The sequence below is a fragment of the Eschrichtius robustus genome, chromosome 12, assembly GCF_028021215.1.
Source record: "Eschrichtius robustus isolate mEscRob2 chromosome 12, mEscRob2.pri, whole genome shotgun sequence".
NCBI lineage: Eukaryota > Metazoa > Chordata > Mammalia > Artiodactyla > Eschrichtiidae > Eschrichtius > Eschrichtius robustus.
In genome coordinates, this window is record NC_090835.1 from 85,972,597 (window position 1) to 86,043,685 (window position 71,089).

A 71,089-nucleotide genomic window follows, 5' to 3' on the forward strand; every position below is an offset into this window, starting at 1 on the left:
GAGGATAGAGGTGATCATGACAAAAATGTATTACATAAGTGATTTGAAAAGTAGAACTAGGGTTAGCATCTCTTGTAGGGTTGAGATTAGGATTATTAAATATAAAATAGGGGATCTACATTTAGTATAGGATACAATCAAATTAGGAGGTCAAGGAGGCAAGAAGATTAGTACATGAATGGCTAAAATGAAGATTAGGATTAAAATAGAGTTAATGCTGCTGTTCTTTGCTGATGCCAGAGTAAATGTTGAATCAAAGCCATTTTGTGTTGGGACTAGAATAAAACTAGGATTTCCCTTTTTCTTATTTCATCAGCATGTATCCGAGAGAATTTGGTATTGTTGCCACTGCCATGGGGAAAGCTGGGAGACAGCATCTGTGAGATTAGGACCCCAGGAAACTTTACACAATTTTTGGAGATATTTATTCATTCATTTACTCACTCATTCATTCATTTATAGAACTAATTGGGGGCCACTTTTCTGCAACGTTCTGGTCCTTGCTTCTATGAGTCTGAAATCCAGTGGGGGAATTAAGCCAGGAACACACAACGTGAACTGTACCAAAACTTCCTCCAGGCAGCTATTGTTTCTTGTTCTCAGGGGATGCTTTGGAGCATCTGATAAACTCTTATTCCAGGGAAGCAAACCTCCTTCAGCTGGGGGATCTAATAAATTAGACATATTTCTAGACTGGGATGATTTCCTCAAAGTTTACTGAGAGATGTGAGACTTCTCACCCGTGCTGGGGAGACACTATTTGTATTCAAGCACAGGGTTAAGAGCCTGGAGACTTGAACCAGCCCTCCTGGGTCCAAATGTCTGAAATTGTTAAGCTGCTACTAAATTCTGTGTCCCAGTTTCTGCATCTGAAAAAGGATGGCAATATTACCTGTTTCATAGTGTTGTAATAGAGATTAAATGAGTCAATGTGTAAAAATTACTTTAAATGGTACCTGGGATATCATAATCACTATATAAATACCTAATAATAACAATATGATAATTATCATCTTTCTGAGCAAGAGTACAAACCTGATGGCCTTAGAGAGGTCTTAGGTGAGGAGTCTGGGGTGCCAGTTGTAATACCACATACTGCCAGTCGATGGCACCAAAGCCCACATTGTTAAAACTGTCCTGTAGGCGTAAACATTTTGAGGTCTCCCTCTCTGTCTGAGCTGTTTTCGATTTGTGGGTGCCGTAGAAGATGCAACACTAGAACTGAAGAAGTTAAGCTTTCTCCTAAGGCTCTGTTCTGAATTCCAGCCTAAGGATACTGAAATATTTGACGACGGTATGAAAGCAACAGTGTGTATTTGAGAAGCTGCCTGATGGAAGTCACCAGGCCTGGGTTTTAGTCCTAACACTGCATGTCCTTGGGCAAGTTTCTGAACCCCTGGACTTCAGCTTCCCCCCTTCCTTGCTGTCATTTGGGGGATAAAATAGAACAACAATGCAAAACAGACACTTAAGGAAGTGGAAAAAAAACCCGAGGGAGAAGTAAAGAAACTATGGTAGAAATTAGAAGTAGAGGTAAAGAAATAGTGATGATGTGACAAGGAGGTGAGTTGGAAATGGAAATGATAAAATTGGGGAGATCACCATGGAGGTGAAATGTATGAAATACAAAATAGAGAAGATATTAAATTTGATTCATATGTTTCATATAGAGATAAGTACTTCCCCTTAGCACATTTTCCATCTCTGTGTCTCCGTGTCTCTGTCTCTCTCTCTGTCAAACACACACACACTCACACTCACACTTGCATGCATGCACACACACGTGGCTGTCATCCATTTCTGTGACATGATGGATGTGAGGAGAGCAGAGGTGCGGGGAACACAGACTTCCTGACAAAACCATGAAGAAGTTGCTCTCACTTTTCGCGCACATCAAGCAGTTCTCGCTCAGCTCTCCCTGGAGTCCTCGTCCTTCCCCAGCAGCCTCCTGACTGCTCTCTTTACCTTCTTGTTCCTCAGGGTGTATATGAGAGGGTTAAGTGAAGGAGTGCCCGCTGAATAGAAGAGACCAAAGAACTTGCCCCTCTTCTGGGCATAGGGATTTTGGGGCTGGAGGTAAACGGAAATGACTAAACTGTAAAAGATGGCGACCACAGTGAGATGGGGGGAGCAGGTGCCCAAAGCCTTTCTCCATGCTCTGGCGGAGTTAATCCTCAGCACTGCCCAGGCAATGGCACCATAAGAGATAAGAATGAGGGCGAGTGGCATGACCAGGAAGATGACACTGGACACAGCGAACTGAATTTCATTGTAGGTGGTGTCTCCACAAGAGAGTTGAATTAGAGAAGGGATTTCACATACAAAGTCATCTGTTTGCCAATGGGGGCAGAAGGGCAGGTGGAGGGTGGGTGGTGTCTGGACTACTGATTGGCCCAGACCCATTACCCAGGCCACAGCTGCCAGCTGCCGGCCCAGGCAGGGGTGGATGACGTTGGTATAGTGGAGGGGCTGGCAGACAGCCACGTAACGGTCAAAGGCCACCACTGTCAGGAGGACACACTCAGTGGTCCCCAGAAACAGGAAGATGAAGAGCTGGACAGAGCAGCCAAGGAAGCTGATGGTCTTCTTTGGGCCCCAGAGGTTGACCAGCCTCTGGGGAACAAAACTTTTAGTGATGCAGAGGTCCAGGAAGGAGAGGTTGGAGAGGAAAAAGTACATTGGGGAGTGGAGCCTGGGGGCCAGCAGGGACAGCAGGGTGGTCAGTGTGTTGCCCACTAGAGTCAGGAGGTAAGAAATCAAGACAACCACGAAGAGGATTCTTTCAAGCCCTGGGCGTTCAGAGATGCCCAGAAGGAGGAAGTCCACCAGGGAGCTGTGGTTGACCACGGCCTATTCCTGTCCAGACCTAGAGGGATGAGCGGTGTCTGAGCAGTGCGCTCCCACCTGTCTTATAAAAACTCACCCTGGGTACTTGTCGGGTCTTACCAGGTGGACGTTTCTCTTCCCGTTCCTTTCACCCAGCATCCCCAGGTACATCAACATCCAGCAGCCCCTTCTCTTCCCCTGTGTCTCCAGGTCAAACATTGTCTAGTTGAATGGAGGAAACCATGAATGTGCTGAAAGACAGATGAAGTTTTACACGTACCTCAGACTTACTGGCTGAAGGCAAAGAAAGCCGATATAAAATATGGATTAATTAATTCAGCAAACAATTATTGAGTACTTATTATATTCTTTTTAAAATTTTTTTAAATTTTTGGCTGCGTTGGGTCTTCGTTTCTGCGCGCGGGCTTTCTCTAGTTGTGGCGAGCGGGGGCTACTCTTCGTTGCAGTGCAAGGGCTTCTCATTGCTGTGGCTTCTCTTGCTGCGGAGCACGGGCTCTAGGTGCGCGGGCTTCAGTAGTTGTGGCACATAGGCTCAGTAGTTGTGGTGCACGGGCTTAGTTGCTCCGCGGCATGTGGGAATCTTCCCGGACCAGGGCTCAAACCCATGTCCCCTGCATTGGCAGGCAGATTCTTAACCACTGTGCCACCAGGGAAGCCTCTTTTTTAAAAAAATATTTATTTATTTATTTGGTTGCACCGGGTCTCAGTTGTGGCAGGTGGGCTCCTTAGTTGTGGCATGCATGTGGGATCTAGTTCCCTGACAAGGGATCGAACCCGGGCCCCCTGCTTTGGGAGCACAGAGTCTTAACTGCTGGACCACCAGGGAAATCCCCCTAGTCTGTTCCATTTTATTGCTAACAATATTCCACGTATGAATACATGACAATTTGTTTATCCATTCACCTGTTGATGGACATTTGAGTTGCTTGCTGCTATGAACGTTTGCAAACAGTTCTTTGTGTGGACACTTAGGAATGAAATATTAGGGTTGTATGATAAGCATCTCTTTATAAGAAACTGCTAAACTGTCTTCCAACGTGGCTGTGCCATTTACACTCCCATCAGCAATGTAGAGAATTCCAGTTATTCCATATCCTTGGTGATCCTTGGTGTTGTCTGTATTTCTGTTTCAGGCATTCTACTGGGTGTGAAGTGCTGTCTCATAGAAGTTTTAATTTTCTGCATGATGATTAATGATGTTGACTGTCTTGTCATGTACTTATTGGCCCTGATGTGTTTTTTATTCAAGTCATTTTTACTATTACTTCTCTTATAAGTTACAGGCATTGATGGTTTGGCTCCTCTAAGACTTTTGAATGCCCATATACATTTTAGAATCAGCTTGCTCATTTCTACAAAAGACTGCTGTAATCTTTATTAATATGGCAATGAGCCTAGAGGTCAATTTGAGGAAGAATTGATATCTTAATATTAAGACTTGTAATCCTGAACAAGGCTATCTTTCCATTAAAAAAACCCTGCTTCTTTAATTTCTCTCACTAACATTTTATAGTTTTTAGTGTAGTAGGCTTGCATATCTTGATTAAATTCATCCTTAAGGGTTATTTTTTGTATTATTGTATATTATATTGAAATTGTTAATTTTCCAATTGTTCATTACTGTTATGTAAAATACAATTGATTTTTTTTTTTTGTATATTGACCTTATATCTTGTGATCTTGCTAAATGTACTTGTTAGGCTAATAGCTGTTTTGTAGATTCATTAGGAGGTTCTCTGCAAACAATTATGATTTTCTACATAAAAATGGTTTCATCTGTGAATAAAATATTTTTGCTTTTTCTTTCAAATCTTTATGGGTGTTATTTCTACTTTTTTTCCTTGTTTGCCTGGCTAGTACCTTGATTTCTTCCTGACCTTATGGGACAGTATTTCTTCATTAAGTATGATGTTGGCTTATGGGTTTTTCTGTAGATACACTTTAGAAGATTGAGGAAATTCCTTTCTATTACTAGTGCTGTCCTTCTCAGGGATAAAATCATGATGTATGTGATTTTGAAATGTCTTATTACTAGTGATGATCACTTTGGTCATTGAGTTAAGGTGATACTTGTCAGATTCCTCCACTATAAAATTACTATTTATAATAAATACATATCCTGTGGGAGATGTGTTTAGATTATGCAAATATCTTTTTTCTCATTGTACTGTTGCCCACCAATTTTATTTTTTATTTTTAAATTTTTTTTTGAATTTTAGAATTTTATTTATTTTTTTATAGAGCAGGGTCTTATTAGTTATCTATTTTATACATATTAGTGTATACATGTCAATCCCAATCTCCCAATTCATCACACCACCACCACCCTGTTGCCCACCAATTTTAGCATCCACAAATGATTCTTGACTACAACAGTTATTTCTGAGATGTTTGCCTAATGGAAAATTTCTATTTCCATCATTCTTTCTATTTGTTATTTTGAATTCTACTGCAAGGAAAAACTATTCCTTTTCTCCTATTTATTTATTGTTGATTTTCTTTATTTGTAAAAGTAGTGACAAAGTTGTGCAACCAACAACCTTATATAAATCTGGAATTTTTGTCTTCTTTAACCATGTTTTAAACTGAAGTATAGTTAATTTACAATGTTGTGTTAGTTTCAGGTGTACAGCAAAGTGATTCAGCTATATATAATGGATGAATATATATATATATATACACACATATATTTAGCTGAACATATATATATATATATATATATATTCTCATTAAGATTCTTTTCCATTATAGGTTATTACAAGATATTGGATATAGTTCCCTGAGCTATACAGTAAGTCTTTGTTGGTTATCTATTTTACATATGGTAGTGTGTATATGTTAATCCCAAACTCCTAATTTATCTCCCCGCTCTGCTTTCCCCTTTTCTATGTCTGTGAGTCTATTTCTGTTTTGTAAATAAATTCATTTGTATCATACTTTAGATTCCACATATAAGTGATATCATGATATTTGTCTTTCTCTGTCTGACTTACTTCACTTAATATGATAATCTCTAGGTTAGAGATTTGTTCCTGGACTCTAAAAGCTTGTTCTGTACATCTCTAGGTTACTGGTCAGCCAAAGATTTGAGAGGAGTTCTTATCTAGTTTTTGGGTTTGTACCTTTGCAGTTTCCTCCTTCCTGGGATTTCTTCTCCTTAATTTCCAGGTAGGATAGCTCTCTTTTTCAAAGGGTCAAATGCCCTCCAGTTTCTCTTTGCTTTTGATCACTCCCACTGACTTCAAACAGTTATTATCTATATTTTACTTTTACAGCATTTATCATTGGTATTGGCCGGAGAGTTAGTCTAGTGCAGCATACTGTCTTTGTTTGTTGTAAATTTTCTGATTAAAAAAGATTTTTTTTTTCTGTCCGTGTTGGACTACAGTGTAGAAACAGTGAATTCTAGAAGCCCAAGGGTGGAAGAGCCATTTGAGTTAATGTTTAATCTTCATTTTTTTTTTAAGTTTAATTTTTATGTATGTATGTATGTATGTATGTATGTATGGCTGTGTTGGGTCTTCGTTTCTGTGCGAGGGCCCTCTCTAGTTGTGGCAAGTGGGGGCCACTCTTCATCGCGGTGCGCGGACCTCTCACTATCGCGGCCTCTCTTGTTGCGGAGCACAGGATCCAGACGCGCAGGCTCAGCAATTGTGGTTCACGGGCCCAGTTGCTCAGCGGCATGTGGGATCCTACCAGACCAGGGCTCGAACCCGTGTTCCCTGCATTGGCAGGCAGATTCTCAACCACTGTGCCACCAGGGAAGCCCCTTAATCTTCCTTTGATACACCAAAATCCCCTTATAACTCACCACTTTTTGAATCGTCTCGGGCCATTTTTTTCCCATTCCACTTTTTTTATAATTAATTTTTATTAGAGTATAGTTGCTTTATCCATTCCATTTTTTTTTATACTTTATATTTTTATGGGGCTATTCTGTGTTAAAATTTGCCTCATTTCTATTTCCACTTTCTGGTCTTAATTCTGTAGATTAGCAAAAGCCTAACCACTTATGAAATCTCATTTAATCATCATAACTGTCATGTGATGTAGATACCGTTTTTCCTATTATACCATAGACTGCTCATTATTCCCTAGTAGTAGTTCTCCCTCCTCCCATACTATTTCAGTTAGGTTATGCCTACTCAGAGTAAAAACGATTTCACAACCTCCCTTTCAGCTTCATGTGGTTGTAAGATGCTAGGCTATGGGATGTAGGAGAAATCCCCTCTGGCTGTTTCCTGGAGCCTTTCTTAAAATACTATTGAAGCCCTCTCTTTGGCCATCTTCTTTCATCAGTTCTGTCATATCCTGGAATAATGATGTAATGGCTGGAGCACTAGATACCATTTTGGACCACAAAAATGTGGACCGTATCCTAAGAATAGCAGCGTTCAAAGGAGTGTGGTTCTGAGTTTTTTTGTGGAACAGAACTATCATACTGGCTCTGAGTCTTCTACCTCTGGATTTTGAAGCCACTTCTATCTTTTTGAAGCCAAATATTTTTAGATATGTGTTAAGGATTAGCAGAACCTAATCCTAAGTGAAATTCCCCAACTTACAGAAGAAAGTACTAAGCTTCAGGATGGTTAAATAACTTGCATAAAAAGTAGGAAGCAGAGCCTGAATTTTTTCCAGGAAGGCCTGACTGCTGCAAAGTGGATGTGGGCCACTGGCCCACACACCACCCCACACCTCCTAGTGCATTAGCTACTCCAGTTATTTTGTCGATTTAGTCAGTTTTCACACATTGCCATCAGACCCAAGATCTAGGCTCAGTGACTATCCCTGAGTTATATATATTTTTTGGTTTATTTTGGTTAGGTTTGGCCTCTGATTTTAGCTAATTTTAAATTCCTTTGATTTCAGATAATATTATAGAATATATTATTAATCTTTCCAAGTTTTGGGGTATGTAAAATATTAGTGGATGTTGTGTGTTTGGGAGTAGGGAAGGCACAGGGTCCTGACAGTTAACCTATTATAGCGCTAGCTTTTCATGGCTATTTGCTTGGCAACTAGTGATGAGCATAGAAATTGGTTCCCATTGGTGCATATGTTATAGCCAGTTCTGTCCTGAGCCAATGACAGCATAAAAAAGATACATACCCCTCCCTTTACTCCCTTCCTCTGCCCGCCACCCTTTTGCTATTGAATAGGTAAAACATACACAGATTGCTGAGAAATAAAATATTGCCTGCCATATCAGAAAACTAATGATGTCACAATCATCAGTGATTGCAGTAGAGGTGAGCCCAGAGGGAACTCAGGAAGGAAACAAAGAATATCTGCCATGTAGCAGCCATCAGACTGCAGCCACTCCCAAAGGTGAGATCTGAGGGAACTCAGGATGAGAAAACACAGGATATTGGCCCCAGGTAACTGAGGTGCATATCAAAGGAATGATATCAGTGAGCCCAGACTCCTGCATCCTCCCATACATAGAAAAGCACTAAATTCCTTAACTTGAGATCCCTAGTCTTCTTTTATTAACAGTACTCTTTTGTTCCTACTACCTGCCCTTTGTTGCAAAACTCCTATATATCCTAGCTCCCTCCTTGCCTCCTCAGAGCAGTTTTCTCAAGGTTACTTGAGAAAGTCTCCTGGGTTTGCGGTCCTCAGTATGTCCCCTGTATAAAACATAACCCTGAACTTTTAGGTTGTGAATATATTTTTTTAGTTGACAATGCAAAACTAAAAACATAACAACAGGACAAGGCACATAATAAGTAAATCTCCCTCCCATTCCAGTTCCTTAGGCAATACAGTTTCTTTCCTCCCAGAGATATTGTATGCATATTTCAGCATATGTGTATATATTTATCTTTTTAAATATCAGAATATTAGACATTTTGTAACTTGATTTTTTCAGTTAACTCCACTGTATACACCTTCATTTATTCTTTACTGATAAATGTTGTTTCCATTTTTTTGATTACAAATAATACCACATGAATAGGCTTGTACATATCTTATTTCATACATATATGAGTATATTAATAGAATAAATTCCTAAAGTGGAATTGCTGGGTTTAGGATATGTAGATGACATTTTAAAAATTATATTTTTGTCACCAGTTTTGGTACCACAAAAGAATACATGTAAGATATGTAAACTCTAAAGCATAATTTTGTCATAATCAACACTCATGGTTTTTACATTTTTATGACAGCTTGATGGCACACATATATGGTCCTAAACACTATATTGTTCAGTTTTGCTTGTATTGATTTCCCTTTAGAACATTCATGTTTTAGATCATAACATTATTTTACCTTTAATAGAGTGAATACACATTACATCTCTCAATTAAGTAATAAGAATGTCACATACATTAGTGACATTACTGAATGTCACATACATTAGTGACATTCAGTAAGTTGTTTCACCAAACATTAAGTTCCCAAAGTTAAACTTTAGACTCTAAATATGACAGGATGAGGTATCAGAGGGTTCTTAAATGCCTTATTCCCTGTTGAAAATCTTCAAGTTACTCCTATCAGCATTTAGATTGGGCTTCATTTATTTAAAAAACAAACATACTCTGAATTTCAACGTAGCTTATCTCTTTTTAGTTTTGCTTGTTTTGAAGAGTTATGAAAAGTATCATACTTTTCTGTAGTCTCCTTGGTCTTGTTTTTTTTCCAATCAATCTGTATGTGGCATATCCATCCATATCATTGCTTGCAGGTATAACCCATCCATTTTTATTTCTGATGGTATTCTACAGTTCAGTTATCTATTTCCCTATTATGGAAAGGTATTTGGGTTGTTTTAGTTTGGCATGTCCATGTTTGATTTTGACATGTATTTTCCAAATTATCCTGCTTTGAGAGTGGACAAACTTTTCCCCCAACCATCATTAAATAAGAATTCACAGTTGCATTTTGATTGAGTTTGGTTGGCATTTCTGAAGCAATATTCCTGATCCCAAAGCAGTTTTACGAACTCTCTCATGGGCATTATGAAAGAGATGGAAACAAGGCTTCTGCTCCAGGAGACCTCAGTGGGGGCCGTGACTAGCCCTAGACCACCCCATCAGCTAGTGCCAAGCTGGGAGGCTTTAGATATCTGAGACATTTGTTTTATAACCACCAAAATCTCCACAAAATGCTCTTTGACCTTGGCTGTTTTCTGAATTTGTTAGAGGGGCAAATGAAAAGAGATCTTTTTGCTTCTGAAAAAATGTATTGTGACCCAGGGAGAAAAAATAAATCAGATTGACACTGTGGAGAGAAGCAAAGAGTTGTCAGGTCCCAAGAGGAAGCTGTAGTCAGCAAAGGGGCGTTGGGGGTTTGGAACCGCCCTCCCGCTGGAGGGAAAAGAGAAATCAGAGTCCAGATTTGTTATTCTCGTTCCTTGAAAGGATATCGCTTCTCAGAATCCAGATCCTATCTGGGGAGGGAATCTCCTGAATTAGTTTTCCCCGGGAAAATCCCTGGCTTGCCCTGGAGTAACTCTAGGCTGGAAATCCCCAGATCCAGTGGGCAGTTTCTCTACTGCCCTGCGGAATTGCCTCGCAGTGTAGTCTTTCCTCACTCACAGTCCTGGGAGAGCAGTTCTCCTCTCTCTTGGCACCAGGCTGCGATCTTCCTGCGGGCTCTGACCCCTGCACTGGAGGCTCTTTGTTCACCTCTGCCCAGTGGGGAAGCACGGGCTGGTCCAGGCAGGGCCTGCCACCCAGGGATACTCCTGCCTACCTAGAGACCCCTAAACTCTGCTTGCTCTCATTCATCCCAAGGCTCGTTGCATCCTCTGCTTTCCTTTCTCTCTCAGGTCCCTCATGCCACGCGGTGAGAGAAAGGGTGTGAGAAGAGAGAGACTTAATTATAAGAAGCTTTAACCATCTACTCTCCCTCTTCTCTTTCCAGAAATGACACAGAGACCTAAGAAAGTAATAGGTGTAAATAAAATTTGAAAATTGAAGCAGTTTACTCAAGTCTGCTGTGTACAGCTTTTTCTTTCTCTTTCCAGACCTGCTTTCTCATCCTTGTCCTCCTGTTGGGGTTTCACTTCCCTGTCGCCCTCAACCTGATCTGACATCTTCTATGTGGCCACTGGTGATGTTGCAGAGCCCCCGGATCCTGCTGGACATTGGACGCAGGGCAGCCCTTTTCTACCGTGCAGCAACCAAAGGTCACAATCTGGTTTTCTAATCAGAGAACCTGGAGAGATATCTGAAGGGAGAACAGCAGGTCAAGGTTTCCAGTCTATTCCATCAGGTTGCATTCTTCCCCCTTCATATTCATTCTGTTTACAAAAGTATGTCTACCCCACAAAGTACATTTAAATAATAATTCGTTTTACCAATTTTATTAACTGCCTAATAAGAGCTTCAAATCGGAGAACATGACTTAATGTTAAGCTTGTTCAAATAGTGGAATGAGCTCTTGGACCCCGTTACTCTGTGTAGGCACTTCTGTAAAACCCGGTTCTCCAGGATGGAAACCCCTGTATTAAAATGGGCTCATTTGAAATTTGTCAGTGAGTGAAGGTACAGTAAATGGCCACTGAAAACACAGCAAAGATGACAACTTGGCATTTTACTTTGACAACAGGCCTTTTACTTTGAAAACATTTGAAGCACTTTTAATAAACGATGTTTTAAAAGTGGGTTTTGTGACGATGTCCTGAGACTTTCGGAGAGGGCAGGGATTAAACAAAGTTTTCTGAGCCTGGAATACACTTAGGAATTCTCTCTGATCATATCATTTTATAGATCAGAAAACCAACATCTAGGGAGGTGAACAGATTTGCTCAAGTTAACTTAGTGAGTGGCGTCCCTGGGACTGGTATGTTAGGAGATCAGAATGATCAAGAAAACGCCCTGAGCACACACAGCCTATGTACTTCCTTTTTGTCCCAATCCAAATCTCCAGAGCCAGGGAGTAAGTAGCTCTTTAGGTATCTCTGAGATCACACTAGTGAGTGTCCAGGAGTAAAGGTGAGGAGATAGAGGCACTGTGCTGTGAAAGGGATGTGTGTTTGTTTTGTGTGTGGAGGATGGGAGTCAGCATTTGATTGTGGGATTTGGATTGTTCTCAAGTAGTGGATTTGCTTTGCACGTTCTCAGACAGGGTAGGAAGAGTGCTAGGAAGCTCAAGACCCAGGAATCTAAAGTTCTTTGTAAAGGACATTTTATAAACAAAGTTTTCTGAGCCTGGAATATACTTAGGAATTCTCTCTGATCATATCATTTTATAGACCAGAACACCAACATCTAGGAAGGTGAACAGACTTGCTCAAGTTAATTTAGTGAGTGGTGTCCCCGGCACTGGAACTCACGTCTCTTCTCAGTCCAGGGTTATGTATCCTATGTCTCCTCCAGGCGCGCTTCACACATTCCGCCAGGCTAGTGTGAACAGTCTGCTGCTGGTCACATCGCTCCACACTGACTCTTACCGTCCTCTCCCAGGCGCCCTTGTCCTCAGGAAGGTCTCTCACTACTGGGGGGCTCTTAAAAGCAGCAGGGGAGACCACAAGCTTTAAAGGTCTTCAAGCCGGTGAGGGTCCAGGACTGCAGGCTGGGAAGTCATAAGTCGGGACTGGGAGTGGTGGGTTGTTAATCAGGGAAAACTTCTCAGCAGAGAAGGACCATGCCATATTTGGAACAGGGAGGGCAAATGGATTGGTTGTGGGGAGAAGTGCTTGATCAGAAGGTATTTTTGTTTACTGACTCTGCTGTAGCAAAAGTGAAAGTAAATTGAGGAGACCTTATGAGAACAAATGGTACAGGAAAGCTTGATAAGCACAGCCGTCAGGCAGGGGATTTCCTTCTTAGCTGCTTATATAAACTGGAGGCCAGGACCTTTTCTCTGTCTCCTGATTCTGCGTCCCTGATTGCAGAGATGGCTGCCAAGCTCTGTGTAACTTGGGATTGGATAATGGGGATGGGGGGATGGAGAAAGGGAGAGCACCTCCGAGATACGGGAGAGCTCTCAGGAATGGATGAGGGAGAGTGCTGGGTAGGTGGGGTGGCTGGGAAGGCATCTGGAAGGGGATGAGAGAGGCATTGATACCTACCGAATGTGAGGAAGGTTTCCATGTAGAGAACCAGGTCGTTTGGCTCCTGAGTTCTCTTTTGTTGAGACCTTGCACTGGCCACTGTTGGGTGGGTACATGGTAGGAAGTGGGAGTGGGCTTTGTGCTCTGCAGGGCTGGCAAGACTTGAAATTACGGAAATATTGTCTTGATCCCTTTCTCCCTTATCCTGTTTAGGGGTCCAGGGCTCTTAAGCTTCCTTCTCTTCCCAAAAGAGAGGTTCACAGAATTCATTTATCTTAAGTTGTTAATGCCCTGATACATTGCCTTATGTAAGAATATATGCTCTACAAAAAGAACTTGGAATGAGGGCAATGCTTAGCACAGAATAGTGAGAGTTCAGTGAAGAAATGTCTGTGGCATCTAGATTGGGAAGATTTTTTTTTAAAAATATTTATTTATTTATTTTTGGCTGTGTTGGGTCTTCGTTTCTGTGCGAGGGCTTTCTCCAGTTGCGGCAATCGGGGGCCACTCTTCATCGCGGTGCGCGGGCCTCTCACTATCGTGGCCTCTCTTGTTGCGGAGCACAGGCTCCAGACGCGCAGGCTCAGTAGTTGTGGCTCACGGGCCTAGTTGCTCCGCGGCATGTGGGATCTTCTCAGACCAGGGCTCGAACCCGTGTCCCCTGCATTGGCAGGCAGATTCTCAACCACTGCGCCACCAAGGAAACCCGGGAAGATATTTTTGAATGAAGCCTGAAAGAGGTCCTCCGAGGCTTTCCAGTGACAAGACAGGGGGAGATTCCCCGTGTTCAGATTATTGAAGTAAGACTTAGATATACTCCCTACTTTCTGTGAGTGGGGCCCTGATGGGATTAAAGGAGGAGATCATAGTCTATAATAGGTAGATATAGAAACACAGAAAATACATATGGACAAGTGATACTGAACATAGGGTCATTAAAATAAGCTAGTTGTTATTTTTTTTAAAAGTACTGACAGTACAGAGAAGATGTGTCCTAAACAGGGTTTCCATGTAAAGTAGTCATAGTCATGGAGGACAGCCACGTGGGTATTCCGTTAGGCCGTCAAGCCTTGGAAATTCTCTTTGAGAGGTGTTTTTAGATTCTGGTGTACATTTCTGGTTGCTTTCTAGTTGTATTCAGTTTTTGACATTTGACAAACTTTATCTGGATAGGAGACAGGTAAATAAGGTGGGAAGTCGTTGATAACATTTTGGGATGGATAAGAGGTATGGTTACAAAGGAATAAGACTGGTTTTCTTGCATTATGACCTGGAAATTTCAAAAGAGAAGTTTCAAAAAAGGGAGGGGTACAGGTTGTTGTAACGGACCAGGAGGACCAGACACGAAGTGAAGGGTCGGAGTAATGAAGGAGGGGGCACGAAGGGCGCAAAAGGTGGCAGGCCTTCTAGGCAACTGTCTCTTGGTCTTTGTTGTCCAGGTGAACGTCCATTCTCAGAAATGGGAATTAATGACCTTCACTGTCCACTCAGAAGGCAGAGTGAAGAACATCAATGAACATGTCCGGTCTAAGACCAAGGTTCCCGTGCATGACCAGGTCCTCCTGCTGGGCTCAAAGACCCTAAAGCCCCAGAGAACGCTGTCATCGTATGGCATCGACAAGGAGATGACCATTCACCTCACCCTGAAGGTGGTGAAGCCCAGTGATGAGGAGCTGCCCTTGGAATTGATGGAGTCCGGTAATGAGGGGCAGAGGCACCACCTCCAGGTGCGAAGGTCCAGCTCAGTGGCCCAGGTGAAAGAGATGATCGAGACAAAGACTGCCATACCCCCTAAGAAGCAGGTTGTGACTTGCAATGGAAAGAAACTGGAAGATGGGAAGATCATGGCAGATTATGGCATCAAAAAGGGCCATTTACTCTTCCTGACGTACCCTTGCGTTGGGGGGTGACCACCCTGGGGATGGAGTGATATCAGGAGCAAAAGACCTTATTTCCTTTTGCTCCTTACTAGCCACACCCTTTGACAATTTCCCAAAATTAATGAGAAAGATGAATAGCAAGAGAAGTCTTGGAGTGGACTGGCGAGGAAGAATGTAGGATATTTCTAACTCATTGCTTCTTTCATTCTAACATGATTGAATAATTGGCAAAATTTTGTATAACATATTATATATAGATATATTAGAATTTGAAGGCCTGTTAGAGACAGCTTTCAAAACCAGCTTGCAGTTTAATCCTTCCCTTGTTCCCTCTGACTCATAGAAAAACTCCTATTTCCTTTCCCAGCCAACAAGATAGTATGTTTTAGGTTGTGATCAATCTTCTTCTTTTTCTTCTCCTTTTTTTTTTTTTCTTTAATTGGAGTATAGTGCTTTACAATGTTGTATTAGTTTCTGCTGCACAGCAAAGTGAATCAGCTACTCCCACATTCTTCTAGTTACTGTGTTGGCATCTATGTTTAGCTCAGTGCTTCTTCTATCATATCACTGAATAATCGTTGAACCAAACTGACTTTCTACTTACAGAGAATAGTGAAATGGTTTATTACGAAGTGAATTATTTACTGTGACATGACTACAATCATATTAATAAATAATTTAGGAATTCAATTAAACTACCTCTCCTTAATGAAAGCTATTTGTTATGAAATGAAACTTGGCATTGTGCCCCTTCTTACTCTCTCTATTTCTCACATCCAGTTAAACCATTCTTATTTCTGGGGACAACGGTGGGCATGGCAAGATGTTCACCTTGGGGATCTAGAGACTTTATGTCTCTTGTGGGGCTCCTTGGGAATAGATATGCTTTAGGTGGGAACGGACTTTCTGAAAGTTGGGGGATTGTGGACCAGTCTCTGTCCTGCCTGCCTTAGGGTCTAGCAGGTCTTCTCTGGGTTGGGTGAGGGGGGTAAGGATTTGTTTCTGGGTTGACCCCAACGCTCTGTCCAAGTTCTGGCTAGTGGAGCTTTTTTCTCTCTGCTTCCTCCATCTTTCTCCCTTTGTTTACTCCTCCATCTCATCCTCATGTCTCCTTCCTGATCACATGTATGTTTTTCTTACAACCTGAAACATGTCCACCCTCTTCTCCACTAGTCCGGTCTCTTCTTTATAACTTGCTCAAGAACCACTTCCTGCAGAAGAGGTTCCTGAACTTAACCCTGCTCAGCACAAACCACACTTATAGGTGTTGCTTATTACAATTATGAGTGAACTGCTCTGAGGTGGGCACTATTTAACCGCATAGGTGGGCATTGGGTTGGACTGATTCCTCGAGACAAGAGACCATGGCTTCTTCTTTTGGATGGGGCCTCCTACAGGGTAGAGTCTATGATTTTATTGTCACGTAGGGATATGTCTGATGGCAGACACCATGGGGTCTTCCACGCTCGCTTCCATCAGACTGGAATCCGTCATACATCATCGTACCAGCATATGGACTCTTGACGGGTGGTTATAGAATCCCCTGAGGATGGGGAAGGTCCTCCCAAAATCAAACTTTCTTTTTTTCAGCAGCCTAGGAGAAAGCCTGAAGGCCATTTCCCCCCTCACTAGACCTGCACGTATAAATGTCGGGATTTTCCCTACAGCACACTAACCTTTCCTGATGGGAGGAAGGGATCTCCCCCATTAACCATGGACTCCGTAAGGACAAATCTTGCAGATTCTCATACAGAAATGAGCAGCCTGAAGGCTAAACTGACTGACTTTCCAGTGGGCATTTCCCGCCTTGGGCCCTGGGGTAATACTTCCTTCCCTCCCTGACTTACTCACTGTCTAGCTTGCCCTCTCCGAAGACTCCCCAGGACCCTCCTCGCTGCCCCCTTCACTTCCTTATTCCTGAGGGTGTAGATGAGTGGGTTGAGGGCGGGTGTGATTACAGTGTAGAAAAGCGAAATGAACTTGCCCCGCTGTTGGTTGTAGCTGTGAGTGGGTTGCACGTAGGTGTAGATGGCTGAGCCACAGAACAGGCAGACGGCTGTCAGGTGGGACCCACAGGTGCCCACCGCTTTCCTGCGGCTCCCTCCGGTCCTCATGCCCCATACAGCGCGGGCCACGGCGCCCCAGGAGGCCAGGATGACGGCGGACGGCGCCAGCAGGATGACCACGCGGGCAGCAAACATCTGGGGCTCGGCGGAGTCTCGGCCGCCGCCGCCGCAGGCCAGCTTGGGCAGCTTGGGCAGCGCGCAGATGAAGTGGTCCACCCGGCGGGGCGCGCACAGCGGCCGAGCCGCCAGCAGCGCCGTTTGCGCCGCAGAGTTGGTGAGGCCGCCGAGCCAGGAGGCGCGGGCCAGCGAGCGGCGGAGGCGCGGCGGGTGGCACACGGCGGCCGCGCGGTCCAGAGCCATCACCGCCGGCAGGACGCACTCGGCCGAGTCCCGCGCCAGCGACGCGCACAGCTGGGCCAGGCGGGGGCCGAGCTCCCGCCACAGCGCCCGGCCGCGCAGGTCGGCCAGCAGCGGTGGCCCCACGCTCGTGGTGAAGCCCGCGTCCACCAGGGCCGGGTGGCAGAGGAAGTAGTACATGGGCGTGTGCAGGCGCGGATCGAGTACCGCCAGCTGCACTAGCGCCGAGCTGCCCGTCAGAGTCAGGAGGTAGCCGAGGAGGACAAGGGCGAAGAGGACAGGCTGCAGGGAGGGCCAGTCGGAGAAACCCAGCAGGAGGAAGCGCTCCTCTGTGCTGTGGTTGGCCTAAAGCGGGAAAACTCGCAGAATGTTTGGAAGGACGATATATGCTACACGAAAGGGTGATGTTACCCTTCCAAGCAAAGGAAAACCCGGGCCAGTGGGCGTGGGATGGGAGAAGGGATGGAGCACACACAATGCTTATGTATCTACTGGAAGCTCATTTTCAGATCTGAGCCCGTAGTTTATATTAGTATACCCTAGTTGATATATTTACCAGAAAATTCTATGAGGAAGATAGAACTCCATCCTATAGATGAACAAACTTGGGCTCAAAAGGGTAAAGCATCCCAAGGTCATAGCTAGTGAGTGACCCCGTGGACTTGTACTAAAAGGCCTGTTTGATTTAGAAATCAGTACTCTTTCAGCTGCTTCTGGAAGGAGTCCTATGGTAAAAGTAGAAATCTAATCTTCGTCCCACATGATAACCCTTCAGGTATTTGAAGACAGATTTCACTCTGAGCCTCCCTCCTCTTTGTTTGCAATGTTTAGTGCCCAAAATTACACGCAATACTCCAGGTTTGATATAACCAACACTTGGTAGAGCAGAACTATCTCCTTCTTTGTTTCAGGTGCTCTACCTCTATTAATACAATCCATTATACTGCTGACTACTGAATTTTAATCTGTGGTGAATCTCTCTTCTAGGCTGCTTCTAATGTCCATGCCCCTCCTGCTTACTATCTAGTGTGATGATCATGAGCAACAAAGATTGGCACATGTGTACCAGCCTTTAAATCCAGAGTGATCTGGGTAAAATGAAAGTCAGGGGACCTGGGTTCCATCTAGCATAACTGCCTTTGACTAGTGATTTGATATGGGGAAGTCACTTCATTTCCCTTTGCCTCAATTTTTTCATGTGTAGTAGGAGGATTTTGTACTCTATAACCTCTAAGGTTCCTGCATGTCTTCCTGGCTCTAATTTTAATAAATATTTTTCAAACAAATGAAAAGTGGATGCAGAAGCTTTTTAACCCTTGATAGTGATGCTCAATCACATTTCCTGACGGTACAAAAACCATCATGGTTGATGTGATGGATAAAAGTCACATAGAAAGCTTTCTACTACATGGTTCCTGACGGGTATGATTATACAGATAGCTTGTTTTAAACATCATTTTCACTGTTCTTAATTTAAAACTCATCATCCCCTAATTTTTTATTTGTCAGGAAGGAACTCTCTTCCCCCTAAGAAAACATTATGTTTATATGGTTCTCTCGTTTTATCTTCATTAGGCAGAACAAGTATTAATGTCGTGATGAAAAATAAGGGTTCAGGAGTCAGACCGCCCAAGTTCCATTCTTGCTTCTGCCATTTCTTAGCTGAACAACCTTGGGCAATGTTGCTTAACCTCTCTGTGCCTCAGTTTCCTCATATGAAAATAGAATTGATTAAGTAGCTCCAACGGGTAAAGCTCTTAGAACAGTTCCTGACACATAGTAGACGTTGAATAAATGTTAACTATTATCACTATTTCACATCAGGAAACAGGCTTTTAGAGGGTTCCTACACTACTTAAGGACAGAACTGGTATGTACATATATACCCTTTTTCATATGTTAACTCTTATGTGAAAAAATAGATAATACTCCTATTTTATACAGTAGGATAGGAGGGTAATTGAGGTTAAATAACTTGCCCAAATTTACATGGTTTGTAAATGCCTCTCAGGATTTCAACCTGATTAATTCTGGGATCCTTGCTTTTTTTTCTTTCTTTTCTCTTTTTTTATAAACCAGGCTCTAATTATGCTAGGGACTGTGATGGATAAAACTACATACAAAGATTGACCTTTATTTCTGGATAATTTTATAGTCATACTGGAGATGAATAAAGTAGGAGAGTTGACATTCAGGCTTATGGTCCAATGGTGCTAGAGACGTTGAGTTACAAAGAGTCAAATTTTCTAATTCTCTGCTTACATAGACACACACCAGTTCAGCCAGGCAAGTCTTAAGTCATTCTTAGGCAAACCTACCAAATCCTGAAAACAAGCACACAGTGATCAAATTGCACAGACATCTTTACTGCATGTACACACAAATACCCAAACACATAGCTCAGACACATTTGTACACATACCCAAACACCCCATAATCCCCCTAAAGCATCCAGAAACCAAATCTGTTGTAAAAAATATTCTATAACGTGTCCCTACACATCATTTCGTATTCTAGAATGTGCCCCTCTTCCATAAGACCACTTTTTAAAAGTGCAATGTGGTAATAAGCCTAACTTCATGTCTTATTCTCTGGCACTGATATCTAGGCCTTCAGTTTCCAGATGAGAAGTTGGTCTCTTGCTCCTGCTCTGGATTCTCTGGGTTTGAAATGACAGTGGAAGGGATGAAAGAAAGGCCCAATCACATGGCTGTTGATTTCTGGAACCGGTGCCTGAGATCAGGGCAGGTACCTCGAGAAGACAACGTGGGATGGGCAAAACAGTTGTAGAGAATGAGAAAGGGTGTTGATGAGCCTCTACTAGAGAGAGAGCCAGGGAATCAACAGTTTCTGTTATTTAGAAGAGAGGATGGAGCTCTGGGGAATCTATGTCCCTCTCCCATAATTAGCCCTTTGTATGGAGGTGTCCAGAGAGAGCTCCCTCAGGGTAGGGAAGGGAAATTTCTGGAGGGAAAGGGCCCTTTCGGATAGAGTGTCCCTGGCAGTGTGTGGAAGTCAGAGGCAGCACAATTCCTTCTCACATCATTGCTACTCTTAATTTTTAACTGGTTTAGGATTGCATCCTCTGCTGAGTGACCTTAAGCCAGCTGTTTAACCTCAGTGATTCTCATCTGTAAAACATGGGTAGCAACCCTTACCTGTGCGAGATGCTGTAGATTCGATGATGTCATTCCCAGTTTTTTTTTTTTTAAGAAAGTTTTTTTTATTATTATTATTATTTATTTATTTATGGCTGTGTTGGGTCTTCGTTTCTGTGCCAGGGCTTTCTCTAGTTGCGGCAAGCGGGGACCACTCTTCATCGCGGTGCGCGGGCCTCTCACTATCGTGGCCTCTCTTGTTGCGGAGCACAGGCTCCAGACGCGCAGGCTCAGCAATTGTGGCTCACGGGCCTAGTTGCTCCGCGGCATGTGAGATCTTACCAGACCAGGGCTCGAACCCGTGTCCCCTGCATTGGCAGGCAGATTCTCAACCACTGCGCCACCAGGGAAGCCCTCATTCCCAGTTTTGAATGCAGCTTTGATTCTCATGTCATCAGCTTTGCCCCCTAACCCCCTTGTTGCTGTCATCCCCCACCTCACTCCCTTTGCTCCCCTTTATTCCTTGAAGAGTTTTGTCCCTGGCTCACGCTCACTCACTCCAGTGCGGCTACCATCACGATTCTCAGTGAATTCAGTATCCACGGAGATGATACTGTCTCCTCTCAGTTCCTTCCTCAGTAGCCATCTGAACATTTATCACTGTCCTTCACCTCCCTCACATCTTCACTCCTCTCTCTATCCGGCTTAGATTCCCTGGTCAGTCACTGTAATTAGTCCTTTGTGCACATACTATCAACATTCCTGCTGAAATCCACCTCAGATCCTATCCTATCCCTACATTCGTTCAGCTGATCGTGGACGGAGAAAAGGCCACAGTCATGCCGAGAAGTTTCACTTTACATTCATGACCACTAACTTCATTTTTAAATTTTCTGTCCAGTTTTATTGAGATATATTTGACGTATAACACTGTGTAAATGTAAGGTATACAAAGTCATGATTTCATACATCTATGTATCGCCAAGTGTTTATCACACTGAGGTTAGTTAGCACATTCTTCATCTCACATAATTATCATTTTGTTGTTGTTATGGTAAGAACATTAAAAATCTACTCTCATAGCAGCTTTTAAGTATTCAGTACAATGTTGTTAACTATAGTCACCACACTGTACATTAGGTCCCCAGTCATTTTATAACTGAGAGTTTATACCTTTAGAACGTCACCTCCCCATTTCCCCCACTCCTCAGCCCCTGGCAACCAACATTCTACTCTCTGTTTGGATGAGTTTAATGTTTTTAGATTCTACTTATCAATGGTATTGTACAGTATTTGTCTTTTTCTCTCTGACTCATTTCACTTACATAATGACTTCAAGGTACATCCATGTTGTAACAAATGGAAGGATTTCCTTATTTTTTATGGCTGAATAATATTCCATCATATTATATATATGTATAAATATAAATATTATATATAAATATTCATATTTTTAAATGCAACACACACACATATATATAAATACCAATTTACATTCTCACCAACAGTGCACCAGGATTCTCTTTTCTCCACATCCTCACCAACACTTGTTATCTCTCTTGTCTTTTTGATGATAGCTGTTGTGAAGAGTGTAAGGTGGTATCTCATTGTGGTTTTGACTTGCATTTCCCTGATGACTAGTGATGTCAAGCACCTTTTCATGTTCCTGGTAGCCCTTTGTAGGTCTTTGGAAAAACGTCTGCTCAGATCCTTTGTCCATTTTTTTTTTTTAATTTTTTATTTATTTATTTATTTATTTTATTTATTTATGGCTGTGTTGGGTCTTCGTTTCTGTGCGAGGGCTTTCTCTAGTTGTGGCAAGTGGGGACCACTCTTCATCGCAGTGCGCAGGCCTCTCATTATCGCGGCCTCTCTTATTGCAGAGCACAGGCTCCAGACGCGCAGGCTCAGTATTGTGGCTCACGGGCCTAGTTGCTCTGCGGCATGTGGGATCTTCCCAGACCAGGGCTCGAACCCGTGTCCCCTGCATTGGCAGGCAGACTCTCAACCACTGCGCCACCAGGGAAGCCCCCTTTGTCCATTTTTTAATCACATTTTTTTTCCTGAAAAATGTCTATTCAAGTTCTTTGACAATTTTTTATGGATTTTTTTTTGCTATCAAGTAATATGTGTGTATATCTATCTATCTATCTATCTATCTATCTATCTATCTATCTATCTATATATCAATATTAACCCATTATCAGATATATGGTTTACAAATACTTCCTCCCATCCTCTAAGCTGCCTGTGGTTTAGGGCTTGTGAAGACAACTTGAATAATGTAGTAACACACAGAAACCTTCCCCATGGTCCCCTCCATTTTCTTTCCACGTCTCTCAGGATCTTTCAGAGTCTTTGTATTTATCTTGAATTTAACCTAAATGCTTCCTGCCTCAGTAAGGGTATTGGAAGGTCGTAGAAGGATGTGACTTTCTCCTGTGCCCACACTCCCCAGATAGAGCCAGAAGTCTGAGGTCTGACATTCAAGGCTTCCAAGAATCCAGCCTCAAGGCTTCCAAGAATCCAGCCTCAAGTTTCCAAGCCCAGCATGTGTTCTGCTTTTCCTCGCATAAACTTGCTGCACTGATTGGATTGGATGACTCCCTGTGCTTCCCCACTTCTGTATCTTTGCACTGGCATTTCTCTTTGCTTGAACAAAATGCCCTCCTTGTTTCCTCTCACCTACCTCAGTCCTCCCGACCCCTCCAGGTTCCGAACAAGCTTCACCTCCTCCAGCAAGCCTTTCCAAGTCTCCTCTTGCTTCCCAGAGCCTTTAGAGTTTGTGAAAACAAACATAATCTTTTTCACATTCTGCTTTTCATTTCATTATTTTCTGACTATAAAAATAATATATACCACTTATGGAAAAGCAGGAAATATAAGAGATAAATGGGTGAAAACAGAGATATATAAACATATAGGGAAAGAAAAAAGCCTATCTATAATTCATACAACCGATACTGTTAACTATCCACCATCAATAATTTAGGATATTCTCTTTCCCACTCTCTTTTTCCTTCATATTTTTACATAATTGAATTCATTATGGTTTCCATAAGTTTATTTTTTGTACTTGGCGTTAGTCATCTAGTACTATGATGAAAGAATGTCTACATTATTACATATATCTTGTATATATAAAAATATAATTTATATTTATTGATCATCTGCTAATGATCAGGCACTATAATATCCACAAGATACATGTGTGCTCAATGTGTCAATTTATTATAATTTACTGTTGTCCCCTTCTTTGATATCCAGGTTACTTTAGTTTTCTTACAAAGCATTAAAGGTGACATTTCAAGAAACAGAATGAATTTTCTGTATTTTTATCTTTTTTTTAAAGGAAAGAGTGGTGTGTATAGAATGATTGCATCAAATGCTTCCTTAGAATCCCTGGAGTCTGTCTATGTATGTATGTTTGCATGTATGTATCTATCAATCATCTATATCTATTTCTACCCCTCTAGTGACAAAGTGGAAAGAGTGTATTAGATTCTGGCCATGAAGCCCGATCTTGAACAACTCATTTGACATCTGTGAGCAGTTTTGGTGGATAGGCATATTGATAATGTTGCATATCCCTTCAGGGTGATGAGGAGGGAGAGAGGGAAGGGAGGCTCCCGGGGGAGAGCTGGAGTGGGTCTGGGGTTGGGTGAGAGTGAGGGAGAATGAGGAGAATAGAAAAGAGATGCTGAGTGGAGGAGGAAGGCAAAGAGCCTTTACCAGATCACGGAGAATGTTTTGCATAAGGGACACTGTGGGGCCTTGACAATTACCTGCAGACTTGAAAGGCAGAAGAAAGGAGGGTGAATAGAGGAGTGGGTGGCATCTTTGAAGCCCAAAGTCTGCAACTAGATCCCACTTCCTGTTTTTCTCCGTTCTCAGAGGACCAATCCGGGATTCTTCCGAGCTGCAAGCCAGGTCAGCTCCTTCTCCTCTTTCCCCTTACATCTCCGGAGGAACCAAGGCCCCTGTGTCTCAGCCCCATGGCGCCTGAGTTTCTCCCACGTTCCTCTCCTCACTCTTTCCTAGTTGACCCTGACAGGGAAGAGTTAAGGCCAATGAGCGCACACACCGTAGGGAGGCGGAGAGGCTGACAGCGACCTGGATGAGCACCCACTCGCGTTTCCGGACTGAGCTGAAGCCTTTGTCTCTATTCATCAACCAGTCCTGCTTCCTACGTCTCCTTCCGGCCCCCAAGCGAGATCCTCTCCCGTCAGGCTCTCCGGTGCCTCCCTGGGGCCCGGATCTGTGAACCCCGGAGAGCCCAGGGAGGAGGTCAGGCTGGGGGACCCGGGAGCCATCTGCTGGTGGGAGTCCTGAGTGCAGGCTGGGGAAGGGAGATGCGCGGGGGAGCGGTCTGCCCTTTAGCTCGGAAAACAGGCTGCCCAGGGAGCCCAGGCACCAGTTTCCCTGTGGGCCGGTGAGTTTTCCTCTGGGCTTTTGTCGTCGTTCTCCTCTTTCTCCGGCAGCGCTTCACCCTGCCTGCGCGGCTCCTTCTCCCTCCCCAGTCACCTCCTACTTCCTTCTGCAGAGTGAGGGAAGGAGGCTTCTTCCGGTAGCAGGCGCCGCCAGGGCCAGGGGCACACTTTTAGAGGGTGGGCCCTCTAGGGCTTGGGAAGTTAAGGAAGGGAGGGAGAGTCAGGGGGGAGAGGCTGGGAAGAGAAAGCCTTAGCGAAAGGCAGGGTGGGAGGTGACAAAGAGGGCCAGGAGAAGAGCAGGATGTGAGAGGGGAGGTAGCTCTCAGGGGTCAGGTTCAAATCAACTACCCTGTGTTTGTCCTCCACAGACTGACCACGGCATCCATGTCCTCTGCAAGTAGGGCTCAGGGGAGAATGCGGCCTCTTGCCTTCCCCCTTGTATCTTTGCTTTCACCTCTTCCTCTTTCCTACCTCTGTGGTGACTGTGTGTGTGTGTGTGTGTGTGTGTGTGTGTGTGTTCCTTTCCCTTTTTGCTCTTTGGGCCAGTACTCAGCCATCTCTTTCCCTTTGCTCCATCTCACAAGCCTGACCCTTTCAGTTTTCTCTGAACCACAGCTTTGACTGAAGTCTTACGATGAAACCAGGCGAGAAGGATTCATTCATTTTTGTTCATTCAGCACGTATGTAGGGACAAGAGCACAATGGCCAGAGAACTTGGCTGGGCCAAAGGAGACCTAAGTTCTAATTCTGGCTCTGCCACTAGGTAGCTATGTGACCTTGGGCACATTTAAATCACTCTATGCCTGTGTTTTCTCATCTTCCAAACGATGGGATTGGACCAGATGAGCCCATTTTTCTGCTCAAATGCCCTAATGACTCTATGATGCTGTGATTCTGTTTATTAAAGAGTGCCGGCCATTTAATTCATTTGGGACCATTTTCTCTTCAGGTCACTCTGCCTTTATCTGCTCCTCATGCCATCCTCCTCTCTGAGTCTTTGTGTCCTGCTTCCCCTTCATGTTTGAATGTCCCTTCTTGTCTTTCAGCCTCTTATGGGTCTCATCCTTGGGCTGTCATGCCATTCCAGGTGCTGCTGTCATTTGAGGAGGTGCCCGTGCATTTGTGCCAGGAAGAGTCGGGGTGTCTGGACTCTGCACAGAGGGCCCTCTGCAGGGATGTTATGTAGCAGAACTACAGATATCTTACTTCTGTGAGTGAGACTTCCTATCTCTTCACTTTTTCAGAATTCTTCTTCATTAGCAGTACATGATTTTCAGTACTATTCAGTGAGAGCCTCCCCACCAATTCTGACCCCCAATGGGGTACTGATTGATGTTGGAGTGATCTGAAAATGCAGTATGTTTTTGGCCAGTATTACTCTCAAAGAACTTTCTGGAAACTGAAGGTATTTATATGGGGCACTTAGAACGTGAGTGATAGCTCCATATAACTCTTTCTAGAAATCTAGGCTCTTTTAAGTCTAGACTCAACCTCTACTCTCCCCCAAATGCATATAACATTCCTTTCTCTCCATTACGTTTTTATTACAAAACATTTTTATTTCCTAAATAGTACAATGAGATGTGATGAGAAATCTAGCTATACCAATGGGCTGTGTAAAATAAAAAGGCCTGGGAATGGGAGACATGATCCTGGTTAGGGAGATGGAGATTTCTGGGTCAGTCCTCAGGTGGTATTCTCATTCCCTTTATGGGCATGACTTTTAGTGGGTGCTGTGAGGAGACTGAGGTTGTGTGGCACAAGGAAGCTCAGAGCCATAACAACTTCAATCAGTTCCTTGGTTTACCAGTCCAGTATTTTCTTTCTTATATTGATATCAAGGTTATAATAGAAGGATCTAGTTTATTTCCATCACATTTTCCTTTATTTCAAATCCCAAACTTCCCCCTCAATCCTCTATGGGCTGAGAAATGGAATGTTGCCTGTCACATCAGTAAACGAAGGATGTCACAGTCATCAGCGATTGCAGCCATGCGGCTACGCCAACGGTGAGCTGGTAAGCCCTGAGGAAAGTCAGGACGTGAAAACACAGGATACTGGCCCCAGAGAGCTGAGGTGCATATCAAAGGAATGATTTCAGTGAGCCCAGACTCTTGCCTCTTCCCATACATAGAAAAATGCTGAATTCCTTAACTTGACATATCCAGTTTTTAAAAAAATTAACAATACTCTTTTGTTCCTACTACCTGCTCTTTGTTGCAAAACTCCTATAGATCCTAGTTCTCCCTTCGCCTCCTTGGAGCAGTTTTCTCAGGGTTACTTGAGATGCTGCCTCCCGGGCTTGACGTCCTAAAAATTTCCACCGAATAAAACATAACTCTCAACTTTTACGTTGTGAATATATTTTTTTAGTCGACAGGGTTTGCCATCAGTCATCCCCACACCTTACAGTTTGGGGTGGGGCGTTCACAGAGAAATAAGACAAGGCCCATGCCCACTTGGCTGTTACCTTCCTGTTGTCATGACAAGAGAAAAACCACCCGTTAAACAAAGAAGGTCGAATGTGCTCAGTGTCAAATGAGTGTTTTAGAGCGTTGTGCATTTGATTGGACCAGTGCCAGTCTGTGAACTGTTATCAGTTTGTGATGGGATAAGTACATACATTGAGAGAAAGCATTTAGAAACTTTTATAGCAATTTGACATTGCCACAGTATCCAAGCATGTGGCCAGTGGGCCCATCTCATTGACCGAAAGAACAAAGCAAAACAAAACCTCTGGTCCTTCACCACAGATAGTCTGAGAAGCACTGGTCTAGAGAATAAGTGTTATGCGGCGTGGGATCGTCAAGGATGGCTTCATGGGAAGCAAGGTGGAACTTGAAAGATGGGTAGGAAAAATAAACTATGGAGAGGGGAGAAGCAGAGAAGGTATTCCAGGTGGGAAGAAGGGGATAGCAAAGACTCAAAGGGAGGTGGACTTACTGGACACTGGTAAATAGACTAGTCTGCCTGGTTAGGTTAGGGTAACATGAGACGGTGGAGGTGGGTACAGAAGTTGGTGTTAGACATGTTGAATGAACGACATGGCCCAAGCCTACCGTTGCAGCTAGCCTCAACACCCAGGACATTGTGGTCCAGCGGCAGCCATTCTAGAATTTAGAGAGTGAAATGGGACCACATATAAGTAGGACATATGAGAGGTGAACCTAAGTTGGTGGAGGGGCAGTAGCTCAAAAGCCAAGGTTAGACAAATTGAATAAGGACTATTTGAATTTTGTTTTTTAGAGTGTCAAGGTACAGAGAACGTAGGGCATAGTAGCTGTACATAGCTCAGTAAGGAATTTTTGATCTTCCGATTGATCCAATAGAATTCTTGTTTCCTAAAACTGAGCTGACCTCACAGCTGGAGCAACGTGAGGAACCATAGATTCTCGATGTCCCAAGACCTCCTGATCTGGGGCTGATTCCAACCTTTCTTGCAGGTGAGAGGGCTGCATCCAAGGTATAGTAACTGAGCAGAAGGGAGGGTTTCAATATTTGGAGAAGGGATTGTGTGAGAGGGAAATCAAATTTACTCTTTACTTTCTCTTCCATAGTCATATATTCTCTTACCAGTCTACACATCCATTTGCTAATTTCTTTTTTTTTTTTTGGAAATTCAACTTTGCCAAGCACAGTCTTTTGCCTTTTGCTGCTCCCACCATTGGTCCCTGCTCTCAAAGGCGTTTGCCACGTAGACCTCCTCACCCTGGAATTGTCACTCTGCATCAGTGCCTTATGCTGCTGTCAACTTAAAAAAAATGCACAACATGAGAGTTGTGAGTTAAGTTTTATTTGGGGCAAAATGAGGACTGCAGCCCGGGAGACAGCATTTCAGATAGCTCTGAGAAACTGCTCCAAAGAGGAGTTTGGGGGGGAAGGTCAATATATATGTGATTTTGGTGAAGAGGGAATACATGCAATCAAGCACATATTTTTGCAGAAGTTCTCGTGAGGGTTACTGCAAGTCATGAGGAGCAGACGTCACCATGAAGGAATTTAGTGCTTTTCTAGATATGAGGAGATGCAAGAATTGGGCTCATAAAATCAGCTCCTGAAAATATCTACCTGTTCTGCCAGTTTTTCTCAGAGCACAGGGTGCCTCATTCCTGATCTCCACCCTGAATTCCTTTCAGGGAGTGTTGAAGGTCAGCAGCTGCAGTGGCACCTGATTTAATCCTTGTAGAGGTAGATGGCAAGTGCCAATTTGTAGATGACACTGCCCATGTGGCTTCTCATCTGCTGGGTTTATATGCAACTTATAGCTATTGATACCGAGCAGGACCCTGTGGGGCTCCTGGGCACAAAAGCCCTCCTGTGTCCCCCATTTCTTTGATTACAGGAAATAGGTTTCATTCAGCCTCCACAACCTTCTCTGAGTTCCAACGGGTAGGTTCAAACAGTTGTTAATCAGGGAAGGGAAGGGATGCGGAGACAAGGGAGGAATAATGCAGCCCTGGGGCAAGGTCCTGGTTCTCCCTCAAGGGATCCACACAACAATATCTTTGAGCTGTTTTGCAGATACTGAAGCCCCCACCAGGTGGGAGAGGTTAATGGTTAACACGGTACGCTGCCCACAAGCACGTAGATCCCAGACCAGCTGGAACCAGAAAGTTGATGCTGACTCCCACTTACCTCACCACCAACCAATCAGAAGAAGGTCCACGAACTCATCACGCCCTCTTTGAACCATTACTATAAAGCTCCCCACTATGCCCTCCAGGTTGGGACACACAGTTTTGAGGGCATTAGCCTGCTGTGACTCCCTTTGCCTGGCAAAGCAATATTTCTTTTCTACTTCACCCAAAACTCTGCCTCGAGATTTTGTTTGTTTGTTTGTTTTTGTTTTTGTTTTTGTTTTGCCTCGAGATTTAATTCTGTGTCCGTGTACAGAGGCCGGATTCAGTTTCACTATCTCTGAGTCCTTTAAAAGAGATTCATCTGTCAGTACTTCACAGTTCTACCATCCAGATCTTATTGTATTCTAATTCTTGATCTGCTCAGGCAGCAGGAATTTATGGACATTACTGTGTGCTGGAGCTGTGCACTTGCTCAGCTCTATCAGCGTGTCTTGAGAAAGATATTTGGAGTATGAAGTTAGATTTGTTCCAGGGGTGTAAGGGAGATGCACTGATTTTTTTTTTTTTTTTCTGATACAAATGTGATGCCTGTTCATTGTATAAGAATTGCAAATACAAAAAGTGTAAGAAGTTAAAAACCATCCCACTACCCAGATACAACTTCTTTCTACATTTTGGAGTATTCCTTACAGACCTTTTAAAAAGTTAGTTCAATATAGGTCTAGAGACAATGTCTGTCTTTTTAATGTAGCCCAAAATGTCTCTAAAAATGAGAATGTCAGAGTGACAGGAGGGTACAGTGGAACCACAGTCAATTTCTGAGGTTCTTTGAAACAAAGTGTCTACTAAGATCAGCTCTTGGATTTTTAATTTTTTTTGACAACGGTGGCCAGTAATATTTTGATGCTCAGTTAAGCTTGGGGCCATCTGGTTGTTATATTCCAAACACTATATATTTTTTGACATTTTGGAGATTTTTTAAAGCCCACATATGTTAGCTTGGATTGAGTGTTGGAAGAAATGTGGGAAAAGTTCTTTCTATTGTTAGAATATGGAACCAGAGAGGCCTGATGTTGTCATTGACAGGTGATGTGGTGATGAGACTTGGGGACGGAGCGGGTACACTCTGGTGTCTTCAGCACTTCTTGGCTCCCATGGGTCACTGGCAGGAGTGTGGCAGGCTCACTGACTTGTCACACATCTGAGATCACGTTGAGTGAACAGTGAATATAGATTATCCTCCTTTATAGTATGTGTGTATACATGAATCTTTTTGTGCATGTATTTGTGCCTCATGCTAAGGAAGAGAAGGTCATGCATTTGATGACTTTTTATTTTTAAATAGCTAAAAACGTACACAGACCATAACCTAGCCTTATCATTGCCCGCTAGCCTACTGAGAGAACTCTGAGTATCTCATCCTTCCTCACAGAGTTCATCTGTATATGCATGTCTCTCGGTGTATATACATGTTTATAATTGTATAGTTATATGTGTGTTTGTGTCTCATTTTTTCTGTTTGTTCGTTTGGGAGTCCCATAGCTCATGGATAGGTTTAGAGGAACTCAAAACCAAATTATACATATTCATGTAGTAAATGGAGCCACTTTCCCATTCTTCATGCTAATGGAAGGGAACAACTGGAAGATAGCCCAAGGTATGAATAAGACAAAATAGTAAAAAATCGCAAAGTAGTTTCTATTTGCCTTTGAAATGTGGTTTATCTCTATTTTTAAAGCAAACTCACCACATCAGCCCAAGGTTTTTTTTTTCCCCCCAGCATTTCTGAACATCTCTTATCTCAACACGTTTCAACTTCCTGCAACAGTATCCGCCTAAGTCTTTTTAACTCTAGGGTTTTTCTCTAGGCCCTATTTCAGAATTAATGTGTTATTATTTTCACATATTTGTTCCTTTACTTATTTAAAGGAGATTTACAGTGGATTTCTAATTTCCAAGTAAAATCCTAGGCTGTAAGAACCATCAATTGAGAGGAGAGGTGACATAGTTTGACTGAGCCTAAAAGTCCCCAAGATTCTACTTCAGAAGTTGAAGGGCTTGCCTCCCAGTCAAATCCATTTCTCTTTTCTTGAATTTCCTGTGCACAGTACATCCTGAAGGACTTTGACCTAGATTTTCCCATGGGTAAGCAGCTCTCTGGATGTGGTTACATCTGTGCAGCTGCCAAAGGTGCTAATCTGGGAAGCAGGCAGCAAGATGGAGTAGCAGGTGCTGTTTGCATTTCCTCAGTTGCTAAGTGGCATTTTATAAATGCTGCTCCACTGGAGGGGTGTGTGTGGTGAGGACTTAAAAAAAATGCGCAACGTGAAAGTTGCTAGTTAAGGTTTTTTTTTTAGTTTTTATTTATTTATTTATTTTTGGCTGTGTTGGGTCTTTGTTTCTGTGCAAGGGCTTTCTCCAGTTGCGGCAAGCGAGGGCCACTCTTCATCGCGGTGCGCGGGCCTCTCACTGTCGCGGCCTCTTGTTGCGGAGCACAGGCTCCAGACGCGCAGGCTCAGTAGTTGTGGCTCACGGGCCCAGTTGCTCCGCAGCTTGTGGGATCTTCCCAGACCAGGGCTCGAACCTGTGTGCCCTGTATTGGCAGGCAGATTCTCAACCACTGCGCCACCATGGAAATCCCACTAGTTAGGTTTTATTTGGGGCAAAATGAAGACTGCAGCCTGGGAGACAGCGTTTCGCATAACTCTTAGAAACTGCTCCGAGGAGGCGAGGGGTGGGGGAGCCAGGTTATATAGGAGTTTTGTAAAGCAAAGGGCAGGTAGTCTGAACATCAAAAGATTATTGTTAATTAAAGAAAACCAGCTATCTCAAGTTAAGACATTTAGTGCTTTTCTGTGCAGGGGAAGATGCAAGAGTCTGGGCTCACTGAAATCATTCCTTTGATATGCACCTCAGCCATCTGGGGCCAGTATCCTGTGTTTTCACACCCTGAGTTTCCTCAGCGCTCACCGCAGGGAGTGGCTGCAGTCTGACAGCTGCTAGATGGCGGGTATTCTTTTCAGCCCTGAGTTTCCTCAGGGCTCACTGGCTCACGTTGGAGGGCTGCAATCGTTGACGACTGTGACATCCTTTGTTTACTGATATGGCAGGAAATATTCCGTTTATAAACATTCCATTTATCAGTGCGATGATTATAAGAACCCGGAGCAGACAACTATGTGTCTCTGTCTCCCTGTAGCATCGGGCACATTCCCCTGCCTTACCCAAGGTGCTGGGTAGTTGTCCATTATGTGATTGACTGACCCCACTCCTCTCTGTGCCAGGCCTCCCATCCTCTGCTTCTCCCGAGGGACACATACTCACCCCTCAGAATTCTGCTCCACATTCGGAATCCAGGTTTCTCCTCAAGGGCAGCCCAGAGTCTGAACTAGGTGTTCCTTCTTTGAGCTTCCCTAAGACCTTCTGCTCATACCTATCATAGCCTAGTTACTCTCTCTATTTGTTAAATTTTATTTTTTAATATTTGTTTTTGGTTGAGGTATAATTAACATAACACTGTATTAGTTTTAGGTGTACAACGTAATGGTTTGATACATGTATATATTGCAAAATGATGACTACAAAATTTAGTTAACATCCATCACCACACATGGTTACATATTATTTTCCTTCTGCGGAGAACTTTTGTTTTACTCTCTTAACTTTCAAATGTACAATATAGTATCATTAACTCTCTGTAGTTTTCTGAACATAGTTATAACAGCTGCTTTGAAGTTTTTGTGATAATCTAACATCTGGGGTCCGTAAGAGACGGTTTCTACTGACTGTTATTTTCTTGTATATCTGGTCACACTTTCCTCTTTCTATGCATATCTCATAATCTTTTGTTTATTACTGGATATTTTAGATAATTATGCCAATCTGGATTCTGATCCCAAGGGTGGCATTTGCTGTTGATTGTTTATTTGTTTAGTGACTTGCCTGGACTAATTCTTGGGGCTCTCTTTTCCTGCATTATTAGCCACACTGTATTAACATTTTTGTTTTCATTTTTAAGACTTGTTTCTTAGAGATCTCCCGGGATCAATGTAGCTTATTGGTTAGCCAGTAATTGGTTAAAGGTTGTGCTTAAACACTTTGAGCCATTAAGTCTTCCATCCTTGATTGATGGCTCTATGTGGCTTGGAGAACACATTCAAAGTTCAGGCAGTTTGTATATCTGTCTTGGCTTTTACTTTCTGTGTTTGCAAGGCCTCATGTTCAGCCCCAGATGAGTATCTTGCTCCTATCTGCAGCCTTGTGTGTGTGAAGCCTTCAGATCATGAGGGACATGTAGGATCTTACCAAGGCCCACTTTGGGTGTCTTGTTCTCTAGATCTCCCTGTTAAATTTCTGGCTGATCTGCAGGTTTGTTGCTGTCCTCAATCAGTATATAGATCTCAGGCTAGATGAGAACATGGTCTTCCTGATTATTGGCCACTAAGACTGCTGTTATTTTGACAACTCCCTGGGCACAGAATATTCTCTGTTCTGCTCCAAATAAAGTCAGCCCTTTCCCTGCTGATCTTCATGGCCTGCCCCTTCCTTGGCAGGATTTTGGGGCCAGACACCTGGGCAAGTGATGGGAGCAGCTCCAGGTTAAAATGACACAGACCCACGGTTCTTGCTAAGGTTTAGGAAGTATTCTTGAATAAATACTTCTCAAATTGTTGGATGCATTTGGTCAGTTTCTGGAGTTCTTGCATGGTTCTTTTGGACAAATTTGTCCAGGTTTTAATTTTTTTGTTTTTGTTGTTGTTGGTAAGAGTATTTGCTGAGTGCCTGCCTCACTCAGATACTTTAGAAGTTCCCCTTCACCTCACCCTCCCCAATTCCCAAATAATTATGAGTCAAACAGAATGAGGAAATTAAACCTACTAAAACCAAGTAGAAATAACTTTATATTTGTTTTCTTTTTGAATTGTCTGAGTTTCTGGTGAGAAGCCAGATCATGGAGTTTGAAGTAACCATGGACACCCTGAATGTGTGCATCTTTTATTCCTTTTACTTTCTCAAGTGCTCCATTCAGCACATATTTATTAAGTAGCTTTGTAATCATACTAACAGACCTGTTAAGTATGTCTTGATTCTCTCATTTTACAGATGAGGAAGAAGGCTTAGAGATACTGAGCGATCTGCTCAAGGCGTCAATCTTAGCCTCAGTACTAAGGCACAATCTGCTGGTTTACACTGCAGTCCATTTCCACCCATCTCTAACCCTGGCTTCTGCTTTCTCCCACAGGTGACATGCATGAAACCCCTGCCCCGCCCAGGGAGGGCTGCGAGGCAGGGACTCCTTTCCCCAGCTCTGCCCAGTGGGGATGAGGTCTCCGGGGAGCCTTCTGACAAGGTTCTCTACTGGTGCCCTTCAGACGGCAAGCAACTGATCCCCTGCACTGCCATTGATTGTCCCTGGAGACCCTTTTCTGCTCCAGACCCTCCCAAGCCTTACCAGTGCCTGCAGTGTGGCAAGGACTTCAGCCACCTCTCCAAATGGAACCTCCAGCAGCGCAGCCCCAGGGACGAGAAACCTTTCCAGTGTCCATAGTGCAATCAGCGCCTGAGCTGGAGCTCAGACCCGAGGCACCACCTGGGCAGGCACAACGGAGAGCCTCCCTTCTGGTGCGCGCTGTGCGGGGAACTCTTTGGCCGCAGCTCATGACTACTCGTGCGCCAGCGCGTCCACACGGGCGAGCAGTCCTACCGTTGCAGAGTGCCGCAGGTGTTTCTGTCTTGCCCAGTGTCTGGTCAAGAACCGGCGCATCCACAATGGCGAGAGGCCCTGCAAGGGCGGGGATTGTACTAAATGTTTCAGCCAGCGCGCCAACCTCGTTCCGCACGGGCGGGTCCACGTGGGCGAGAAGCCCTGCAAGTGGCGGGATTGCGCGCGGAGCTTCAGCCGGAGCTCGCACCTCATCCCGCACCGGAGGGCGCACGCGGGTGAGCGTCCAGGTGGCTGGGGACGGCTGCGACAAGAGCCTCAGCAGATGCTCGCGCACCGCAGGGTCCACTTGGGCGAGAAGCCCTAAAGCTGCGGTGTGGGCGGCAGGAGCTTCAGGCAGAAGACCAGCCTCATCCCGCACCAGAAGCTGCATGGGGCGGACAGGAGGCTGGGGGTGACACTTTGCGGCCTGTCCAGACCAGGGACCGAAGCCTGAAGCTCTTACCTGGGGCTAAGCAGAGGTGACCCATTTCCAGGAGCCTAGACCTCGGCTTCGTCCTTTCTCAGTGGGAATCGTCAAGGGAAGATTTGGGGCCCTACTAGAAACGGGGGTGAAGTAGGAGAGCTCAAGTTGATTTTCTTTGGTCAGCATTTCCAGGGATCTAGTGGCCCTCAGGCAAATCCCTGGGATTGCATGGTGACTAAGTAGGGCTTTTAAGCAGGCCTCTGTCCTTCCTTCCTCTTCAGAGTCTCTGCCATGCCTCCCAGAAATGTAGGAAATCCCAGAGAGCACCAGACAGCTGATCCCTGGGTTCTCGGGTCCCCGGGGAATGATCTGGGAGCAGAAGGCATGGAGCAGGAGAATGACAGGCGGTACGGGGGGGGGGGGGGGGGGGGCGGGGGGGTAAAACCTCTGTATAGTTTTCTCATCCAACTTATTTTCTAGGGTTTTTACTCCCATTTGTTAGTCACTCATTGGAGCCCCTGGTCTACCTCATGGGAGATGTTAAAAGAGGGAGGAGAAGGTGGCCCCCTTTTGAAGAGGTCCCCCTGTCATGTTTCCATCCCCCCAGAATGACCTTCTGAGCCCTGCAGCTCGTGTCCTCATTTGCATCAGCCCATCATCAACTTGCTCTCTCCTCCCTCCTCCCAAATCTTTGCTTTGCAGTTGATGTGTGCCAAAGTTCTGAACGTTGGTGGTATGGGGCATGGTGTTTTCTTTACAGTTGAACTCTGCCTCACTGGTAGAATTTCCTGCCTAAGTTTTACATCAGGGCAGGATGTGGTGGGAGTCTGGGTGACTAGAAATTAAAAAAAAACAACAAAAAAACCCCAACCAAACAACACTTTTTGTCTTTCACACAACTCAAAACTGGGGGTGGAAGCCAAACCCAAGGGTGATGGTGGTGGAGACTATTGATGGCCCAGCTTCTTCTCAGCACTTCATGTTTCCTGGTTGAAGAGGTGTCAGAGGTAATACGGTGAGGGTGGAAATACCGTTCTTTTTTTCTTTTTTTAACTTTTTATTTTATATTGGAGTATAGTTGATTAACAATGTTGTGACAGTTTCAGGTCTTCAGCAAAGTGATTCAGTTTTGCATATACATGTATCTCTTCTTTTTCAAATTCTTTTCCCATTTGGGTTGTTACATACCATTGAGCAGAGTTCCCTGTGCTATACAGTAGGTCCTTGTTGAGGAAATACCATTCTTTGCTCAGTCCCCCAACTGGAAAATCAGACTTTCTGGAGGTGAAAGTTATTACCAAATTCCACTGGATGCACCTCCTGGAGGTTGGTGCTTCTCATATGTTTTTTTGTGCACCAGCTTTTCCCTTCAATAAGGTGTCTTTTCACTGGAAGAAAATTATTTTTAAGCTTCTGGTTGGTGGAAGCCAGCATTTCTCTTTCTAGATGAATTATTTGGACCAACCCCACTTTCCTGTGCAGTCTTGGGAACTGGTTTAAAGTAATTGTTTACAGATACTTTCATTTTGACTTTCTAATTCTCCTTAACTTTTCAGGAGCCCACCAAGTTCTGGGCAGAGGCCTTTCCCTATAGTGATGCAGATACAGTGCACTTAAGTTAAAAATGCCAGAATGGGGACTTCCCTGGTGGCGCAGTGGTTAAGAATCCGCCTGCCAGTGCAGGGAACACTGGTTCGATCCCTGGTGGGGGAAGATCCCACATGCCACGGAGCAACTAAGCCCCTGCACCACAACTACTGAGCTTGCACTCTAGAGCCCGTGAGCCACAACTACTGAGCCCACATGCCACAAGTACTGAAGCCCACGCACCTAGAACCCCTGCTCCGTAACCAGAGAAGCCACTGCAATAAGTCCGCACACTGCAACGAAGACCCAATGCAGCCAAAAATAAATTAATAAATTATTAAATAAATAAAACAAAATAATGACTGGTTCAGTAGCATCCTCCACCAGTATGACCAGTCATCAAAAAAAAAGGTCAGGATGTCAGGATCGGTGTGTGCCACCGTGTGGCCATGGTGGAGAACTGCATCTTCAGTGTTCTGGAGAGCAAGCCCTGACCCTGAAATATCGTAGCAACTATCCCCTGAGCTAAGGTCTAGGGTAGTAATTTTAGTCTTTAAGCTGCGTTTTACCCACGGAATTCCTGAGTCAGTAGGTCTGGGAGGCACCTGAGAATTTACATTTCTAAGTTCCTGAGAGATGTCGTTCCTGCTGGTTGGGGGACTGCATTTTGAGAACCACTGTCCTAGTGTAATGAAAAGCCAATAGTTTTGAGCTCTTAGCTCCACCACTGCAGGTTCCCACCCAACTCCAAATCAAAGGTGATCCGGGTGTTCCGGTCTGTACAAACTGTGTGGAAGAGGTGGGGGTAATCTGGTCCATGTCCCTGACCACAAGGGGGCGCGCTATAAAATTATCTGTTGCCTCATTAGGTCATCAGGAAAAGCTCAGAGAGGTGCTGGGAAAGGAGAGCCCAGATGAGGTCCGGCTTACCCAAGAGAAGCCTTATTGTTGACTGGGGCACACTGGGACATGGACAAAGTCGAACTTGGCCACCTTTCCACCCTTCCGGACGCTTCCTTTTTGTTTTGGCTTCTCCACCTGTCTGGGTTCCAAGTCCTGAGGCATCTTGCTCCTAGAACTCTATCTTAAGCTGTAAATGAGAAACGATGCAAGTGATGCACCTTTTCAGAAATTCCTGAAGTAAAAAATTATCTGTGATTCAAAGGGAAGGGCTTTTATGAGTCTTTAAGAGTGCATTTCAGGCACCTTGTCAGGCCATTGTGTTAATGTTTTTAGTGCATGTGCCTGGTTTGCAAACCCACCACGATGTTGGGACTGCCTCCTAATAACACCACAGATGCTGATGAGACTTTCCCCTCTTTGGGAGATATCACCCAGACACCGAGCTGAGGGCCTGTGTGAGATACTGCAACCTCAGATGATATTTTCTAGATGGGACGCTGGTTGCTTAGATAACAGCACCCAGATATGGTGAGCATCCATCAGAAAGACGGGGAAGAAGGCACACTGGATTTGGGGAGCAGGTGTCATTTGGTTTGCTTCCTTAACCTTGGGTGAAGGTGGACATTGGCCATCCAGAGATCTCTCCAATAATTGGCTCCTCCCTATGTCTTTTCCTTCTTTTCTGATGAGTACATGCATGTCTGCTCTCTGCTAGAAATCTCTGTGTGAATAAACAGAAACCTGTCTGCTTGAATTCTTTTAGATCTGGGGTCATAGTTCTGAATTTAGAAACTTGCTGCCTATTTTGAGTGGTATTTGCCATGGGAACCAAGTGAACAAACTTATATTTGGCCAGGATTAGTGTAGTTCAATATCCCTTGGTAGCAATGGTGGGGAGGGAGCATTCACCATGATCTTTCGATGTGGACCTTTTTGTTTTAAAAGTCTTTATTGAATTTGTTACAATATTGCTTCTGTTTTATGTTTTGGTTTTTTGGCCCCCGAGGCATGTGGGATCTTAGTTTGCCGACCAGAGATCAAACCCACACCCCCTGCATTGGAAGGTGAAGTCTCAACCACAGGACCACCAGGGAAGTCCCCACCATGATCTTCTTTTTGGTTCTTTATGTGAGAATCAGCCACAAGAAGCAGAAAGTCCTTGGGGAATAGGCATGGAATAATGGAGCTCGAACTTGACATAGAGCTCATTTGATTCAACCCTACTGTTTACTGATGATGAAGTTGAAAACCAGAGAGATGGTGAAAGGAGTCTGCACCGGGTCAAGAGTTTAGTAGTTGAGGGGAGATGTTCACCCAGGTCTTCAGTCTTAACCCAGGCTTTTCCTTTCAGCTATCCCATCTGCTGTCTTTTGCATGCTCATGACCCTAGATCTTGCTCCAGAAAAACTTTAACAAGCTTTACCTATTATGTACAAAATAAGGATGAGGTAGACTGCACAAAGAAAATTGTAGACTAGAAAAAATAAGGTGAAGTCAGATATCAGACGAGTATTTCAAAAGTACACTGTGAGGGAATGTACATTTCCTGGAAATGAGTTACAAATTTGGCTTTAAGTTTACTAGCTGTCATGCAAACAGGGCAAAGTGATTACGTAGTTTCTTAAAAAGTTAAACAAACACTTTCCATATGATCTAGCTATTCCACACCCTAATATTAACCGAAGAGAAATAAAAGCATACAAAGACTTGCACATAAATGTTCAGAGCAGCTTTACTTGTAGTAACCAGAAACTGAAAGCAACCCAAATTTCCATCAATAGGTTAATGGATAAACAAATTGTCATATGACCATATAATGGAATAACAATCAGCAATAAGAAGGAATGAGCTGTTGATACACACAACATGGATGACTCTCAAAATAATTGTGCTGAATGAAAGAAGTCACAAAAAGTGTACATACTTTATGATTCCATTTATGTAAAACTCTAGAAAAAGCAACATAATCTATAGCCACAGAAAGCTGATCAGAGGTTGCTTGGGAATGAGGAATGCATGGAGGGGTGGAAGGGAGAAATTGCAACAGGGCATGAGGAAACTTGAGGGGCTTAAGTATGTTCATGTCATGCCTGTGGTGATGGTTTCACAGGTATATGATACACCAAAACATATCAAATTTTACACTTAAATATATACAGTTTATTATACATCAATTGTACTCTCATAAAGCTGTTAGGAAAAATGTTATTGCTTACATAAGTACAGTTATTCCTAGCACTGAGATGTGAGAGAAGTTTTTCCTCTGTGGGTTTCATAATGTTGCTTCTTGTAGTCTTCCCCAACGTAAACCAATGGTAGAATGCCAAAGCACTATTTAGCAAGAACAATTCTATGAAGGATAGTTAGAGATGACTAGGAGATGAGATATAATGCATTTTAGATGTGCAGCTGTCTCTTGGTCTGCTTTAGTCTGGAGATAAGATTTTAGATATCAGGAGAAAAGCTGTATTACCAGTCTTCTAGCCAACCCTTCCTAAATATTGTCCCTGTCAAAGGATGTCTCAATAAGTGATAAGGAACAGTAGTTTTGAGATTTTACTCATTGATAAGTATATAGACTGTAGGAATATGTTAGGGACTGGGTTGAATTCCTCAAAAGTCAAGGAGCCAGACAGTTCCATGACCCCAGGGAGGACCATACTATTCCTCTGTGGGGTAGGAGACGAGGGAGTAACTGTTTATTGTCTCTTCACCTAGTGTTTTGAATATTCTCTACTTTGCGTTGTCCTCTGAAACATTCATGGGAATGAGCATGATTTCCTCAACCAGCTCGCAAGCACCATCTGGGCAAAATCACCACCCTGTATTTCCTTGGTATTACACCACAGTGCCAAGCAGGAAAATGAGCATATGGAAAGCCTTCAGTAAATGCTTGTAAAACTGAATAAAGTGTTGGGTATAAGAAAAAGGGTGTGGATTATATTTTTAATGATTAGTGAATACCTGCCCCCCTGAGACATCTTTTCTGATTGTCTCAGCTCATCTCATTTCTTTGTTCTGTGTGTCTGACTCTTCCGTGCTTTGCCATTATATGTACTCTACAGTGGCCTGACTGTCTTTGGTTTATGTCTGTGCCGGGTGGCAGTAGCGTGTGCAGTTTCTTCCTCCACTCTCTTTTGAGTCTTGGTTCCCGAGGTCATTGACACTCCAAGAATACCCTCTCTACCCCAACAAAGGCGCCCAATGTGGGATGGATATTATCCTCTGTACTGATCTGTCTGGCTCTGTAATAAAAACATTTACAGAGGCACTATTTTGTGTGCGATATTAAGCTTGGCTATTTAACAAGCTTCAAAAAACCCAAAGAAACAGACTCCATTATTATGCGAAATTTATGGATAAATAGCTTAAGGCTCAGAGTGATTATGTAATTCTCCTATTATCACACAGGTAATCACTTGAAAGAATTATGGCCTTAAATTACAGTCTGACATTATAATCTATTCTCTTAACCACTCTGTCATACTGATTTCCATAAGAGCTTACTTTTATTGAAACTTTTTTCACTGCCCTCACTTCTTCAGGGCTTTTCTTTTTACTTGGTGATGGATTTAATTAGATATAATTATGTGTGCTAATGTACTAATTATCAGTACCACCCAGAAAATAAATGCTTTACCTAGGATATATAAATGTCAAATAACTTTAAGGATCATTACTATTGCTGGAAATTTTATTACCTTGATAGTCTGGTGAAGATGACATTTTGTAACGTTTCCCTAGCTGTCAACTTGCTCTGCTTGTAAAGTTGATCCTCCATCCTAAATTTTTCCTGTTTCTTACAACAGACGGCAGAATAGTGTGTGTGTGTGTGTGTGTGTGTGTGTGTGTGTGTCTTGCAGGAGTTGGAAGAGGTGTTTGACTCCAATAGTTCTTTAAAGGCAACATTGTCTTCTTGACAAGCTGCCCTCTCCCAAGATAAGAACCATGCTTCCTCTTTGGTGATTTGGGGCTGAATGGGAATGGTAGTCATCGTCAGTCACCCTTTGTCAAACCTCTGCCAGCCCCATTTTCTGGATGGTTCTCTTTAGAGCAGCCTTGACATCAGTGTTCTGGAGGCTATAGATGATGGGATTGAGGATGGGGGTGACTACAGCATAGAAGAGGGAGACAAGAGGGTCAGTGACGGGATCATAGCTGGCCTTAGGGCGGATGTAGATAAAGATCGCAGTGCCATAGAAGAGGGAGACCACACCAGGTGGGAGGAGCAGGTGGAGAAGGCTTTGGGGCGGCCAGCAGCAGATGGGATCCAGAAGATAGTAGCCAGGATACTCCCATAGGAGCCCAGGATGAGGCCAAAGGGGCAGAGGATGAGGAAAGCAGTGGCCAGGATAATCTGCTGTTCATTGAGTGAGGTGTCCCCTCATACCAGCTGCAGGACAGCCTGGATCTCACAGAGGAAGTGTGGGATGGCATTGGGGCCACAGAAGGGCAAGGAGAAGATGAAGGAGGTGTGGCCCAGGCCCACCATTGCTCCACAGCCCCACGCTGACCCAGCTAGACACAGGCACGCCGATAGCTCAGCAGCAGGGGGAAGCGAAGGAATTTGCAGATGGCTGCATAGCGGTCATAGGCCATGGCTGCCAGGAGGCAACACTCCGTGGCATCTGGAGAGCACAGCCAGAGCGAGGGATGTGGCGCTGACCCGTGAGGAGGTGGTGAAGCAGTAGGGGGCTGGTGACGGACGTGTAGCCAATCTCCAGGGCTGAGAGGATTCGAAGGAAGAAGTACATGGGGGTCTGGAGGGCAGCGTCAACTGAGACCAGCACCACAATGAGGAGGTTGCCAGCCCCGTGAGCAGGTAGACAGTGAGAAAGAAAGAGAAGATCAAGCTCTGGAGCTCGGCCAGGTGGGAGAAGCCGATAAGAATGAATTCAGTCACCACAGAGGTGTTTGTACGCATCCTGCTCACGTCCCTTCTGAATGAAGGATAGAGGAAATGACAAGGGGGGCTTCCGGGGGGCTTCCCGGGGGCTTCCCGGGGGCTTCCCTGGTGGCGTAGTGGTTGAGAATCTGCCTGCTAATGCAGGGGACACGGGTTCGAGCCCTGGTCTGGGAAGATCCCACATGCCGCGGAGCAACTGGGCCCGTGAGCCACAGCTGCTGAGCCTGCGCGTCTGGAGCCTGTGCTCCGCAACGGGAGGGGCCGCGATAGTGAAAGGCCCGCGCACCGCGATGAAGAGTGCCCCCGCTTGCCACAACTAGAGAAAGCCCTCGCACAGAAAAGAAGACCCAACACAGCCATACATACATACATACATACATACATACATACATACATACATACATACATACATAAATAAACAAGCTATTAATTAAAAAAAACAAAGAAATGGGAAAGTTGCAATTATGGAATTGTGAGGTGGACAAAGATGACCTCTTGTTGCATCTGATCAAAGCATTGGAACTTCTTTTCTTTAATTAATTAATTAATTAAACATCTTTATTGGAGTATAATTGCTTTACAATGGTGTGTTAGTTTCTGCTTTATAACAAAGTGAATCAGCTATACATATACATATATCCCCATATCTCCTCCCTCTGGCGTCTCCCTCCCACCCTCCCTATCCCACCCCTCTAGGTGGTCACAAAGCACCGAGCTGATCTCCCTGAGCTATGCTGCTGCTTCCCACTAGCTATCTATTTTACATTTGATAGTGTATATATGTCCATGCCACTCTCTCACTTCGTCCCAGCTTACCCTTCCCCCTCCCCGTGTCCTCAAGTCCATTCTCTATTGTCTGCATCTTTATTCCTGTCCTGACCCTAGGTTCTTCAGAACCTTTTGTTTTTTTTAGATTCCATATATATGTGTTAGCATACGGTATTTGTTTTTCTCCTTCTGACTTACTTCACTCTGTAGAATGAAACCGGACTACTCTCTTATACCATACACAAAACTAAATTCAAGATGGATTAAAGCCTTAAATATAAAACCTGAAACTGTAAAACTCCTAGAAGAAAAAACAGGTAGTAAGTCTTTGACATCAGTCTTAGTAATATTTCTTTGGATGTCTCCTCAGGCAAGAGAAATAAAAGTAAAAATAAACTAATGGGACTACATGAAACTAAAAAGCTTTTGCACAGTGAAGGAAACTATCAACAAAATGAAAAGGCCATCTACTTACTGAGTGGGAGAAGATATTTGCAAATGATATGACTGATAAGGGATTAATATCCAACATATGTAAACAGCTCATACAACTCAACATCAAAAAAGCAAACAACTCAATTTAAAAATGGGCAGACGAATTGAATAGGCAAGGATATTGAGAAAGGGAACACTTGTACACTGTTGGTATGAATGTAAATTGGTGCAGCCACTGTGGGAAAAGTATGGAGGTTTCTCAAAAAACTAAAAATAGAACTATGACTCAGCAATTCCACTCCTGGGTATATATGTGAACAAAACAAAACAAAACAAAAACACTAATTTGAAAAGATACATGCACCCCAGGGTTCATAGCAGCATTATTTACAATTGTCAAGAAATGGAGAGGACTTCCCTGGTGGTCCAGTGGTTAAGAATCCACTTTACAATGCAGGGGACACGGATTTGATCCCCGGTTGGAGAACTAAGATCCCACATGCCGTGGGGCAACTAAGCCTGTGCACCACAACTACTGGGCCCACATGCTCTGGAGCCCACATGCCCACAACTAGAGAGAAGCCTGTGTGCTGCAATGAAGCGCCTGTGCACTGCAATGAAAGTTTCCACGTGCCGCAATGAAAATCCCACATGCCACAACTAAGACCTGATGCAGCCAAATAAATAAATAAATATTTTTTAAAAAAAGAAATGGAAGCAACATAAGTGTCTATCAACAGGTGAATGGATAAAGGAGATGTGGTATGTGTGTGTATACACACACACACACACACACACACACACACACAATGGAATATTACTCAGCCATAAAAAAGAATGAAATAATGCCCTTTGCAGCAACATGGATGGACCTAGAGATTATTATACTAATTGAAGTGAACCAGACAAAGACAAATATCATATGATATTGCTTATATGCAGAATCTAAAAAAGATGATACAAACGAACTTATATACAAAAGAGAAATAGACTCACAGACATAGAAAACAAACTTACAGGGACTTCCCTCATGGTGCAGTGGTTAAGAATCTGCCTGCCAATGCAGGGGACACGGGTTTGAGCTCTGGTCCTGGAAGATCCTACATGCTGCGGGGCAACAAAGCCCGTGCTCCACAACTACTGAGCCTGTGCTCTAGAGCCCACAAGCCACAACTACTGAGGCTGCATGCCACAGCTATGGAAGCCTGCGTGCTTAGAGCCTGTGCTCCGCAACAAGAGAAGCCACCGCAGTGAGAAGCCCATGCACTGCAACGAAGAGTAGCCCCCGCTCGCTGCAACTAGAGAAAGCCCACATGCAGCAACAAAGACCCAACACAGCCAAAAATAAATAAATAAATAACAATTTTAAAAAAAGGTAACAAACTTTTGGTTACCAAAGGGGAAAGAGGGGGAGGGACAAATTAGGAGTTTGGGATTAACATATACACATTACTATATATAAAATAGATAACCAACAAGGACCTACTGTATAGCACAAGGAGCTATACTCAATATTTTGTAACAACCTATAAGGAAAAAGAATCTGAAAAAGAATAGAGATATATATATATGTATAAATGAATCACTTTGCTGTACATCTGAAACTACAACACTGTAAATCAATTATACTTCAATAAAAAAAAGAACAGGCAAAGTTTATTTGAGCTGTCATAACAAAGTATCACAGATTGGGTGGATTAAATAAAGCAATTCATTTTCTTACAGTTCTGGAATCTAGAGATCAAAGTGTTGGCAGGGTTAGTTTCTTCTGATTCTGCTCTCATTGGCTTATAGAAGTCTGTCTTCTCCTATATATTAAGACATTGGTTTTTCCTCTGTGTGTGTGTGCCCTAATCACCTTCTTTTTTTTTTTTTTTGACCTTTAGAATTTTATTTATTTTTTATATATTAGTGTATACATGTCAATCCCAATCTCCCAATTCATCACCCCACCCCCCCACCCCCCGCCACCTTCCCCCCTTGGTGTCCATATGTTTGTTCTCTACATCTGTGTCTCTATTTCTGCCCTGCAAACCTGTTCATCTGTACCATTTTTCTAGGTTCCACATATATGTGTTAATATACGATATTTGTTTTTCTCTTTTTGACTTACTTCACTCTGTACGACAGTCTCTAGATCCATCCACATCTCTACAAATGACCCAATTTTGTTCCTTTTTATGGCTGAGTAATATTCCATTGTATATATGTACCACATCTTCTTTAACCATTTGTCTGTCGATGGGCATTTAGGTTGCTTCCATGATCTGGCTATTGTAAATAGTGCTACAATGAACATTGGGGCGCATGTGTCTTTTTGAATTACAGTTTTCTCTGAGTATATGTCCAGTAGTGAGATTGCTGGGTCATATGGTAATTCTATTTTTAGTTTTTTAAGGAACCTCCATACTGTTCTCCATAGTGGCTGTATCAATTTACATTCCCACCAACACTGCAAGAGGGTGCCCTTTTCTCCACACCCTCTCCAGCATTTGTTGTTTGTAGATTTTCTGATGATGCCCATTCTAACTGGTGTAAGGTGATACCTCATTGTAGTTTTGATGTGCATTTCTCTAATAATTAGTGATGTTGAGCGTCTTTTCATGTGCTTCTTGGTCATCTGTATGTCTTCTTTGGAGAAATGTCTATTTAGGTCTTTGGCCCATTTTTTGATTGGGTTGTTTGTTTTTTTAATATTGAGTCTCATGAGCTGTTTATATATTTTGGAGATTAATCCTTTGTCAGTTGCTTCATTTGCAAATATTTTCTCCCATTTTGAGGGTTGTCTTTTCATCTTGTTTATGGTTTCCTTTGATGTGCAAAAGCTTTTAAGTTTCATTCGGTCCCATTTGTTTATTATTCTTTTTATTTCCATTACTCTGAGAGGTGGGTCAAAAAAGGTCTTGCTGTGATTTATGTCAAAGTATGTTCTTCCTATGTTTTTCTCTAAGAGTTTTATAGTGTCCGGTCTTACATTTAGGTCTCTAATCCATTTTGAGTTTATTTTTGTATATGGCTAATCACCTCTTCTTAAACGGATACTAGTCATATTGGATTAGGCTCCATTCCAATGGCCTCATTTAACCTTAATTATCTCTTTAAAGACCCTCTCTCCAAATACAGTCACATTCTGAGGCACTAGGCCTTAGGGCTTCAACATATGAATTTTTCTGGGGAAGGGGGAGGTGGAGGCACACAATTCAGCTCATAACAGCACTACAAGGAAGAAAACTACAGACCAATGTAATCAAATAAACCAGCACTTGTTCACTGCTTTACATGTTATTAGGTCCACTGAAAATCAGAACTTCCCTCTGAGAGAACTAAAAAGGATTTTATGTTCTTTGGTTACCTGTTCAGAAGTCTCACTGGCTTACTTAACTGATGATAGCAAGTGGGGGAGCTGGATTTCCAACACAGATGCATGGACTACAAAGCCTGTGCAATTTCCCTGCACTTATGTTAACATGAGATTATTCACTCCTCTGGAGATGCTGAACAATGGAAAGAATGGGCAGCAAATGGACATAATGGGTGGCAGGAGGAGCACCTCTTTCACTTAAAATATGCCACAGATAACTCCCCGAAAGCAAATATATAAACTTAATAAATAGAAAAGCTACATTGCACAAGTAAAAGTCAATGATTAGGAATTGTTTTCTGCTGGATATTGCACCAGCTTTGGTTTCTCTGGCTTCTCATGTGGCTCTATCACTTTGTCTCCCTCCTTGGGTAGCAGACCTTTTGCATCTGGGACACCAACACCTTCAGAGCTTCCTTGACATCCTTGTTACGGAGTGTATAGATGAGAGGATTGAGAAGGGGGGGGGGGTGATGACTGAGTAGAAGATGGCCACAATCTTGTTGATATTTGACTCATACTTTACTGCTGGGTGGACATACATGAATGTGAGAATGCCGAAGTAGATTGTGACCACAGAAAGATGGGCTGTGCATGTGGAAAAGGTCTTGCACCAGGCAGCATCTGAGGCCCTGGTTAGAACTGTGGCCAGGATTTGGACATAGGAAGCCATGGTAAAGACCAGGGGCCCTAGGATAATGGCAGTGCTAAAAGCATAGCCCACTGCTTGTTCGGCTTATGTGTCTGCGCAGGAAAGGGGGAAAATTGGAATGGCATCACAGAAGAAGTGGTTGATCTGGTTGGGGGTGCAGAAGGAGATTTGTGTAAGGAGGAATGAGGGGAACATGGGGCAGAGGAATCCCACAAACCAGCAGATGCTAGCCAGGATACCACAAGTTTGAGGGCTGAGCAGGAGTGGGTAGTGGAGTGGTTGGCAGATGGCAGCATAGCAGTCATAGGCCATGGTGGTGAGAAAGGAGAGCTCTGTGGCAGCCAAAGAGAAGGAGTAGTACTGGGTGATGCAGCTGGGAACCGAGATGACACCTTGGGAACTTAGAAAATTGGCCAGCATTTTGGGCACAGTGACTGTGGTGTACCAGAGCTCTACCGAGGAGAGATTGCAGATAAAGAAGTCCATGGGAGTGTGGAGGTGCCCATCCAGGGTTACAATGAGCACAATGAGTGCATTGCCCATAAGGGATAAGAGGTAGATGAGGAGGAAGAGGGAGAAAAAGAGCAGCTGGAGACGTGGAGAGTTGGAAAATCTCACAAAGACAAATTGAGTGACCAAGGTGCAGCTGGCTCTCTCCATTCAGCCTGGTGGGTCAACTGGGCAAGGAGAAGACATATGAAGATCTTGAGATGTCCTCCATTATGTGGTTTCCTCTCCAGCTTTATTCAACCTTTTGGACTTGCACACACTCCCAGTATTCCTTTTAATTCACTCTTTGGTTGCCTCTCAGCTTCTCCAAAGCAGAGAGTACTCTACTTTTTTAAAAGTAGGATTATTGAATAGTCAAGACTCTCTCGCTTTCTCCTCATTGAAATAGGTCCTAAAATGCCCCATTTCACAGGAATTCTTTTTAGATTGATTAGAGGAGAGGATTCAGCTTCAGTGGCTCTAACTAGAGTGAACATGTAGTGACCTCGTCCTCAGGTGTATGTTAAATCACATATTACTGCAGATATCAACTTTTTTGGACCTCAAACCAGCAATTTCATATTATTTAACTTAATATTTCCAAGAATTGGTTAGTGTGTACCCTTGCTCTCTGACCCTAAGATTCTTTAACCTTCAGGCTTGCAAAAGATGTGGAATCATACTGTTCTGTCTGTTCTGGACAGTAGCTCTGTCTTATGCCATCACATCTCAGAAGCTGGGGAGTAGTGAGTATGTTTCCCTTTGTAGAGATTCCAGCACAAGACTGGATAGAGGCACTTCATGGAGACTCCTTGATTCTGAGTATCAAAGGCAGAGTAGGAGAGATCTTGCTCAGTGGAGGGTAAGGAGAGGAATATAGTGTAATGTGAAAAGTGAATGCAGGCTTGGATTCCCAGGTGGGAATTTTGAGATGGGTTAGGATCCTTGGAAGGCAACAACTGTCATTGATATGTGCTTAAACCCAAACTGATCACAAAAGCAAGGCTCATAGGACAGTCAGGTTTGCATAGTTAAAGTTAACATTGGGATGGATGAAGGTGATAGCATTGACATTATTGAGATGTGAGCTTTACATATTTTCCAAATTTTGCAGGTTTCTTCCTTTGAAGTGCTCTAAAAATGGAAATATAAATATATTCATCATTAGGAGTAAGGTTAATACACTATACATTAAAATACATGAGAAATTGTTTTGGCAAAATGTAAAGGTATGCTGCAAAATCTAATATTCAATATGATCTGGTACATATTCCCAAGATGTCAGATTACCAGTGACTTTTTAAATGTAAATTTTTGTGTCATGAAACACTTTATAACAAACACACTTTTAATATCATAAAAGATGTTTTATTTTGCTATTAAAATATTTATTTTCATGTCAGAAATATTGTTAGTTGAGAAAAACTAGAAAAAATTGACAAGTATTAAGAAGAAATTAAGAATCATCTGAATACTTTCCATTCAGTGTGATAAACATTATTTATATTGGAGTGTTAACTTATGGACTATTTTATTTTCATTCATGTATTTACACACACGTATGCACGCACACACATGCACAAAATGCACACTTGAAACCATAAAAAGAAACTTCTTAACTGTTCATCCTTTACTTTCCATTCTTTTACTGCCATCCTGGTTCAGGATCTTAGTACCACTTCCTTTGTTCATGATGCTACCACCCATGAGGTTCCTCATGCTAGAAATATGGATAATGTTCAATGACTCCCTTCTCCCCCTCTCTCTTTCCCTGCCCCCATGTCAATCTTTCGAAATATTCTGCCGATTTTTATCCCAGAAACTTTTCTCCGTTAGGTCCCTCTTTTCTTTTTCTTTCTTTTTTTAAAAAAATTTATTTATTTATTTATTTTTATCTTTGGCTGCGTTGGGTCTTAGTTGCTGTGTGCGGGCTTTTCTTTAGTTGTGGTGAGCGGGGGCTACTCTTCCTTGCGTTATGCGGGCTTCTCATTGCGGTGGCTTCTCTTGTTGTGGAGCACGGGTTCTCGGCGTGCGGGCTTCAGTAGTTGTGGCACATGGGCTCAGTAGTTGTGGCTCACGGGCTCTAGAGAGCAGGCTCAGTAGCTGTGGCGCACGGGCTTAGTTGCTCCGCGGCATGTGGGATCTTCCCGGACCAGGGCTCGAACCCGTGTCCCCTGCAGTGGCAGGCAGATTCTTAACCACTGCGCCACCAGGGAAGCCCCTAGGTCCCTCTTTTCTGCTCTTATTGCCACATTTAAAATAAATCCTGATCATCATTCACCTTGACTGATGCAACAGCTCCCTGAAACTAATTAGTTACATTTATACTCAGCAATCAGTCTTCTTATTTTTTTGCATGCTATTTCTATGCTTAAAATTCTCTATTGATTTTTTATTACTGAAAAATAATAGTTGAAATTTATTGGGATTTCTGGAACTTCACGTTAGTTATATTTTAAGTATACTTAATATACATTCCACATGTATTACCTAATCTTCACCAAAATTCTGCAAAGCAGGTATTATTTTCAAGACACAGATGAAGAATTGAGAGTCAAAGTATTTAGTAAGAGGTGGAAGCAAGACTCAAATCCAGGTCTTTGTGGTTTTGAGGCTGCCGGTGCTTCTATAAACCAGGCTGCCTGGATGACCAGGTCTAAGCTCCTTAGTAGAGGACATAAGATTTTTCGCAGTCTGGACTCCACCTACACTTTCAGTCTCATGTATCACCCCCTCATAAAGCTCTGGTAACATGGCTCTAGGGAACTCTTCACAATTTCTATTTCATACCTCCATGCATTTGCAAACACCCCATTCTTTGCTATCTAAAACTCCTTTATATCCATCAAGACTCATGTTGAGTTTGACCCCCTGTGTGAAACCTTGCTCTGCTTCTCAACTGCCAAATCCTTTATCCTGGCTGTTTAAGGTGCTTCCTTAAAGCACTTTGACTTGTCCATATTTGTGATACTTACCAAAGTGCTTCACGATATATCTGTTTATGTCTATGTTTCTAATATTAGACTTGAGCTCCTTGAAACCAGGAGCTCTATGTTATTGAAGGTTGTGTTCTCAAAGCCTAGGATACAGCCTGGAAGACAGAGCAGTAAAAACTAAATGTTAAGTGGAGGAATTAATAGATACACCATCAAAGCTGCTTTCTAATTGTTATCCAGTTTCTTTGTCTCCAGATTCCCTGCCAGATGGATTTTCTTGGACAAAACTTTAATTCCATCATTCTTCTGCTTAAGGCACGATGACTCACACGACACACTATTTCAAGTTCCAATTCCTTTCCTTGGCATTCTTTTGCAGATGCTGCAAAATCTGTTCCACACCACCTGTCTATGAAAGTGTAGTTTTAAGTTTACTAGTGAGATTTTTCCCATTTCCCCAGAACTCATTCTAAATTCAAACTTTCTGAGAGAGTCTGCTATCTCCCAATAAGGATTGCTGAGAGATTTAGGTCAGAAGAAAGAGCTCTACCTCTATCCCAGTTTTTACTTACATATGAATAACACAGAGCTCCTGATTTCAAGGAGCTCAAGTCTAATAGTAGAAAGACAGATATAAACAGATGTATCATGAAGCATTTCGGTAAGTGTCATAAACATGGGATAGTCAAAGGGCTTTAAGGAACCACCGAGGATGAAGGATTTGACTTTTGAGAAGCAGAGAAATGTTTCAAGGAGGGAGTAAAATTCAATGTGAGTCTTGATGGATACAAAGGAGTTTTTAGGTATCAAAGAACAGGGTGTTTGCAAATGCATGAAGGCATGAAATGAAAACTGTGAGGACTTCTCTAGAGCCGTGTTTAAGGTGACGGCTGGGAGGAAGGGGTGGGTTATTTTTGTGGGGAAGGCAGGGCTTGTTTGGACAGAAAGTCTAGTCCCATCTCTGATCTTCCAGTAGTCTTATTCCCTGAAGGAAAAGAGATACCTGCAGAGAAAGGGAGACTGACTTCTGATTTCCCAGCTGGATGCTCACTGGCCAGCAGACGCTAACCGAGTTAGGGACGGAACCTTGGGAGAGGTGATGAGGTGGTGAGGCCTCCAGGCAGAGAAGAGACAGACTCTGCTTCCTTGAATTACTGATTTCCCAGCAGTACAAAGATGAATCCTCCTGTAGGTACAGGCTCCAGGGTCAGGGTCACAGAGGGCAGATGATTTAGGGGCCATACTGGATCACTGGGCAAAGAGTTTTGGGCATCAAGAATTTAGTATGAGGCCACTAGTTGGGATTAAACTTTCAAGCTGAAGCTGAGTGGGTGGCCAAGGCTTAGGGGAGCTGCTCACCCCTGTTTAAATTAATCACACAAAGAGCTAGAGCAGAAGTTCCAACCAAGAAGAGGATGCAACCTTCCCAGCATACTGTTCCTCTCCTTCCTTATCTCCCCTACCAGAAAAAGTAGAGGCAGGGAAGAGTGGGGGTCATGGGGGAAGACCAGGCTCTCTCCCTTTTACTCTAAGCTAATAGAGCGAATCTAGGACTGGCTGTTGGCTGGAGTTATTAAAAAAGGAGTATTGATATGAAAATGTGATTGAAACAAAAATAAACAGATCTTTGTGTGCAAAATTATGCCTTAATAGAAGGAAAGGAAAAGTAAACAGTCTTAATAGCCAGAGAACATTTTTTTTTTAAGAGTTGGTATTCATAATTTTTTTAAAAATTTTTATTTATTTATTTATTTATGGCTGTGTTGGGTCTTCGTTTCTGTGCGAGGGCTTTCTCTAGTTGTGGCAAGTGGGGGCCACTCTTCATTGCGGTGCGCGGGCCTCTCACTATCGCGGCCTCTCTTGTTGCGGAGCACAGGCTCCAGATGTGCAGGCTCAGTAGTTGTGGCTCACGGGCCTAGTTGCTCCGCGGCATGTGGGATCTTCCCAGACCAGGGCTCGAACCCGTGTCCCCTACATTGGCAGGCAGATTCTCAACCACTGCGCCACCAGGGAAACCCCAGAGAACATTTTTAAAGCTAAACATGACTGACAAATTAGGGAATTTGATTCAGGGTCATTAGGCAGTTGGCAACCCAGTGGAAAGGGAGGGAGTAAACAGCACAGTTTGTAGCAGTAACCATAGAAATAAAACTGTTGCACATTTACAATCCATAAGTTGAGACTCCTTAGTAAACTATATACATATATCATCAATCACTGATACACAAAACATTTAGAGAATCTAATGGTTGGGGGCCATTTTAGGCAGATTTCCTTATTTTGCCCTGAAACCCTAGGTTGCTTCCTGCCTCAGTGTCTTTGCTCATACTTGGCATCCTCCTCTGTGTTTTGTAAAACAGCAGCCATTCTTTTTGATTCATTTATGAAGCCTTAGCCAAATGTTTGTAACAACTTGCCAGCTTTCTTTCCCTTAAAGTCTTTGATAATCCATATAAAACACTCCTCGTAAGCGCTGTCTCAATTGAAATAGTTTTCTGGGATGGTGAAAGGGTCTGAAAGCTGGAGGGTGGGGCAGAAGGGTTGAGAGCAGTCTTCTGGGAGGACCACTATTGGGGGTGGTGGTTTAGGGATGCTGCAGAAAACTTAGGAGAATTTTGTGATGAGTTCTGAGAAAGAGACTGGAAATTGGGGGATGGGATGCTTGGTGGAGAGTGTTAGCCCCTATGGAGATGGAAAGGTGGGTTCCCATGACTATTGGTTTCTGCTCTACTTTTGGTGAAGTCAACAGTTCAGGAACCTCCTCTGGAAAAGGACAAGTATTTCAGGGGGCTGATATTTCTTTTTCATTTAAGGCTGCTCTCCAGTAAATGGGCAATTGGTTCTCAGGGGCCCCTCCCCTCTTCGCAATTGTCAGCCCTCCTTTGCGATAAAGGGAAGGACCTCCAGTGAAAAGCCAAAGGAATCTGGGAGCTAGGAAAGGAGATGGAGAGAGGAGGAGAGAATGGCTCTGGCGAGTGGAGGGTGACACGTGTGACATTTCTAATCAATGTCCTACATGATTTCACATTGAGCTCAAGAAGGGAGGAGTTGAAGGTGGGAAATTTCAATATTCTGAACTCTTCAGAAAACCTTGGCACATATTCTGCTTACAGTTTTTTTTTTTTAAGAAGTGCTATTTCAAGTGAGTTTCCTATTTTTGTATAATTGTTCACAGCTTAGTTCACAGATCCTTTAAAAAAAAAAAGCTAAAGAACTGGTCTTTATGGAGTTTTCTCCTCTGATCAGTAACACACTTCATTTAACCCAGAGAGTCAAAAAGTCTCTTTCTGAAAAGCAATTTAAAGAAATCCCACAGTCTTCCTCTGGAATCCCAGTGCTGCAGCGTCTTCCACTGAACCTTTCCCATTTCTCTATAATCCTCACATCCTACTACCTTCTCTTTATCTTCCTCTTTCAGCCCACTTCCCCAACCCGTTGAAAAATAGAGTGGGGAATGTGGTGGTCTGAAAATACAGGACTTGGAAATAGTTATGACTTGGAAATAGTTTTCACATGAGTGAACTTTTAAAACACTCCCAAGAGCAGTCTCATTGTGGAGATGACAACCCTATTTTCACAAACTCTGCTAGCACATTCTGAGACACCTCTCTCTCTCTCTCTCTCTCTCTCACACACACACACACACACACACACACACACATACCCCTGCATTTTTTCCTGTACCTTTTCCCTCGGCTTCCAATCATTTGATGTATTCTCATTGTTTTTAATAAAAACACACACACATCCCTTTGGATAGCATAGGAGATCTTCCTTGCAGGTACTCAGAACCATTTTTAGCTCTTCACTCAATTACACATCTTTGCTTTCAATTTTGCCTCTTCTGCCTGGAATGCTATGCTCACTTTCCTATCCTTTGCCTGGTCAACTCTTACCTGTTCTTCAAAACTTAACCTACAACTACTTCCTCAGGGAACCTCTCTGACCTTGATTCTCACACCCCCCAGCTCCTTGTCTGGGTTTGGCCTCTCTCTACTACCACGACTACACTTTCCTCAACATTATTATTTATCACATTTGTACTATAAAATCTTGTATGAAACTAGAATATAAAGAAGATTATTTTGATAAGGGAGAGGGTAATCTAGAGACTTTAAGTCTATAATTGTGCTAAGATAGTCATAAAGAGGTTTTGAGACTAATGGTGGAATAGTGAAGAGGGAACAGATAAGAATTTTCCAAGCAACAACAGATAAAGTGCTTGAGGAATGAGAGACAGTATTAAGATAAAGATGACTACAATATAACAAGCTTGGGTATCAGGCAGAATTTTCAAACCACTCACAGTGGAGCTGGTTGTGGTCAGGGAAGATACAATAGTTTGTTTTTTGATCATGCTGATTTCAAGCTGATGATAGGACATGTAAAGCAGGCATTTGTAGGGCGTTACACTATTGCACATGCAGAAGGCTCTATGACTGGTTAGAGATTGGGAAGGTGGAATTTATTATATCATAAAAATGTTAGGTTGAACTAATAGGTTAAAGGGCTCTGAAGTCTGGAAATTGTGAGTCTGGATAAATTCTCTTGAGTCTTGAAGAACGTACAATTAAGGAATGCAGGGAAGGATAGGAGTTGGAAAAGGAGTAAAAGCAACTAAAAAGGGGGACAGATGAGGACTTGTATAAACAACTCTTGTTTTGGAGACTCACTTTTGCCTTTTTCATTTTAGCTCTACTTATCTCAGGCTTGGTGTAGAAGATACAAAGATGCACGAAAATTTCTCCCTTAATTACTGCCGAGCAGAAACGTGGATGATCCTCATGGAAATTGTCTCCATAGGAAACCAAACGGTTACTGAATTTGTCCTTCTTGGTTTCTATGTCATAGCTGAACTGCATCTCCTTTTCTTTATTGTGTTCTCTCTCAGCTATGCCTCTATCATCCTAGTGAACATGTTAATCATTGTGGTGATGGTTAGCTCTCAGAGGCTCCACACACCCATGTATTTCTTCCTGGCTGATCTGTCTTTCCTGGAGATCCTCTGTATTTCCACAGCAGTGCCAAAAATGTTGAAGGGCTTCTTGCAGGAGGCAGCCATCTCTGTGGCTGGTTGCTTGCTCCAGTTCTTTATCTTTGGTTCTCTGGCCACGGCTGAATGCTTCCTACTGGCTGTCATGGCATATGATCACTACCTGGCAATCTGCTACCCACTCCTGATGGGGCCCAGATGGTATTTGGGGCTGGTGGTCATAGCGTGGCTCTCCGGCTTCATGGCAGATGGATTGGTTGTAGTCCTGATGGCCCAATTGAGATTCTGTGGCCCCAACCACATTGACCACTTTTACTGTGACTTCATGCCTTTGATGAGCCTGGCCTGCTCAGATCCCAGTGTAGCCCAGATGACAACATTCATTCTCTCTGTGATCTGCCTCACTGTTCCCTTTGGACGGATTCTGACATCTTATGCCTGGGTCGTGGTGGCTGTGCTGAGAGTTCCTGCTGGGGCCAGCAGGCAAAAGGCTTTCTCCACTTGCTCCTCCCACCTAGCTGTAGTGTCCACATTCCATGGCACCCTCATGGTCTTGTACATTGCACCCTCTGCTGTCCACTCCCAGCTCCTCTCCGAGGTCTTTGGCCTGCTCTACACTGTGGTCACCCCTCTCTTCAATCCTGTGATTTATACCCTGAGGAATAAGGAGGTTCATCAGGCACTACAGAGGCTTCTCTATGTTAAGCAAACTGAAACAATTGATTGAAGGAGGATTGTGGTAAAGATTTTATTTGGACTTTGGGATGTCTTCTGGGGTTGGTTGGGTAGAAATAACTTTGTTCTGTTCTGACATTTCTCTCTGTGAAAAGTTTTATAGTTATCATACTCACACTAAAAATGAGTATTGTAGAGCAATAATTTTGAAGTGCTAACTTAAAAATTTTACTTTAATATTTTATTATTTCTTTACTAAATAATCTATGAATATTTACTATAGGAAATAGATGTACAAAAATAGCAACACAAAGCAAATCTAGAAATCTTGGCTACTTGGGTGTATATGTATAAAACAAGTTGAACCACGGAAGTTTGTAATCTAGTTTTCCATTGACTACTATGTCTTGAACCTCTTTTTATTTTGACAAATACGTACTTATTTATTCTTCTGAGCTTTTTAATATAGCTAAACATGATTTGTTTAAATAATCTTCTATTGTGCAAATTTTTAGTTGTATTCAATTCTTTCACCACGCAAATATAGTTAACATCTAGATTTTCCTACAATAAATTCCTAGGTGTTGAATTGCCAGGTTTAAAGACATGCATATTAAAAATATTTAAAGCTGAATGCATTGTAATTGCTTAACTGTTTTATTGTAGAAAATTTCAAATATACACAAAAGTATATAGAATATTATAATGAACCCCATACAGCCATCATCTAGCTTCAATATCAACATTTGCCAATCCTATTTCAACTGCCTGTAGCTCCTTTTTTTTTCTGAAAAATTTTAGAGCAAATTCCAGATGTTGTGTAAGTATTGTGTTGTGTGAGTCATGTAAGTAATTGTTCTACATGCAAGTACAATTGATCCTTGAACAGCATGGGTTTGAACTGGTCCACTTAATATGCAGATTTTTTTCAGTAGTAAATACCACAGCAACACAGGATTTGTGGTTGGTTGAATCCAGGGATAGGGAACCTCATACATACAGAGGAACCATGTATACGGAGAACCAACTCTAAGTTATAGGTGAATCTTCAACTTCTCAGTGGGTTGTTGCCCCTCACCTCAGTGTTGTTCAAGGGTCAACTGTATTCAATATGCTCTCTGATTGATAAAGGCATTTAAAGAAAAAAACATGCTGACCCTGACATTATGATACTTAATATACATTTCCTCAATGTCATCTAATACACAGACCATGTTCAAATTTCTCCAATTATCTTTAAATTCTTAAAATTAAGATGTAAACAAGATTCACACAATGTATCTTGTTATGTTTCTTAGTCCCTTATTTCACAGCAGTCCTTCTCCCCCCTTTTTTTCTTACCTTCAACCTACCGGAGAAATCTGGTTATCTCTAGAATGTTCCATATTCTAAATTAGACTTTCTGCTGACCTATGGTTTTGTTTGGCATATACTCCTATATCTTGTATTTTATATAAACTTGTTTTGTGTCGGTCTCAGCCTATTGATGGTGTAGTGGTGCCATCAGCTAGGAATGCCTGGGCATTCACCTGCCCCCACCAACATTTATTTCCCTGACCAGAGCCAGTGCTGGGGCTGGGATGACCATTGTGGTTCTTGTTATGATTGCAGGATGCACCTCAGCAACAACCATCAGGGAACTTTGAAAAAACAAGGTTTATTACCCATAGGTCCTGGAGGTTACATAGCATACCTGGGGCCACACAAAGAGATCTTAGGTAGAGAGAGAGAGAGAGCATGGACCTGGGGCTCTGCCTTTATTGGGATCGAGGGTGGGGTGCCTAGGGTTGCGTGGGTTCACTATTTATTGGTGAATATAAAACGCAAGACCAGGAATTAAAGAGTAAGAAGGGAAAAGCAGAGTCACTCAAGCAGTCAGTTAACTGAGGTCACCCAGAGTTTTCTAAAAGGGGAACTTCATGGGTGGGGTGGCCTGGCTCTTTATCTAGTTGTGTAGTTGACTATATCTTTATTTGAGATGAATGTGTTTGAAATAGATGCCCTGGCAATCAAAAGCTTAATGTCAGGCACTTGCATCACAATTAAAAAAGGTAATTATCAGGCACTTACACTACAAAACTGATATTAAGATAGAAGCTTAATTGGATCTTGGTTAGCTTTTTAGCAGAATAACACAAAGTTGCTGTGATTTCTACTGCATCATATCATGAGGCACACAATGTTTGGTTGTCCCATTTTTAGTGATGCCACCCATCACTGCCACCACTTTTGTTTGACCATAAGTGGCATCCATCTGATCCATGTATTATTCAGTTCTCCATCAGTCTTTCACCTAATATTTTTAGCTTCCATTGATAAAAGTTGATAATTAATGCTCAAGTGATTTAATTCTTTGAACATATTTTGTTTTCATGTTTTGAATTTATTTGTAGCTGTTGTACAATCTTTGTGGATTCCTACATCTGGGCCACATCAAGTTCAGTTTTTATTGACTTCCTTTTCTTTTGAATATTGATAAGATTTTCCCATGTATTTGTATGACTAATAATTCCTTGTCTGAATACAGATCACTGTGGAAACTCTGGATTCTGTCATCTTCTTCTTCAGAAGATTAGTTTTTGTTCTAGCAGACATTTCAAGTCACGGAGGATCATCTTGAACTTGAGTAGGCTTGGTTTTATGCTTTGGTAGTATGGATTTGTGGAAAGCCCAAGGTGTCACTCTCTTGTGTGACATGACTCAGCTTCCAAATTCTCTCTTCCTGGTGGGCACAGTCAGGGCTTTGGCTTTAGCCTGTGTTTGACCAGGTCTAGAGTAGACCTTACTCAAAGATGTGGTTTTTACTCTTAACGCTTAGACTTTAAGAGTGGTAGGTTGATAACAAGGATATTAATGAGGTGTTAACAGGCTGTCCCCCATTTAGCAGGGCCAGAACAGCACACTTTCCTGGTACTGCTCTTCCCCAAGCCCTGCTCTTCTTCTAGTGTTTATTTTATTTCAATTCTGTAGAAGCTTCTTTCTCAAAGGGTCTTTCCATTCACATGTACAACCTGGAAATCAGTCACAGCTACAACATCTGCCCCCAAATGTAATTTTGGGGTGTCCTCTGCACAGATCTCTCTTCTCTTATGCCTATCCTACAACTTTCAGTTGCTTCAGGTGCCCCAGGTTTCCCAAATTCTGATTTCTGCTTTCTTAGGTCAGTGGGATTGCCCATGTGTTGATTCACAACCTTGGGAATTCCCCAGGTGAAATTCAAAACTGGCCCCTATACATGGAGGGCAAGGAGAGACCTTGAACCTAGTTCTCCTGATTTCTATTTCAGGAGTTTTCTTTCCAGTAGATTATGTAATGCTCTGTGAAAATCTTGATGTTAATTGGTGCACTTTGTAAATGTGGTGGTGAAGTGGAGAGAGATTTTTCCCAAATGCTTGTTTATGGGGGTTATCCCTAATCCCAAGAACTCTCCATACCCAGAATCCTTTTCAGTGAACTCTTCACATCCTTATTTATCAGACTATAAATAAAGGGGTTGAGAGTCGGAGTTACCAGGGTATACATGACAGCAGCAACCAGCTCCCCAGAGATGTGAGAAGTTGGGACTTCCGGTAGGTGGCAAAGACTGTGCCGTAGAAGAGAATGAACATGGAGAGGTGCGAGCTGCATGTGGCCAGGGCTTTCTTTTTACCCTGTGCTGATGGGACCCTAGCTACAGCAAGGAAAATATGGGCATAAGAACTTATGATGCAGAGGAGAGGGCTGATTCCGAAAAGTCCTGTCAGAACCATCAATAGTTCCTCATTGAGGTGGGTATCAGAGCAGGAAAGCCGTAAGAGTGGGCTGAAATCACAAAAAAAAGTGGGGAATCTCTAGATTAGTATAGAATGACAGTCAGGTTAGCAACAAGGTTTGGATGAAAGAGTCTGAGTGGTCCACTCCCCATGACACACCCACCAGCAGTCCACATCAGCAAGGAGTCATTAGGAGTGGATAGTGTAGAGGATGGCAGATGGCAGCATAGTGGTCAATAGCCATGGCAGTCAAAAGCAGGCTGTCCATATCAGCAAAAAGTGGAAAGAAATATAATTGGGCCACCCCCTCAGAAAAAGAGATCAATCCATTGCTGGTACACAAAGCCTCCAGCATTTTGGGGGCTGTTTTGGTAGTGAAGCAGAGGTCCACCCGGGAGAGCTGGCTAAGGAAGAAGTACATGGGGGTGTGGAGGTGGATGTCAGCACCAATAGTCAGCAGAAGTGGCAAGTTGCCTAAGAGACTCAGCAAGTAGAGGGCCAGGAAGAGACCAAAGAGGAGCTGTTGTGTGTCTGGGTCACTGGACAGCCCTGAGAGGACAAAGTCAGAGTTCTTGCTACAGTTCATTCTGCCATCTTGATGTGCTACAAGAAAAGAGTCAGCATGAGGAGGATTCACTCACTGTTAGCTACAGGTAGATGGAACCTTGGATCCTGTCTATTGGCAATGGGTTTTCCATATGACACCAATATGAGGAATGGATAAAAAACTAAAATAGCAATGAGGACAAGAGTTGGACTTCATAAAAGGTGGTCAAAGTAAGGAGGCATAAAGGCAAGAGAATGAGAAACAACAGAGACTTCCTGGAGTTATTAAAGTGTAAAGGAGTTTTCTTAATTAAACTTTGTATGATTGATGGTTTAACTACTTGTTCGTGAATCTGTTTTCTTCATAAGACTACCAGTCTTTCAAAGCAGAGGCTGCATCTCAGTACTTAGCTTAGTGCTTGGCATATAGCAGGGGTCCAGTAAATGCTCCTACCCACCTACACAGTCACTATTCTAGTTCAGGGTATTGTTGATTGACTGGAGAACGGTTATCCTCCTAACTGTTTTAACATGGATCTTGCCCCATCCAATACATTCTCCATACTGTGTCAGCAATATCTTTTCAAAAAAAGAAAATCTCATCATGTCACTTCTTTGTTTAAAAATGGGTCTCCATATTTTAGAGAGTAATCCCTTGACAGTTGTTTCATTTGCAAATATTTTCTCCCATTCTGAGTGTTGTCTTTTTGTTTTGTTTGTGGTTTTCTTTGTTGTGCAAAAGCTTTTAAGTTTAATTAGATCCCATTTGTTTTTTTGCTTGTTTGTTTTTATTTTCATTTCTCTAGGAGGTGGATCAAAAAAGATCTTGCCGTGATTTATGTCAGAGAGTGTTCTGCCTATGTTTTCCTCTAAGAGTTTTATAGTATCTGACCTTACATTTAGGTTTTTAATCCATTTTGAGTATATACAAACAGCTCATGCAGCTCAAAATCCAAAAAACAAATAACCCAATGGAAAAATAGGCAGAAGATCTAAATAGACATTTCTCCAAAGAAGACATAGAGATGGCCAAAAAGCACATGAAAAAATGCTCAGCAACACTAATTATTAGAGAAATGCAAATCAAAACTACAGTGAGGTATCACCTCACACTGGTCAGAATGACCATCATCAAAAAAAACTGTAAACAATAAATGCTGGAGAGGGTGTGGAGAAAAAGCAACCCTCCTACATTGCTGGTGAGAATGTAAATTGGTGCAGCCACTATGGAAAACAGTACGGAGGTTCCTCAATAAACTAAAAATAGAGTTGCCATATGATCTAGCAATTCCACTTCTGGGCATATACTCAGACAAACCTATGATTTGAAAAGATACGTGCACCCATATGATCATAGCAGCACTATTTACAATAGCCAAGACATAGAAACAACCTAAATGTCCATCAACAGAGGAATGGATAAAGAAGATGTGGTATATGTATATACAATGGAATATTACTCAGCCATTAAAAAATGAAATGATGCTATTTGTAGCAACATGGATGGACCTAGAGATTATCATACTAAGTGAAGTACGTCAGAAAGATAAAGACAAATACCATACGATATCACTTATATGTGGAATCTAAAAATATAACACAAGTGAATACATCTATGAAACAGAAACAGACTCACAGAGATAGAGAACAAACTTGTGGGAGTTCCCTGGTGGTCCATTAGTTAGGGCTCGGTGCTTTCACTGCCGTGGCCTGGGTTCAATCCCTGGTCAGGGAACTATGATCCTGCAAAAAAAAAAAAAAAAGAAGATACTTGCAGTTGCCAAGGAGGAGGGGGAAAGGGAGGAGAAGGGAGAGGGGATGGGGGAGGGAAGTACTGAGAGTTTAGGATTAGCAAAGCAAACTATTATATATAGGATGGATAAAGAGAAAAATCCTACTGTATAGCCCAGGGAACTTATTCAATATCCTGTGATAAACCATAATGAAAAGAATAGGAAAAAGAATATATGCAAAACTGAGTCATTATGCTGTACAGCAGAAATTAACACAACATTGTAAATCAACTATACTTCAATAAAATTTTTTTTTAAATGGGTCTCTAGGAAACCATCGCTATTATGAAAAATACCCTGCCATGTCTTACAAAGCTCATTTGTTTTTTTTTTGTTTGTTTGTTTGTTTATTTTTATTTATTTATTTATTTTTGGCTGCGTTGGGTCTTCGTTGCTGCGTGCGGGCTTTCTCTAGTTGCAGCGAGCGGGGTTGCTCTTTGTTGCGGTGTGCAGTCTTCTCATTGTGGTGGCTTCTCTTTTTGTGGAGCCCCGGCTCTAGGCACGCGGGCTTTAGTAGTTGTGGCTTGCAGGCTCAGTAATTGTGGCTCGCGGGCTCTAGAGCGCAGGCTCAGTAGTTGTGGCACACGGGCTTAGTTGCTCCGCGGCATGTGAGATCTTCCCCGACCAGGGCTCAAACCCGTGTACCCTGCATTGGCAGGTGGATTCTTAACAACTGTGCCACCAGAGAAGTCCCAGCTCCTCTGGTTTTGACCTCAAGGTGTCTCACCAGCTTCATCTTGCACCACAGTCCACTCATCATCTGCTCCCCAGAAACACTGGCTGCACTGCATTCCCTTATATGCACCACGTTCATTCTCTTCGCTCTCAGTCAGCTCTTGCTCATCCTTCTAAGCTCAGATCTATTGGTGACTTTCTAGCTCTTTTTTTTTTTTTTGGCCATACCACGTGGCATGGCGGATTTTAGTTCCCCGACCAGGGATCGAACCTTGACTTTTGCCTTGACTCCTCTCTTGAACCCACTTCAATCACGCTTTTGCCCTTATCATTCCACTGAATTCCCTCTTGTCAATGTCAAAGTTCAATTCTCAGTCCTTAAGTTACTTGACCTCTCAATAAGACTTAACACAGTTGATTCTTCTTTTCTTACCTCAAACACTTTAAAAAAATATTCTTGCTTTCAGGATACCCACCATGCTCTCCTGGGTTTCCAGTGCAGAATCCTGTTCAGTCTCCTTGGCTGGTTACTGCTCTTCCTCCTTATTATTCATTATTGTACCTCTCCTCTTCTCTACCTTCCAGTTCTGTGCCTTATATATATCTATAAACAGATAACTCTTAAATTATACCTTCAATTTCAACTTATTTTCTTAACTCTAGACTTGTATATTTAACCTCCAACTAGACATTTCTACAGTAGCAGTTTTACCATTTGAGATATTTTCTTACAGCTGGCATACGGCTTCGGAAACAGATTCACAAATCAAATAGACTTTCAACATTATATAGTCCACCAAGTGCAGAACTTGAACTCTCTATAGTCCACTTAAAACTGATCTCATTTCTCCATTTGCCAAATGACATTTTCAATATTTATCTCTGGGTTCCTTAATCTCTGCTCCATAAATGATGACCTTAGAAATATCCATTCTATCCAATGTTATTGGTGGGTAGATGGAACAGAACAAAAGAATCCAGGGCCTTGGAATACATTGATGAGACCAGGTAAAGATAATGCAGTTTAGGAGATGAGCATTATCAATCTTCATCTCTCTTCGGACCAGAAAGAGTTTGGCTTCAGAAGAAATCTTTTTGGCCTTGGAGACTCAGTTCCCAGAGTTACTCGTTGGTGAAAATCCTGGAGGAATTTTCCATTGAGAAAATTTCCTATAGCTAGAGTTGAGGAATAAAATCAACAGCTAAGGGGCTTCCCTTGTGGTGCAGTGGTTAAGAATCCACCCGCCAATGCAGGGGACATGGGTTCGAGCCCTGGTCCAGGTAGATCCCACATGCCGCGGAGCAACTAAGCCCGTGAGCCACAGCAGCTGAGCCCGCATGCTGCAACAAGAGAAGCCACCACAATGAGCCTGGTCACCGCAACAAAGAGTAGCCCCCGCTGGCCACAACTAGAGAAAGCCCTCATGCAACAACGAAAACCCAACACAGCCAAAAATAAAAATAAATAAATGTATTTAAAAAAATAAAATCAACAACTAAGCAGAAGCCTAACATTGATTTGGAAGCAAAATTAGAAAGATTTCTTAAAACTCACAACTTCTTTCTAGTCACTGCCCTGTCTCCTTAAGTAAGAATAGCTTGAAGAGACTGACATACAGCCATAACATTTTATATGTGTCCTTTTACTTCTATTGTTCAGAGAACTTTTGTCATAAAAATATATTGAAGTTTATCAAATTATTTTCATACCTCTATTGATAAAGTCATCTCAGTTGAGACCTGAAACATTATTAAACAGAGTCAACGCTTCCCTGTTGTGTTCTTCCCTATTTCTGAACCACAGAATAATGCAGTTTAATTAAATAAGTGTTTAACCTTCTGTGTTTGGGTGATAGCGTGTTATGCAGCAATAGGTAACCAAAGCCCATGGGCTCCTCTATAGTTTACAGCCTCCACCTAGGTTAGATTATATAAAAAATTCTTATCAACAGAAATTCTGGTCTGAGACAGTTCAGGGTAGAAGATGCCTTCTCCACACACACATTCTTTTCTAAACAAAACTGGAATTGAGGGACCAAAGAAGGTAGAGTTGGAAGATAGAAGAAGCATGTGAGTAAGGTTAGAGCCAAATTCTTTGGGTTTGCAAAAGGGAATGTAAAAAATTTGAACAGTCCATCCATGAGCTCAAAATATCCTTTTATAGTTTTATCTGTCTGTATCTCTATTTTATTTATTTATTTATTTATTGGCTGCACTGCCCGGCTTATAGGATCTTAGTTCACCAACGAAGGATTGAATCTGGGCCCTCGGCAGTGAAAGTGCGGAGTCCTAACCACTGGAATGCTGGGGAATTCTGTATATCTAAATAGTTGTAAATGCTGGCACCCACTGTTGTTTTAGGTCCAGCAGCACTTCTAGGAACTTAGAAAGTGAGGAAAATAGTAATTCTTGTCTATTAGCTCCAAAAATACTTTAGCAATTAATATTTAATAGCTTTCACTTAGTATAAGTTTGGCGACTGGTAAGGAAAACAAGACAAAATTTTGATAAATTCTTCATATTATACCACATTACAATCTGTGAAAATAAGTATAGAAATCAAAAAACAAAATAAATAAAAAGGAAGAGTTTTGAAACTCACTTTTTCCATGGCCAAAAATTGAGGGGAAAATAACCTACTGATGAGCTGGAAAGGTATTCCTGAGACTTTTTTCAAGCTGCCTTCACTTCTAGCAATATTTACGGTAACCTTTGACAGTTTGTCCAAAGATTTTATTGACTTATAAAACCTCTTAGGAGTCAGAGTTCACAAAACTCTTTAGATAAAACACTGGTGACTTTATCTCTGTTAATTAGTGCTCAAATCATTACTTGTTTTAATTACTTACTTGCTTCCCTGCTTGGGGAAAAAGAAATCATGACATACTACTTAAAAATTTTCTTTAACTCATATGTGAGTTAACATTTACTTTTCCAGTTGAGTAACCATGGCCCTAAATTCAAATCCTTAAAATATAACAGCATAATAATTTTATTGTTCACATAATAATATGTTAACTTACAGGGAACACACAGATAAAAGGCCTAAATACTATCCAACTACACAATGTATAGGTAATTGAGGCAAATTTGTATATCTGATTTTTCAAGAACACAAAAGAATACATAACAAATCAGTTTCATCAACTGATATCCCCCAAACAAATTCAACATTAAGATTCCATGGAGAGTGTCCTATTTGTTCAAGTTTCCCTTATATTACCTAAGAATGCATTGTTTAACACATCTAGACTGGACTTTCCCATTTACTTTTCCTTTATACAGTTCCCTCTGTTTTACAAATAGTGAACAATTTGAGACGCAGTATAATTTCACATCTCAACTTTCTCATTGCCTTTTTAGTTATGCCTCAGAAGAGTTCTCTAGATTTCTTCAGGTCAGAGCCTCCTTCCGATCACCCTCCTCAAGGCCCCCTTTACTGCCTTGTTCCTCAAAGTATAGATCAGTGGATTTAGTACAGGAGTCACCACACTGTACATAATGGCAATGATCCAGTCCTGGTCCATGGAGCTACCTGAGGCAGGATGAATATAAGTGAAAACAACAGGAGCATAGAAGAGAACAACTACCATGAAGTGGGACGCACAAGTGGACAGTGCTTTATGAAACATGCTGCAAGAATGCGTCTTGAAGAAAAGATAGAAAATAATGTAGAAATAGGAGAGAAGTGTTAGAAAGAATGGGCCCATGGCAACGGTCCCCGTGACATTACTGAGCAGCCACTGGTTGAGCTCAATGTTCCCACAGGCCAACTCCAGCAATGGCTTAACATCACAGAAGAAATGATGGATATGACTGGATCCACAGAAGTTTAAGCGAGAGGTCATTATTGAGTGCAGCAGGGCATGGAAAAAACCAATGATCCAGATAGTGATAACCATCTGGGTACAGACCTGATGATTCATGATAAGAGTGTAACGAAGTGGTTTGCAGATAGCCACAAAGCGGTCAAAGGCCATCACGGGCAACAACATGGCCTCTGTGCTGCCCAGGAAGTGGAAGAATTGAAGCTGGATTATGCATCCCAAGAAAGAAATTGCTTTGTGTGTAGAGAGGAAGTTCTCCAGCATCTTTGGCAGTGTCACCATGGAGGAGCAGATATCTAGACATGACAGGTTTCCCAGAAAGAAATACATAGGAGAATGGAGTCTTGGATCAGAGATGACAATCATCAGGATGGCTCCATTCCCAACCACACTGACAAAGTAAATTGTAAGAAAAACAACAAAGAGAAAAGGCTGCAGTTCCTAGATGTCTATCATTCCCAGGAGAAGAAATTCAGTGATTGAAGTTTGGTTCAACGTCACTTTAAAAAAAAGACAAAATAATATGTGGAACACTATTTTTAATGAGAACCAGTCCTTCCAGCCCAGGATTTCTTGCCGAGACAAAAATGTTTTAAGGAATAGTGCTGCTGTTCTCTACAATCCCAATCTCAGAGGTGGTGCTGTATTTGGGCCATTAGATAGTTAAAATATTAAGGCTACCTGTCTCTTATGGACTATAAGTCAATCATTTTTTTCTTTACCAGATCAGTCATTAATGTTTTTCTTTCTCCCAGTAACTTAGAAGACATTGCAGCCTCCTATATTATCTGGCTGTGAACTTCTACATTCTGGTAAAACTTTCCTTTCATCTTCCTAAGTTAACTCTAACAGGAGGCAACTTTTTAAGTAGTCCACCACACTGCTATCTCTAGACCTAACAAGCCATCTTAAGGATTTTAACTTTAGAAAAATAGACAGGGATAAACTCATTACAACAATAAAGTTTTTTTTTTTTAAATCAAAATGCTCTTTAAAATAATAGTAATAGCTTTTCCTCATCTTAGACTGTTAATGGCGCTAGTGGCGTTCTTATACTGATCCCTTTCTGACCCCCACCCTTGGAAATGTCATAAAGCCTTACTGGGGTAAGAAATAAGACCACATTAATCAGATATTACCCAGAGATATATTTGAAATTTTATTACTGCTATATGTGATGATGAGCTTAGTTTTATCCTATGATCTGAGCCTTATATTTTCTCAAAACAGGATCCTTAAAATACTACTTTGATGACAAATGTTATTGTGCTTCTACTCTCTAGTTGCCCTGGGACTCTTTTTCATTTCCCAAATTGCCAAATCCCTGGATAAGAAAAATTCTTTCTCAGATGGGCTCACCACTTCCTTATTTAACCTTATACTGTCCTCTCTTTGAAGTATGTATGGCTTCAACCCCCTTAAAATCTTGTCTTTTCTTATGATCTGTTTTCTGAAGTGTTTTTTTTTTATTTTGCCTCCATAAACTTGCTCTTCAAATATTAAGAAATATTCGACCCCAAGTGAAATTCACCTTCTTTACTTCTAGTTCCAACAATGTGTCACTGGCCATCAGGTTATCTTTTATGACACCACAAGTCTGTCTGCTTTATATCAGCTCTCTCCAAAATGGTCACAAATTTCCATTTTCTCTCATTTGAAAATTGTGTTTTCTCTTTTGACTTTTCTATCAAATAAAATTCTTGTTTTCTACTAAAAGAATGCATTAATTTTCATTTCATTCACAGGATTGAAATAATAGTCTTTTCTTCAGTGACTGCTAAAACTCTTGAGGAATTGTAAGTAAGTTAGTGATAATGAAGTTTGATATTTGCACTATTTACTGAAAGGCAGGAAACCTTTTGAATCTCTTTTCCTCCATTATTTGCAAAGTACATGGCTTTTATTTTTCTTCAGGTACCCTGACAAAAGCAGACACAACTAATGAAATAGCTTCCTCTTTGTTATTTTTATTGTTCTTTTTATTTACAGATGCAATGAATTGGCTCTTGCATATTAGGAGGGAAGAAACAAGGGTGTGTGGGAAACTTACAAATGTGAGAGGCACTGAGAGAAAAATAAGAACGGTAAGGAAATTTGAATAGACATGCAGATATTGGAGAGTGTCCTATAACAGGGAAATAGTTCAGTTTTGAGAAATCACTGAGGGCAGAAGAAAAAATGATCTGATGTGACTAGAGTAAAAAAGAGAATGAACTGGGAAACACTTTGAGGGATTCTAGACTTTATACCTGAAAGAAAATTTGAGAAAATTATCTAATCTCTACTACACATCCATAAAGGGCTGTTTCAAGCAACTCAGAGTAGCTTTTTTTTTTTGATAGCCATGTATATTTTGTGTATTTAAATGATTTTATCACCATGGTTTAAAGTAAAAATGATATGCCAAATATCATTTTGGTTTTCTGACCCACAGAACAATATTATAAAAATTCATTTGGGGATAAGCAAAACAAAACAAAACACACACAACTTTTCCTAACTTTTAAAGAAAATTAGCAGTTAGATTCCTCTGTACTAAATGATTTCTTTCACTGTGGTGTCAGTATCTAGCCATTAAAGATTCAATCTGAAGAATGTCTAGAGAAACAAGCATGCTGAATGAGGAATGTGACGTGACAATACAACTGTGGAAGTAAAGTGCTTTCATAATCCACAGACACAATAAAGAGTCTATCATAAGACAGGAAATCAACTTTAAATACTGGGTATTTAATTTTAATACTAGCAAGCAGACAGATCACTCACTAACAGAAACTATGGTCAACTTCCCAGCCTGTCTTCTATTTTATTCTCTTACCTGATTGAGTGTTCAGATTCATAGGTAAGAAGGCTTTTAAGGTTGACACTCTTAGTGATTATAAACAGTAGAAAAATATTTGAAAGGATAGTTCATATTGGGATTTCAGGATAAGCTCTTTGTTTTCAAAAGTCTTCTCCTCTCTTTCTGAAAATTTGCCTGCCTTTTTATGGGTCACATATCTCTAGACAAAAAAAATCCTGAGGGAGAATGTCTCCTGGGTGCTGAAAAGAACTGTAAGAAGAAACAGAATGTTTTTCACACATACAACATGATGAGGTAGGCTTGGGGAATTCCTATTTGGTTTTTTTCATTCTTCCTATTTTCTTTCTTTACTGTTTTTGTCTGAGTTTCAGAACCATGGACAGCAATAGGATTTTGGTTGCTATTCAGTGTCCTTTCATTTCCTAGGACAGAAGTATATATTCACTTTCTCATCTTGGAAATCATCTTGGAGAATACTCTGGTGTAGATGGTGAAAAGAAAATTGGTAACAAGAGTTAACGAATGGGAGTCACATAAAGCACCATGTCAGGGTGAGGTGCTCCTTTGATCTCTCCCCGTCAATCTATAACCAGTAA

General features: G+C 42.3%; 6 protein-coding genes and 3 pseudogenes across 6 annotated transcripts in view; 3 read left to right on the forward strand and 6 right to left on the reverse strand.

The window, feature by feature from the left end:
- Window positions 1-1,908: 1,908 nt before the first annotated feature.
- OR2H2 (olfactory receptor family 2 subfamily H member 2) lies at window positions 1,909-3,045 on the reverse strand. Its single transcript, XM_068559209.1, has 2 exons — window positions 2,947-3,045; window positions 1,909-2,850 (listed from the first exon to the last, which is right to left on the reverse strand). Exons 1-2 carry the CDS (start codon window positions 3,043-3,045, stop codon window positions 1,909-1,911), a joined length of 1,041 nt encoding a protein of 346 aa, XP_068415310.1.
- Window positions 3,046-12,645: 9,600 nt separating this feature from the next.
- Window positions 12,646-15,165, forward strand: UBD (ubiquitin D). The gene is made up of 2 exons (XM_068558218.1): window positions 12,646-12,714; window positions 14,293-15,165. The coding sequence occupies exons 1-2, from the start codon at window positions 12,697-12,699 to the stop codon at window positions 14,761-14,763; spliced, it is 489 nt and encodes a 162-aa protein (XP_068414319.1). The 5' UTR covers window positions 12,646-12,696; the 3' UTR covers window positions 14,764-15,165.
- A 1,415-nt stretch (window positions 15,166-16,580) lies between these two features.
- Window positions 16,581-20,829, reverse strand: LOC137774092 (putative olfactory receptor 2I1). Its single transcript, XM_068559210.1, is given in 2 exon segments — window positions 16,581-17,568; window positions 20,813-20,829. Coding segments are annotated over 2 exon segments (1,005 nt in total).
- Window positions 20,830-24,563: 3,734 nt separating this feature from the next.
- LOC137773685 (zinc finger protein 500-like) lies at window positions 24,564-35,780 on the forward strand. The gene is made up of 2 exons (XM_068558544.1): window positions 24,564-24,686; window positions 34,507-35,780. Exon 2 carries the CDS (start codon window positions 34,516-34,518, stop codon window positions 34,810-34,812), a length of 297 nt encoding a protein of 98 aa, XP_068414645.1. The 5' UTR covers window positions 24,564-24,686; window positions 34,507-34,515; the 3' UTR covers window positions 34,813-35,780.
- Window positions 35,781-41,892: 6,112 nt separating this feature from the next.
- LOC137774225 (olfactory receptor 10C1-like) lies at window positions 41,893-42,806 on the reverse strand (annotated as a pseudogene).
- A 4,896-nt stretch (window positions 42,807-47,702) lies between these two features.
- On the reverse strand, window positions 47,703-48,664 carry LOC137774093 (olfactory receptor 6Q1-like; annotated as a pseudogene).
- Window positions 48,665-56,213: 7,549 nt separating this feature from the next.
- OR11A1 (olfactory receptor family 11 subfamily A member 1) lies at window positions 56,214-57,149 on the forward strand. The gene has a single exon (XM_068559478.1). The coding sequence runs from the start codon at window positions 56,214-56,216 to the stop codon at window positions 57,147-57,149; it is 936 nt and encodes a 311-aa protein (XP_068415579.1).
- A 3,359-nt stretch (window positions 57,150-60,508) lies between these two features.
- Window positions 60,509-61,435, reverse strand: LOC137773810 (olfactory receptor 1M1-like; annotated as a pseudogene).
- Window positions 61,436-67,261: 5,826 nt separating this feature from the next.
- Window positions 67,262-71,089, reverse strand: part of OR12D2 (olfactory receptor family 12 subfamily D member 2) — a 5,159-nt gene continuing 1,331 nt past the window's right edge. The window contains 1 exon segment of the mRNA XM_068559211.1: window positions 67,262-68,262. Within this exon segment, the coding sequence (XP_068415312.1) occupies window positions 67,262-68,262 (1,001 nt within the window).

What these genes read in the sequence shown, in the direction of transcription:
- OR11A1 (XM_068559478.1), top strand. Translation starts at nt 56,214, where the DNA reads ATGGAAATTGTCTCCATAGGAAACCAAACGGTTACTGAATTTGTCCTT.
- OR2H2 (XM_068559209.1), bottom strand. Translation starts at nt 3,045, where the DNA reads ATGTTTGACCTGGAGACACAGGGGAAGAGAAGGGGCTGCTGGATGTTG. An exon ending in GGAAGAGAAACGTCCACCTG is followed by an intron (nt 2,851 to 2,946) that starts GTAAGACCCGAC and finishes GGACAGGAATAG; the next exon opens with GCCGTGGTCAACCACAGCTC.
- LOC137773685 (XM_068558544.1), top strand. Translation starts at nt 34,516, where the DNA reads ATGAAACCCCTGCCCCGCCCAGGGAGGGCTGCGAGGCAGGGACTCCTT.